Source organism: Castor canadensis, chromosome X (genome assembly GCF_047511655.1).
Source record: "Castor canadensis chromosome X, mCasCan1.hap1v2, whole genome shotgun sequence".
NCBI classification, from domain to species: Eukaryota; Metazoa; Chordata; class Mammalia; order Rodentia; family Castoridae; genus Castor; species Castor canadensis.
This window is the reverse complement of record NC_133405.1, coordinates 49,795,559-49,856,506: the sequence shown is the minus strand read 5'-3', so window position 1 is coordinate 49,856,506 and position 60,948 is coordinate 49,795,559. Positions and strand designations below refer to the sequence as shown.

At 36.8% G+C, this 60,948-nt stretch overlaps 1 protein-coding gene across 1 annotated transcript; it reads left to right on the top strand.

Moving 5' to 3' along the window:
* Positions 1 to 704: 704 nt before the first annotated feature.
* Fam199x (family with sequence similarity 199, X-linked) lies at positions 705 to 29,029 on the top strand. The gene is made up of 6 exons (XM_020173924.2): positions 705 to 1,222; positions 9,859 to 10,078; positions 20,077 to 20,226; positions 20,635 to 20,796; positions 21,952 to 22,218; positions 23,583 to 29,029. The coding sequence occupies exons 1-6, from the start codon at positions 1,026 to 1,028 to the stop codon at positions 23,751 to 23,753; spliced, it is 1,167 nt and encodes a 388-aa protein (XP_020029513.1). The 5' UTR covers positions 705 to 1,025; the 3' UTR covers positions 23,754 to 29,029.
* The last annotated feature ends 31,919 nt before the right edge of the window (positions 29,030 to 60,948 follow it).

Here is a 60,948-nt window from a genome sequence, read left to right as displayed (position 1 = left end):
GGGCCCGCGGGGACCAACAGCGAGAATGTCTGAGAGAAACTCCTTTGGGAGTTAGGGAAGGCTTCACTGAGGAGGAAGCATTTGAGCCAGTGCTTTAAGGATTAGCAGAGGAGAAATGGTAGGCTATTCCAAGCGCAGTGCATAATGCGAGCCAAGGCACAGAGCACAAAAGAACACTACGTGTCCAGCAACTCTGAATAGCCTGGTAGCTGTAGCATAGGGTTCTTGGAATGAGATGACTAAGAGTGAGGCAGGGACTATTTTTTTTTTCCTACTTGACCCATTTCTCCTACAGCTCATTGCACTGTGCTGGGCACACACACTGTAGGAGCTCAATAAATACTTGTTGAATTGAACGGAGTGATTGAGTGTGCTGGGAACAAGGGCATCTGGGATTCTTTCTCACGCACCCGCAGTGTGACCTTAGCCAAGTCCCTTTTCTAGGCTGCGGTTGCTATTTAGTAATCAAGTGAAAAAGCAGAGGTAGTTTTAAGAGGAATCTGCCCTTCCAGTGCCCCAATTCCTGATTCGAGGCTTAGAGGGCGAGACCGGGCGGGGCGGTCCACGCCAGTCACGTGGTACTGCGGCCGCGAAGGTTCAGTTACTCCTCCGCTCCAGCAGGGGGCAAGGGACGCGACTTCTTGCGGCTCTTCCTCTCCGGCGAGTGTAGGGCCAACTGCCGCAGTTGCGAGCTGCGAGCGCAGTGGGCGGGGCCCGTCAGACCGGGCGGTGGCACGGCGCTGATGGGCTGGGCCGCGCTGCAGCGGAGACGACGGCTGTGGCTGCAGAGGCCACTGAGGCGCTGACTGGGTGGCCAGTGGGCTGCTGTGTCCTGGAGCACCCTGTGGAAGGCCCCTCACTCCTCCGGCAGCGGTGAACCAAGGCACTTGGCCTGCCAGTGAGCTGAGCTGCGGTGGGCACAGCCCGGAGCAACCGCGACCGCGGACAGGTTAGAGTGGGGGCAGGGTCAGTCGCGGGAGCAGCCCAAGGCCAGAGAGGGAGCCGGAGCCAGACCGTCTCCAACCATGTCAGATGAGACGTCGGCCACCACTTCCTACGAGAAGTTTCTAACCCCCGAGGAACCCTTCCCGCTCCTGGGACCTCCTCGCGGGGCGGGCACCTGCCCCAGCGAGGAACCGGGCTGCCTGGACATCAGCGACTTCGGATGCCAGCTGTCCTCCTGCCATCGCACCGACCCGCTCCACCGCTTCCATACCAACAGGTACGAAGGGTTTCCGAGAGCCGGAATGGACTTCCCACACCCCTGCCTCTTGCCAGAGAATGCCGGATCGCGCCCCTACCTTGTTCCTGGTCCTTCGCCCAGGGCTGAGCTTTCAGTCGCCCCACCCCCCACCTTTGACCAGTGCTCTTCTTGGGCGCCTTCTCTGCTCGCCCTCCCAGTTTTCACCCCTGACCTCCGGTTTTCCATAAGACCGGCTTTTTACTCGCTTTCTTTTCCCCATTGATCTTCTGGCTGTAACAGTTCCTTCTCCATCTTCTCCTGTAGCCCTGCTCTCCATCTGTACCCTCAGAACTCCAAACCCCCAACTCTTGATTTTTAAATGCTCCCCCGTTTCCATCCATCTGCACAAGTTTAACCCCTTCCGTTTCCGGTATAGCAGTGGATTTTGTATGGCACAAAATCTATGAATCCTTTGAAAGAGTACTTTTAAAGCTAGACCCTTCCTTTTCCCAACTTTTAACTCCATAGTCCTATCCATACCCCACCCCAGTTTTTAATCGGAGTGCCAAGAAGGTGGTTGATTCTTTTTTTCTCCTCCCTCCTTTTTGAAAAATTCTTTGCTTGGCTCTATAGGCCCTCCCAAAATGTGTAAGTTTAAATCTGGAAGATTCCTTGCTGTAACATATCCATGGGTTGCTCCTTCAGTGGGGCATGGGGCACAGGGCTTGTTTATACGGATTCCTTCAGAGGGTGAATCTCCTAAACTGATTTTATTGGAAGGCAGAGTTCTGGAGAATTCTCTCGTACAAGCATCTAAACGTTATACCAGATGTTGTGGAGGATTTGAAGGTGTTTTCCATATAACCTCAACTTTTAATATAAGTGGATATTTGGAAGTATACAAAGGGCTGGGGAAGTGTGTGGGCAAAGGGAGTAGGACAAGGATTCAGTATAGGAAATACTGGTGATACGGAATCTAGTTTGGATTTCTGATCCAGGTTTACTATGTGAGCTTGATCAAATCCTTCCACATTTTAATGACTTTTGTATATATTCTCTTCCTATCCCTTAAATCTATCTAGATTTTTTGAGTTTCTTCTGCTAAGTATGATTCTTAAAGGAAAGTTTTAGTCTTCAGAAAAAAGAATAACATCTGTTAACATCAAGTTAATCATTCTGAACATCGGTATAACACATTTCAAAAGGAAGTGGCAGTAAATTTCTTACAAATATTCCAAATTCTCGTTGCAAAAACGAAGAAACAGGCCTAGAGAGAAAAAAACTGAATTGAAGGTCATAAAACCTCATCTGGCAAAAGGTTTGTCACACCTAGACTACTCCTTTGGAGCCACTGATGAAACTTGGATTAGAACTAATGGGTCCATTGTCATCAGTGGTCACGATAATTTCTTACACTAATTCACAGAAGTTTAGTGCATGCTGTACAACTAGCATGCATGTAACATTGACAAAGTCAAGTGTGCTTAAATCAAGTTATTTACATTGAAAAGTAATGGAAAAGAGTGCTTTTGCACATATTTGGAATTTAAGTTTTGCAGCACGTAGAGCAAGTCACATAACCAAGAAAGTTAAATGGTTTTAGAATTAGACTGCTCTGATGATTGAGGACAAGGGAGTGGGGGCAGAGGTTCATGGTAAGCATTGCCAAGATGGGTGGGGGTGATGGGAAGTGAAGCACATTTCTTACAGTCGGTTCTGTTCTCCCTCCTCCTATCTATTTTTACTTTGTGTTTTTTCCCCTTAAAGACTGATAAGGTCAAGGCTATTTTCTAGAATGGGGCAGTGAGGGTAGGAGGTTCCTGTTAAGCCACAGTTTTTCCAACTCAAGCATTCTTTTTCTTTTTTTTTTTTTATACTGGGGTTTGAAATCATGGCCTGTGCCTTGAGCCTCTCCACCAGCCCTTTTTGTGATGTGTTTTTTCAAAATAGGGTCACCAGAACTATTTGCTGGCTTCCAATCGTGATCCTCCTGATCTGTGCATCTGGAGTAGCTAGGAGCTGCTGGGCTCAAGCATTATGTTTCTGACTTACAGTCAGCTATTTTTAAATCTCCCCCCTCTCCTACCCTACTTTGGAATGATAGCAGGGGGTCTCATGCTCTGTATCCTTTTCAGCAGAAAAGGAAAGCAGAATTAGCAATATTACAACAGATGTTGTTTCTGCCCTAAGATACCTTGTTTTTTAAATCTTTTCTCCTTCTGGAATGTTCTGCCTTCTTACCACTCCTCAAGATGGTATTTGATCCGACCATATGCTTCTAGACATTTCTTTTCAGGGAGAAGCAAACAGCTAAGTCATATATGTGGGCTCAATTTAGTTTAGGGAGTTCTTTTATTTTGCAGTTCTATGTGTCAGTTTTTTTCTTCACATTGTTTGCCAAGTCAAGCAACAATTTAAAAATCAGATATGAATAGCTGAATATTAAAATTCTACTTTGAGTTTAGTCATTGTAAACTAAATTTTATTGTATAGAGAAAGTCAGTGTGTAGATATTTGATTTACCTTTATTTTGCGTCCCCTTGTTACTGTATAAGAAAGTGGGAAGAATGTTTAAGTAATGCCCTTGATAAGGACCTTCTGATGATGACAGTTTTGTGCCTGCTCATTTATTGGACTCTAATCTGTATTTGCAATTTTCATTAACCAAGAGAATCATGGCACTAAAGGTCTCTGAGGTTGAATGCATGCAGTGTTCAGATTAGAGTCACATATGACATAGATTGGCATGTCACTGGTCTAAATTGAGTAGAAAATAAATTACATGGACATAGGCAATTTTTTAGAATTCACATTTTCCAACCAAATGAAGTAACACACACCTATAGTCCTAGTTACTCAGGAGGCTCAGGCTGGAGAATTCTTGAGACCACCCTGGGCAAAATAGCAAGACCTTGTCTCAAAAAAATCATATCTTCCTATGAGTGTCTTTTAGAATTTTATGACCCAGTTGGGTTTTTCTAGAATTTTGGGAAACTAATATAAATTTCAATAAGTAAAAAAAAGAATAATGGACTTAAAATTTAAAATACTATTGTTAAATTTATTCTGTGTTTAAGACATTTTATTTTGTTTAGGGGACAGGGTTTTTCTGTTGTAAATAGAGGCTTTTTTTATTCAGCAGTTCCATAAAGGCTTGTTTTGTACACTATCCATGTCTACTGCAACTACCACCACTACCAAAAAGGGGTGTCATTTAGCAAGTTAGAAAAATTCTAATGACATTGATAGATTCTGTCATTAGATTGTGAGATGAAAGAGATTAATATGAATTACCACATGACTTATTTTCCATCTCTCAAAAGTGTTATCAGTACCTTGACATTAAACAATTGTGAAAAGTATATGGGAGGACATTCCTTATTTTTGTATACCCTATCAGCAGAGTATGAAATGAACTATTGAATAAATCAGTTACTCAGTTAGAGCCTCATATTCACTCACCACTAACTGGAAAATCCCAAGATCATTGGGTGTTTTTTTGTGTGTGTGTGTGGTGCTACAAATCAACCCAGGGCCTCGTGCATGTTAGGCATTTGAAGTGCCACTGAGCTACATCCCCAGTACCCTTTGTGTGCCTTTTGTACCTACCATAATTTTCCTATCTAGGTATAGAATTGGAGGTACAGAAGAGCTATGGTTTGCAGGTGGGAGAACCATGTGAGAGGAATTTGGTTTAGGGACTTTTTTTTTTGTGGTACTGGGTTTGAACTCAGGGCTCCCAGGCTTGCTAGGCAGGCACTCTACCACTTGAGCCATGCCACCAGCCCTTTTTTTGTGTTGGGTATTTTCTAGATAGGGTCATGTAAAGTATTTGCCTGGGCTGGCTTCAAATGTATGATCCTGCTGAGAAGCTAGAATTACAGGCATGATTTTAAAATTAAAAATTTTTTTTATGTTACTGGGATTTGAACTTGGGGCCTCATGCTTGCTAGGCAGGCACTCTACCACTTGAGCCACTTGGTCAGTTTAGGGACTTTTTGAGAGAAGTTTAGAGTGGGGAGTTCAGGCTTTAGAGAAATTTCAAAGCTAGAAATACAGATTTGAGAGTAATCAACAGAAATTCCAGTAGTATGATAGGAGTGGAACCATGGGTTATAATGATTGACAGAGCGGAAGCTTTTAATAAATTTAGCAGGGAATGTAGTGATAATTCATTTTTTTATTTGTTTAGATTTTCAAGAATATTTTAGCTCCTTAGAAGCAGGCTACAGGAAAGAGAGAAGGTGAAAATACAAAGGTATTTGCTCATAAGATGAGCAAATCTAGTTACTAAGTTAAACACCATTTCATTAGGCTTCTTGTCAACATTTTTCTTTTAGGGTTTTAGGGAAAGTCTCCTTTGAGAATACTGTTATGGTTATAGCTAGAATTAGTGTTAGGCAACTGTCTTTTAGTGGAATAAGATGGAAGGGATTGTAAATTTGAATGATTCAGTATGTACACTGGACATTCATTGAAAGTTTGAAACTATTACAATAGTCTAAAAAAATCATCCTTAAAATTTTAAAAGTTCATTATAGACAATTGAAGGCGTATAAAAAACTAGAAAGACTACTCATCCCTTCTCCCAGAGGCAACAATTATCAGTACTTTGATGTTTCTCTTAATGTTCTCTCTATGTGCACATAGAGAGAACATTAAGATCCTCTCTCTGAAACACTTGGGACCAGAAGTGTTTCGATTTCAGATTTTTGAATACTTTCATAAACATAATGAGATATCTTGGGATGGTAGCTAAGTCTAAATACAAAATTAATTTGTTTCATATGTACCTTATACACATACCTTGAAGGTAATTTCACAAACTAGTACACCTGAATTTTGACTGCGTCCTATTATATGAAGTCATAATTTTTCTACTTGTGATGGAAACTTGGTGTTCAGACTTTTCAGATATTTGAAGAGTTTAAACTTTGAATTTTTGGGTTAGGAATGTTCAACTTTTACATAAACTTTAAAAATCAGGATCAGATCATATATATTATTTGTTATTGCTTATTTGTATTTACATTGTTGAGTGTTTTTCTTTTTCAGTAGTCCAAAAGTATGGTTTTTGATGATTATAAAAATACCATCATTAAGACTATGTCACTTAATTACTCCTCATATTTTGGGGTCATTTACTTTTCCTTTTTTGCTATTATAAGTAATTTTGTTTGGACATGTTTGTACATACATCTTTTTTCCAAATTTCTATGGGTGAAAGGAATAGAGTTCTAGGAGAAGATTTACTGAGTCCAAAGGAATGAACCTTTTTGAAGCTCTGGTATACATACAGTACCATATTGCTTTTCAAAAAGATTATATCAACTTATACTCCCACCAGAAATGGATAAAAGTGTTTTGTACTTTGTTTTTATATAACCGCATTGCCTTAAAATACTAATAAAAATATTTGCAAATTAGAAAATAAAGAATTAAAAAGTCTTTAATAAAAATGGTTTTCTATTTTGTAAGTGCTTTGTTTCTGCTGAGACTGTTTTACTTGCTACTGACAATTAAAAAAAGCAAAGACTTCTGAGAATATCTAGAATCTTGTTACACAGTCATTAATCTGAAAAACTGAAGAACATACAGATTTTGCCCTAAGGTAAGGGCATAAAACAAGGCAAATTCCTGACTCTTGTCAGTGATTTAATGGTTAGTTTATTAAATGTGATAGTTTTTTTTAAAGGAATGTCATTATTATTCATGAAGGTAAGCACATTTCCACAGGGTTTTTCAAGATGAAAAGAAATTCTAATTAAAGCAATTATCTAAGGGCTGGAGGTATGGCTCAAGCAGTAGGCCTGCCTAGCAGGTATGAAGCTCTGAGTTCAAACCCCAATACTGCATGATTTGCTCAGTACATAGTATATGAGTGGCTTGCTTTGCCTAGAAGCGAGCATGTGATCACTGTTTAGAAGTTTTTATTTGCAAGGCCTGAGAAATTTGGTTAATTCTAGGCTTGTTATTTTTAATGAGGATATTGCCTACTGAGCAAGCAATGATGAAACTTAATATTACAGAGTATTCTAGAGTTCTTAGATGAATTTTAGGTTCATAAAACTTTATTGGTACCTAATTTTTATTTATGGAACTACATAGTTTATGTAGTGTGTGTGTGTGTGTGTGTGTGTGTGTGTGTGTACCTTTTTGAAGCTCTGGTATACAGTGCTTTAAAATGCTCTACCTTTAACTCAAAGTAAAAGATACCATAAAAATTTTTCCAGGGGCCAAAATTTTATAACTCCTGAATTTTTGAGTTTAATATTAGCCATACAAAATAATGGAGGAAGTCTTAAAAACTACATAATTCAGGAGAATTTAATGAAGGATGAGAAACAACTTAATAGTAGATAAATAACAAGCTTTTCTTCTGGAAGTCATTTTCAGTAGCTTATTAGGATTGAAAATAGTAAATCATTTCAAGGATTAATTCCTTATGCTACTGACAAAGCAATAAAGATTATCTCATTTATAGTATCTGATTAGTTGAAATTTACAAAAGAAAACAGATTGATAGATTTCAAGACAAAAAAAATTTCCATAACAAATTCTGTAGACAAAATGTTAATATCCTTAATGCATGAAGAGCTCATAAAATAAGTAATGAAACATTACCATATGGATAAACACTGTAGCAAAAACAGTTAATACGTATTTATTTACTTATTTATTTTGAGACAGGGCAGGCTATGTAGCCCAGACTGGTCTCAAATTCAAGATTCTGTTTCTCTAAGTCCTGATTACGGGATTTCAGGTGCGTACTGCCATGCCTGGCCTAGTTAATACATATTTTAAATGTTGGTCTTGCTAGTAATAAAGAAAATAAAAATATATAAAAATGTTTCTGTCCTAGGAGACAGGTTTAAAAATTTTAAATAAGAATTTCAGTTGTGGTGAGATGAACTGTGTGTGTGTGTGTGTGTGTGTGCGCGCGCGCACACTCATGTATGTGGTCCTGGGGATTAAATCCAGGGCCTTGCATATACCACTAAACTATATCCCCAAGCCCTAGACAAATTTTTATGTTCCTTTGAGGATCATGAATTGGTGCAGTCTTTCAGAAAGATACTTGACTAAATGAACCATGACCCTTAGAAATGTTCATATTCTGTGATTCAGTAGTTACCTTTTAAGCAATTATCTTGAGATAGTTTATAAGACAAGTAATTATGAACAAAAGTCTCATCTCATTATATATAATACAAAAAATTGAAAAACACCTACATATCTGTTATTGAGGGAATAAGGTAAATAAGTTATACAATCAGTGGAATATTATATAGATATTAAAATGATTTCACATAATATACAATTTGAACATCCCTAATGCAAAAATTCAAAATCCAGAATTTTTTGAATGCCACATTTGTACCACAAGTGCAAAATTCCATCCTGCCTTTATGTGGGTTGTAGTCAAAATATAGGCACCCTAAAAATAGGGGATAGTTTTATACAGCCTACGTATATAAGGTGCTTGTGAAACATTAATGAATTTTGTATTTAGACTTGGCTCTCATCCCCAAAATATCTCATTATGTTTATGAAAATATTTTAAAATCTAAAAAGTTCTGAAATGTAAAACATTTCTGGTCCCAAGCATTTCGCAAAAGGGATACTCAAGTTGTACTTAGAAAAATGTTTCGTATATAATGTTAAGTGAAAAACAGCATTCTAAAATATATATACATAATAGTTATGAATTATGTAAAAAATATGTATGTGAGTGGAAAATGTGCCAGTAAGTTATGGGTTAGTTAGTGCTGTATAATAAAATTGCTTCCATTTTAATCATTTAAATCTTACCTCTTTTTTTAGTGGTACTGGGGCTTCAACTCAGAGCCTTCTGTTTGTTAGGCAAGTGCTCCACCACTTGAGCCATGCCCTCAGCCCTTTTTGCTTTAGTTTGTTTTTCATATAGGGCCTTGTGATTTTGCCTGGATCTGCCTCTCACTGCTGTCCACCTGCCTCTGCCTTCTAAGTAGCTGGGATTACAGACAGGTACCACCATACCTGGGTTGTTTTAGAGACGGGTCTCACTAACTTTTTTCTGAGGCTGGCCTCAGATCACTCCTCCCATCTCTGCCCACCTCCACCTCCTTTCTTATTCTAACATCTTGGCAATGAGCCTGTATAGCATTAATTTGCAGAAAAGATGGGAGAGGAGGTTGGAGAGGTTGTGATTTGCTTAAGAACAGATAAATAGCAACTGACAGCAAGAATTTTAACTCAGTCCAACTCCAGAGTTTACACATAATCACTATATTATATATTTCATTTATGGATGAAAGATCTACTTTATTCCTAATTTAATATAACTTTTAGCATATTACAAAAGTGTCAGACAGCTGTGAAAGTAAAGAGAATGGCCTAATGAACCTTATGTACCCATCACTCAGCTTTGGTAATTACTCAAAGCATCATGCTTTTTATACCTGTAACTTACTTTCTGTAACCACTTACTGTTTTGCAGCAAATCCAAGACATATTTTATTCATAAATTTCTTAATATATTTCCTTAAAAGATAAAGACTTTTTAAAAAATAATCATTATCATCATACCTAAAAATATATTCCTCATATTTGTGTCCTATTAATATCTTCAAATTATATAGATTTTGTAGTTCCTATTGTGATTTCTTTTGTGTTGTGTTTTTTTTTTTTTGAAGGTGGAACCTAACTTCTTGTGGAACAAGTGTTGCCAGCTCAGAATGCAGTGAGGAGCTATTTTCATCAGTTTCTGTTGGTGATCAAGACGATTGCTATTCTCTATTAGATGATCAAGACTTCACTTCTTTTGATTTATTTCCTGAGGGTAGTGTCTGCAGTGATGTCTCTTCTTCTATTAGCACTTACTGGGATTGGTCAGATAGTGAGTTTGAATGGCAGGTAGGTTTTTTTATTTTATTGACATCATTACTAATAGAAGTACAGATTACTCTACCTCAAAGTAAATTTCTCTAGTATTTCTATACCTGGAGGTTCTTTTACAACATGTGTTAAATTTGAAAATTAGATGGAATTTGTATTTATTTATGCTAATGTACCTTTTAGGCTTCTGATGTTACAGAAATCCTTTCATAGGTTTCCATCTACAAAATAATCAGAAAAGTAATCAGTACTTTTCTGTGCGTGAATCCAAGCAAATTTCTTCTCCCTACTTTACAATAAATAGCCTTCATGTCGTTAGAAGACTCACATCAGGGTCATGTTATGTGTCTAATACCATAAACCATTACTACCATAAACATAATTTTGGATCTGTTACCAGAAATGCAATACAATTTGTCATTTTGTATTCTTTCTGTACGTAGAGATGTTTTTCCCAATACTCTTTTCTTATCATGGGGCCTATACCATGTAAAATGGCTTGTGGTAAGTTGTTTGAAAATGCTGTTTTATAATGAGTGCACTGTATTAGAAAATATAGATTGTTTTGTTGTAGCATCCATTTTCTGATTATAATAGACAATAATATTTAAAGAAACTTTCCTTCTATACACCAAATGTTTTATTCAAAGGTAAACTTGAATGCCTGTTATGTTTAAAAGCCATCTAAATACTTAAAGTTACATCCCAAAAGAGGAGTCAAATATTACTTTATTTCAAACAGTTTTTATTAAAATATCAAATATAGCTAGGCAGTGTGAAACATGCCTGTAATCCCAGCACTTGGGAGGCTGAGGCAGGAGAATTGTCAGTTCAAGGCTGGTCTAGGCCACAGAAGTGAGACCCTGTCTCAGTGAAGAAAATTAAAAAACACAGAATGGCATGACATTAAAAAATAAAAGTCTTCAAGTCCCATTCCCTTGTAGTTGCCACTGTTAAGAGCTTATATAGATAAAAGTATGTTTGTATATAAGACTCCTACTTCATCTACTCTTTAGCTTTATACTTTTTTCCAACTAATATATCTCATTCTTTTTCATAGCTGTATGATAATTTATTTAATTAGTTCCCTAATAATGGTTTTATTAAGTTGGTTTCTTTTTTTTTTTTTGGTATAAACAGTGCTACACTGAAACAATGCTGTGCTGAAGAGGTTTTAAAGAGAAAAAAAAAACAATTTACACCCATTCCTTTTTATTTCTTGTATTATTTAACGTCTGTTGTGAATAGGATTTGATAAAAATGTGTACTTTTTAAACTTTTTTTGGCAATACTGGGATTTGAAATCAGGACCTTGCACTTGACAGGCAGGTGCTTTACCACTTGAGCCATCCTACCAGCCCTTAACTTTAAAAAAATTGAGATAGCCAGGTGCTGGTGGCTCAGGCCTATAATCTTAGCTACTTGGGAGGCTGACATTGGGAGGATCAAGGTTCAAGGCTAGCCCTGGCAGATAGTTTGCAAGACCCCATCTTTAAAATAACCAGAACAAAATGAGCCAGAGATGTGCCTCAAGCTGTAAGAGTACCTTCTTTGTAAATGCGAAGCCCTGAATTTAAACCCCAGTTCCACCAAAAACAGAGATAAAATTCACTATTTTAATCATTTTAAAATGTACAATTAAGTGGTTATTAATATAGTCACAGTGTTGGATAGTTATCACTACTAATTCCAGTATATTTCTAGCACATTCAAAAGAAACCTCATTCCTGTTAGCACATAGTCCCACCTCCCTCCTGTCTCCATCAGTTGGCACATACCAGTCTTCTTGCTGTATAGATTTAACTTTCTGTATACTTTCTATAAATGGACTTTTGTGTCTGGCTTATTACACTACTGTTTTCAAAGTTCATCCATGTTGTAGTATATAACACTACTTAGTTCATTTCTATAGTTGAATAATATTCCACTGTGGCTAATACCACATTTTGTGTATCAGCTAGTGGACATTTATGTGTTTTCCTTTTTTTAAAATGGTGCTGGCATTTGAACTCAGGGCCTTGCACTTGCTACACAAGTATTCTACCACTTGAGCCAGGCTACTAGCCTTTTTTGCTTTAATTATGTTTTGAATAGAGTCTCATGTTTATGCCCAGGCTAGTGTGGACTGGGCTCCTCCTACTTATGCTTCCCTGTATCTGGGATGAAAGGCACAAGCCATCATGCCTAGCTTTTTTTATTGAGATGGGGCCTCATGAACATCCCCCCCAAGGTAATCCTCCAATCTTCACCTCCTAAGTAGCTAAGATCACAGATGTGAGCCACTGTGCTCAGCTGTGGTTTCCATTTTTTGACTATTATGAAAAATACAGCCGTGAACATTTAATACATATATTTTATATGGATATATATATATCTCCATGGATATGTATATATTTATATGGATATACATATATAAAATATATATATATGGATGCATGTATAAAAATATATGTATCCATATATATCCATATGAATATGTATATGTATATATATTTTATATGGATGCATATTTTTAATTCTCTTGAATATACCTCAAGAGTTGAATTGCTGAGTGATCATATGATGTCCGTGTTTAACTTTTTGAGGAGCTGGCAACATGTTTTTCCGAGTGGCTGCATCATTTTAAATTACCACCAGCAATGTATGAAAATTCTAATTTCTCCATATCCTTGCCTTGTCTTATTTTCTTTACAGCCATCCTTCGGGTTGTTAAGTGGTATCATTGTGATTTGATTTGCATTTCTTTAATCATTAATGGCGTTGAGCATCTTTTTATGTGCTTATAAGCCATTTGTATATCTTTGTTGATGAAACATCTATTTTTAAATTGTGGTGTCATTTTAGTTGTAAGAGTTCTTTCCATGTTCTGGCTACTAAGCTCTTATGAGATAGATAATTTACAAAATTTTTTTCCCATTCTGTGGATTTTCTTTTTACTTGATAGTGTCTGTTAACTAGAAAGTGTCCTTAGATATATAAACTTTTTTTATTTTGACAAAGTCCAATTTATGTAGTTATTCTTTGTTGTGATTACAATGTCACAATTTTAAAATTGCCTAATCTGAGATCATGAAGATTTTTCTTCTTAGAGTTTTAGCCTCTTACATTTAGGTGTTTGATCTATTTTGAGTTACTTTTTGTGTACAGTATAGGATGGAGACCCAAATTCATTCCTGTGTGTGTGAATATCCAGTTGTTCCAGCACCATTTATTGAAAAGACCTTATTTTCTTCATTGAATAGTCTTGATACCCTTTGAAAATGGGCTTATTTTGTAGCTCTCAATTCTGTTTCCTTAATGTATGCTTTTATATGTTTGTACAACAGTTTTAATTGTAGTATTGTGGTAAGTTTTGAAATTGGGAAGCGAGAATCCTTCCACTTTGTTCTTTATAAAGATTGTTTTGACTTTTTTGGGGGGGTCCCTTGCAATTCCGTACAAATTTTAGTATCAGGTTGTCCATTTCTTCAAAAAGAACAGTTGGAATTTTGATAGGGGTTGCACTGAATCTGTAGATTATTTTAAGGGGATTGCCATCTTAATAACATTAAATATTCTGATCTATGAAAATGACATAGAATGTCTATATTTACTTAATGCTTTCAATGTTTTACAGTTTTCAGTGTCCAAGTCTTATACTTGCTGGTTAAACTTATTCCTAAATATTTTTTTTGTGATGCCTTTGTAAATAGTTTTCTTGTCTTAATTTCATTTTCAGATTGCTTATTGGTAATGCATATGTAGAAATATAATTGATTTTATATGTTGAGTTTTGTATCCTGAAACTTTGTTGAACTCTCTCATTAGCTTTAATAGTTTTTTACCCTCTGTGGATTCTTTGGGGTTTTCTGTTTAAGGTCTTGCCATTGGTGAATAGAGACCATTTTCCTTCTTTTTATTTATCCAATCTGGATGCCTTTTATTTTTTGCCTAATTGCCCTGGCTGTATTATACAGTGTAGAATAAAAGTGAAAGTCAGCCAGGCATGGTGAATCATATCTATAATCCTATCACTCAGGAGGCTAAGGCAGTTCAATGCCAGCCTGGCCTATTTATGTAATAAGACCCTGTCCCCCTACACCTGCAAAAAAAAAAAAGAATGGTAGACCTGGGAAAATCTTATCTTTTTTTCCTGGTCTTAGGGGAGGTCATTTGATCTTTTGCCATTGAGTGTAATGTTAGCTATAGGTTTTTCAATAAATGCTGCATATCCTACTGAGGAATTTTCCTTCTATTCCTAGTTTATTCAGTGTTTTTTTTTTTAATGAAAGGGTATAGAGTTTTATCAATTTTTTTCTGCATTTATTGAGATGATGTGTAGTTTCTTTCTTCATTCTATTAATAGAATTGATTAGAATTAATCTTTGATAGAATTGATAGTGTTACATTGATTTTCATATATATAACTGCTTCTACATTCCTGGAATAAATCCTATTTGGTTATGGTATATAGATAGGCTTTTTAATATGCTTCTGGATACAATTTAATAGTATTTTGTTAAGTAATTTTGGGGGAGTGCTGGAAGGTTTGAACTGGGCTTCGTGCTTGCAAAGCAGGTGCTCTACTGATGATCCACTCCTCCAGCCCTTGGTAAGGAATTTTGCATTTATATTCATAAGAGATACTGGTCTGTAGTTTTCTTGTGTCTGTCTGGTTTTGCTGTCAGGTTACATAATGTTGGCCTCATAGAAAGAGCTATGGATTGTTTCTTCTTCTGGATAAAATTTTGTAGTATGTTCTCATTTAACACATTCACGATCTTCATAATATACTTTTAGTGATTGCATAATATTCCTGCATTAGATGTGCCAGAACTTGTGAAAACATTCTCCATTTTATGTTTCAATTTTTCTATTACAGAGAACACAGCAGTGATTTTTTTTTTGTGGGTACCTTTTTTATCCTTTTGTCTAATTTCTTTTTTCTTAAATTTAGCAAGGATTTATTTTAGTATAACAGGATAAAGTAAAAAGAAGTGGGGGAAAGAAACATTTCCTGCTCTCCATACAGGAAATGGCAGTAAAAGACTTGTGTACTTTTTTTTTTTTTGGCAGTAATGAGATCTGAACTCAGGGCCTTATGCTTGCTAAGCAAGAGCTCTACCACTTAAGCCATGCCCCCAGGTGTGTCTAATTTTTTAAGTGTACATGTTATATTTAAAATTAGGCTACAAGGATTCTTTAATAAAGTATAATCAGATACAGTCCTGATGATTGTAAGAAATATTTTTATTCTGATTTCATGTGATTTATTTAGAGTTCATATCCATAATGTTACAGGTGACAGGTCTTTTAAAAGTTTTAATTGCTGGCTTCTTCACTCATTTCATGAGTGGATAGAGTAGAAAAGCATCCTAACCACTCACTGTTAATGTAAGTCAGTGACTACAGTGTTGGAACAGAAATCAGGCCTGCCTTATTGATGTGTTTTCTCACTTCTGAAATTGGAGTATGGTTACTCTGTTACCATGGATATCTACCATTTAAATATTCAGGGTTGTTGAAAATGTTGTCTTGTCTTTGTTGGACCTCATAATAACAAGCAGTAAATTATCAAAGAGGATAATTACAAATTATATGTTAGGATTAATACAAAGTCAAAATCATTTACTATTTTAAATTTGTATTGACTCTGTTGTGATTAAAAACTGCATCTGTTTGAATCTTTTTTAACAGCTGCTTCAGTTACTGCTACAGTAAATATTAATGATTTACAGATTCTCTGGGAAAAGAAATGCTAACTACCTGATAAGGCAGGATTTTAAACTTTAGAATGAAGTAGCATCTTAGCATTTGAAGTAGCATCAAAGCATTGGCTTTGCTGATATTTTCTTTGCTTATAGTCCTTTCGTTTTTAAAGATATATTTGACTAGTCTTAGAGCTTGAGAAATTATTTCTATTATTAACCAAGAAAGCTTAGAAAATTTAAAGAGTAATTTTGCTGTCTACATGAAACCTAGAGGTGCAATCTGAAATTACACATCAGCTGTTACAGAAATGAACTTACTCATAAAATCTGCTGCATCCTGCAGAAAATATGGCAGAGGTTTGATTTAATTCCCCTTATGTGTCACAATTACTGATTATAATATAAATATATCAAATATTGTCCATGAAAAATATAGTATGGGTCTCATTAAGCATTTTTATTCTGAAATATATTATCAGTTATGAAATAGAAAATTGCTAGCCTAATATACAGGGAACCCATTGCAATTAATTCTGCTGTACAACTGCTATTCTAATCCCATATGTCCAATTGACTACTTGACATTTCCACTTGAGTGACCTTATTATTTAATGCTAACATGTTATCTGATGCCACTTCCAATTACAGTGTTTCCATAGAAAATACAGATTCTGCATTGTGACATGTCTCATAGTACAGTGAAAAATAGCTATTGTCTTTTCAAAGGACATTTGTGCTTGCTTATCTCCATGATCACTATATACTCTATATCCCACATTGCATTCTTTCATTCCAAACTACATCCAAGGAAAGACTGCCTGGTAGGACTTGTGTCCTACCTATTTTGGATTGTGTCACTAGTTGTGTGACTCTTCCTGGACATTATTTTCCTTATTTGTAAAATGAAGGTATTGGAGTAGAGCAACTGCACCATTGCTTCAGTTCTCTTCCTGTAACACTTTACTTTGTTTTTGGTGGTCCAGGGTTTGAACTCACGACCTTGCACTTGCTCGGCAGGCGCTCTATCACTTGAGCCACTCCGCCAGCCCTTTTTGATGTTGGGTGTTTTTGAGATAGGGTCTACAGAACTATTTCCCTGGGCTGGCATGGAACCATGATCCTCCTTCTCTATGTCTCCTCAGTAGCTAGGATTACAGGTGTGAGCCACCAGTGCACAGCTTAAAGTTTTTATATGTCACCCTTGGTGGGTTATATGATCATGAAATGTTACTGTTTTTCTTTTGGTCTCTGTCTGACTCCTTAGTAACCATTCAGTTATCAAACAGACTAGTAAGTTATTTTTCATATCTGTTCCCTTTTTTCTTTCTACTTCTTGTCCAGGCTTATCTCACAACAAGAGCTTCCTGTCTAATTCCAATCTTTCCTTACTCTGTTTTATCCCTGTAGAACTTTTTCACCAATATTCCCTACAGACCAGTTTCATCAAGTTATTGATACTTAGAACACGTTTAAAAGTAAGGACCCACTTCTACAAGTCATTTGACAGCTTCTGGTTCTACTAGTTCCTATCAGTTGAGCACCAATTTTCTGTTATAATTATATTGTTTTTAATCTCACAGTGTGTTTTTTTCCATCTGTGATTTTACTAAATTATTTTCCTTACCCGAATGCCTTTTTCCTTTTCACCTTCTGTTATTGTGTAATACTACTTGTGAAACTTAACTGAGCCACTTTAGCAATAGGTCACACTCTCTGAGGACTTTCACTACCTTTTTAAAGGTCTAAAAACCATGGCAAATATAGAAAAAGAAAAATACATCTTATTGTCATCTGTGTGTCAGACATGTTCTCATTTAAACCTCTCAGTAGTTCTTTTAGATCAATGACATCTTCCCCATTTTACCGAAGACTGACTTAAAGAAGTGAACTAAACTACACATGATCATACCTCTAGTGAGCAGTGGAACTGGGATTTGAACTCTGGGGATTTTTACTTTACCCGGGAAAATGGCCAAAGTACTATTAATTACCTTTTTATACTTCCTTACCCCCTACAGAAACCACATAGACAGAACTAAAAGTACAAATTTAAGCACTTAGTATGTAGTCTGGTACCTAGCAGATATTCTTTAAAGATTTAAATGAAAAATTTTCTTAAATTTTGAAAGTATAGGCATTTTGAGAGTTCCTTTTTTCTACCTCATTTGTCAAAGGAGTTTGAAGTAGGGGAGGCCTTTCATGTGATAAGACGAGTCTCACTATGTTTTAGAACCCTTGAAGTTTTTCATTAAGTAGAAAAATAGCAAAATATTTTATTTTTAGCTACTAAAGGCTGAAAAGAGATGGCCTTTAGTGTGTGCATTTGGTAGTCATTCTTTTGTAACACTGACTCAATAACATTGGGATGAAGGGTGAATAAGTCGAGCATTGTTAATTATTGAGATTTTAAAAGAAGTAATACAAATTATTGGAACTCACTAATATACTTGGCTTCATCAGTGACTGTTAGTAAAAATGGGGTTTTAAAGAGTAGTACCTGCAACAAAATTAGAGATAAGGGCAAAATAGTTTCTGCTGGGTATTGAGGGGGGGAGCGGGAGGGGGTGGAGTGGGTGGTAAGGGAGGGGGTGGGGGCAGGGGGGAGAAATGAACCAAGCCTTGTATGCACATATGAATAATAAAAGAAAAATGAAAAAAAAAAAAAAAAAAGAGTAGTACCTGCTTATGGGGATGTAGAAAGAATGGTCTCTTACTTAAACAGTTTCATTTTAAATGTTGTGGTCATCTTGCATAGTGATTGATCCCATTTTTGTGACTTCACTCATCTCTTCTACACGATTGATTCCCCAGTGACTGCCTATAATCCCTTGTAACTCTCACGATGTTAATCCTACAGCTTCAACTCCTGGCTAGATATTTCCATTGGTGACCTGTCATATCAGACCTAGTATCTGTCATGTACTATATTGTATATTTGTATGTATATGTTATTGTATTACCTTCCCAAGTAGAATATAAAGTTTTTGTATAAAGACCATGACTTACACTCCTTTGATCCCTCTGTACCTGTTATAGGGCTATGCCTATAATAGGAGTCCAAATACTTATGACTGCAATAGTTTTCATGATGAAAGCTCTTCTCTTTTGGTAACTTCCAAAGCTTAGAAATTGTCCAGAGTTCAGATATGATTGCAAACTGTACAGAACCAAAAAAAAATTAAAGGTGCTATTTTGTACCTTGTAAACATGAATGCATTATCTTTAAAAACTGTTAAGTGCTCCTTTAGAAGAAATGATTTTATCTTTTTAGATGCATATCTTAAATACATTAAATTAAATCCATTCTGACTTTTGGAGGAGATGTATATACTTACCACTCTGTGGTGATGGTTTTTCATGTATGTGTATGTGTCCAAAAATATTAAATTTATACATTAAACATGTGCGGTTTTTATCAAGTATGTACTAGTAAAGCCATTAAATCCACTTTTTAAAATAGGTAATATATGTTTTTACTGTTTGTCTTACTTTAAGCTGATTTGATTTTCTATGTGTTAGGCTTCTTTTTATTTCTCTTTTGTCCATACTTTGTCTTTCTGTTTTCATTATATTTCTGGTCCTTAAAGTGTTTTGCTTTATACCGATAGCATATTTTAAATTAATTGTTTTAAGGTTGTTAATACAGATTTGAGGACAAGACCACAAATTATTTGTCTTTATGTCTAGCACAGTGTCTGGCAAAAAAGCCAATTAGTGGCAGCTCACCCAGGTTTCCTGAGATGGAGATCAGTATTTCTTATTCATTATTCTGTGTAGGCCCTAGAAGTATTGGCACCATAAATTTAAAACTTTCATGATGATTGACTTTTTTCTTTTGGAAGTACTGAGGCTTGAATTCAGGGTCTTGCACTTGCTAGGCAAGGTGCTCTACCACTTGAGCCACTCTGCCAGCCCTATGATTTACTCTCAGTTCAGCATTTTAACAAGTTATGATTGTGACTTTAAGCTTTTGGAAAGCATCTTTTATTGAATAAGTAAATATATGCAAAAATATATTGATATCGACACTTTGTATAAAATAGGTGTGGATCAGAATTAATGTCCTCTGGTTCGGTATTTGCCATTAGTCTTATATTAAAGTAACTTTATTTGTTCATTTTTTTTTGAGACAGGATCTTGTGAGTGTATCTCCAGTTGGCCTTGAACTTGCTGTCTTCCTGCTTCACCCTACCAAGTGCTGTGATTATAGGTGTTCACCACCATACCTAGCTAAAGTGGCTTTTAATTAATGTGTGAGATGTGGTATTTAAAATGTATTTAAAAAATTTTGCATTTCCTCCCCCTGCCTTTCCTATTTTTATGAAGTTACCAGGCAGTGACATTGCCAGTGGGAGTGATGTACTTTCTGATGTCATACCCAGTATTCCCAGTTCACCTTGCCTGCTTCCTAAAAAGAAAAACAAGCACCGGAATTTAGATGAACTTCCTTGGAGTGCAATGACAAATGATGAACAGGTAAAAATGTTGATATTCTTATACATTAACAGTCTTAATTAAAAATATATGTGTTCTTATTGCCTCTTATGTTTTTTCTTCAACAAAATTGGAGAACAAGAGGGCAGAACAGGTTCTGCCTGGAAGCGAGGGGGGTGGGGGGTGGGGGGCAATGTATACATATATGAATAAATGTAAAAACAATTTTAAAAAAAGGAAAAAGATAGTATGCGTGTGGAGAATTTTATTACCTATTTATAACTACTGGGTAAATGTGGATTGCTTAGTAAATCTAAATTTGAGCTTTAGAGCTAACTTATCTTTCAGAGAACAAATACAGTACTCAGTGCTTCTGATATGTAAAACACATAATTGACATACTAAAGGATTAGAAATTGATGCTTTTTGTTGTGATTTTTCATCAAATAGGTGGAATATATTGAGTATTTGAGTCGTAAAGTCAGTACTGAGATGGGCCTTCGGGAGCAACTTGATATTATTAAAATCATTGATCCTTCTGCTCAAATCTCCCCTACAGACAGTGAGTTTATTATTGAACTGAACTGTCTTACAGATGAAAAACTGAAGCAGGTATGTAAAGTAAATACAGATTGTAGATACCACCGTCTTGTAAAATGTGAACTTGGATAATCATATGTACATATATAGAGAATTAAGGTCAATATTACTTTTTTTGTGAAAACGTACATTAGAAAAAATTGATAGTGGGACTAGTGATAAAGATCAGTGGTAGAGCCTAGCCTGGGTTCGATCCCCAGTACCACAAAGAAAAAAAAGGTGATGGTAATATTTGAGAACATATGATTTTGAGAGGTTTTATGTACATCTCACCTGGTAGTACCTTTCTGGTCAATGTGGATCTTCAGTTATATAGACTTTAAAACTTAATTTCACCACTTATGGGATAGTTAAGTATAGATTTATTCTAACTCAACTGATAAGAGGTGTATATTGACAGAACCAAAGTACTAATTAACAAGAGCTATACACAAGAGCTATACTTCTGAGCTGAGGGATTTGCATAGTCTTATGGAATAATGGAGCCTGAGTAGAGTGAAACCTAATGAATTTTCCCTCAGATATTCTGAAATGTGCTTTTCTGTTATCTTCTAAGTATAGTTTTTGCTGCTTTCGTCTTCTCTGATCCATGGCTAAATGAATACTTTGGTTTTAATGTTCTACTTTTGGTTTGTTTTGTATTTAACCATTTATGATAAATTTCTCTCATTTTAGTATTTCTTTCAATAGACATAGACTATAATTTTCCACAATCCAGCCATTTTCATTAGTATGGTAAATTGATGTCTTACATTTGAAGACAGATACCATTGGCCACTTGGAAAAAAGAACATAATCATTAATTTATTTAAATCATTATTAAAGGAGACCTTTAACAAATGCTTAATCTCATTTTATTATTTTGTTAGTTTTTATTTCAGTGTTTTCTTACAGTCCTACATTCAGAAAGCCAGTAGCCTTCCATTTGCTGATTATGTTTTATATGTTTTTAAAGTCGTAGTCCATAGTATGTTTTCTAGAATTTGGAAAATTGTCAATTTTGGGGTACTTGTTTCTAAATTTAGAGATATCTTGTGCCCTTGTACTCTTCTGCAGCAGTTTTGACAGTCTATTGGATTAAGGACAAGGTGATCTTTTTTTCTCCAGCATCTTGAGGGTAGAACATCAAGGTACAGCACTAACCAGTTTTTGTCCATGTGTCCCAAGGTCAGAAACTATATCAAGGAGCATAGCCCTCGCCAGCGGCCTGCAAGAGAGGCCTGGAAGAGAAGCAACTTTAGTTGTGCAAGTACCAGTGGAGTGAGTGGTGCCAGTGCCAGTGCCAGCAGCAGCAGCGCCAGCATGGTCAGTTCTGCAAGCAGCAGTGGGTCCAGTGTTGGAAACTCTGCTTCAAACTCCAGTGCCAACATGAGTCGAGCACACAGTGACAGCAACTTGTCTGCAAGTGCAGCAGAGCGGATTCGGGATTCAAAAGTAAAAAGTCTAATCAATACAAAACTTTACCTTTCAATATTAATATTAGTACTCTTTCATTTAAATTTTTTGAAGAGTGAAAATTGTCCTACTATCTAGATGCCTGTGGGTGTTTGTTTTAATTGAACAAGCAGGATGTTCTGCTGTTGAACAAAGCACTCTAGGCTGAGTGCTTTTGAGTACTCTTTTGACCCACAACTACATTGCATTCAATTTTTTCTGATTTTTGTGTCTGTTTTAAGTAAGCTATATTCACAGAAATAATGAGTAATTCTCAAAATTGCATTATTGACTGCAACTCACTACTAAGCGAATCTCACTATGTTGCTGATGTTGCTGTCTATTAGCTCCTAAAAATGTTGCATATGTCTTTTGTGTGTGTGTGTTGTGTTTTCTTGATGTTTTGGTCTTGACTGCTGCTTCTTAGCTGATTTTAAAATGTAATAATGCTAACTCTTCAGTTTAACAAAATTTTCTGTGATATTTTTGGGCACTTTTTAAAAAAAGGTATAAATGTATGCTTCTGTGGCTTAGCAGGGGAGTTTGGTTCCTTGCAATAGCACAGAACCTGGACCCAGTTTAAAGGTGAAAAAAGAATCTATTTAACTCTTTGGAAATCCATTGGTTACTTGATATACAATGATTCCTTTCCTGGCTCTTACTAAAGTAGCAGAAACATAGTTGGGGGATTTCTGTGGATGTGAAGTCATTCCATTTTGGCATCTGTTCACCAGTGACAAGGAACAGAGTACCCACTGAGTTTCTAATGGGCTTTTAAGAAGGTATTTGCCTAATAGGAAGAAGGCATGATTCTTTCCCAGCCATTATAAAATTGCTAGTGGCTTTCGGTGAAAAGTAGCTTAAAAGTGTAAGCATTAGAGATTTGGGCAATTTCCCTACATTTTGTATTCAATATTATCCCCTAGTATTAATTTTGTTTTCGCTATGCCTTGATACTAATGTACTCTAATTTAATTTAAAAATAAGGAGGGATGGCTCAAGAAGTAGAACACCTGCTTTGCAGTTGCAAAGCACTGAGTTCAAACCCCAGTCTGACCCAAACAAAAATATTAAACCACTTAAAAATAAGTCTTAAAAGTGTCTGGTTATCCACAGCTAGCCCAAATGATCAAGTATCAGCCTTTCCTAGCCAGAAGACTCACTCATCAAATACCATAAAAATAGAGTCTTAAAGAATCATTTTCAAGTCTAAGCCATGGCTAACTTATTCGTATAAGAATCGTACTCCAGAGGAATTTGAACAGCTCTTAAAATTCAGAAAATAGGGAATTGATCCACAAAACACCTTGGGGTAGATATGCCAAGAACTAACCTTACTGATTTAGAACTTTTCACATTAACAGAAGCGATCCAAGCAGCGAAAGTTACAGCAGAAGGCTTTCCGCAAGAGGCAGCTGAAAGAGCAGAGGCAGGCCCGGAAGGAGAGGCTCAGCGGGCTCTTCCTTAATGAAGAAGTGCTGTCCTTGAAAGTAACGGAGGAAGATCATGAAGCAGATGTTGATGTTATGATGTAATAAGGGTGATTTTGTCATCATTCTTTCCAAGCATTATTCTATCCTTATTAGTTTACATGCATCTTAACCAAAATTTTGGTTAGGGCTGTGCTGATGTACCATTAATAATTTGGGCCAGAGGTTCTCAGGGGGTGGTCTCAAGACCTGCAGCTTCAGCATCACCTGTGAAGTCATTAGGAATGTGGACTATTGAGCCCCACGAGAGACTTAGTGAGTCAGAAACCACATAGGGTTGGGAAGTCATTGTGTTTTAGCCAGTGCCAGGTTATTCTGATGTACATTCTGATTTATGAACCATAAGTAAATGTTTTGACTATTTAAACTTTATGGTGGTTATGTGGGCTTTTTCAAAGACTAGTACTTTTACAGTTTTGGAGATTTTGAGGTACTGTTGACAAGTAGTTTATTACGTCAGTGTATGTACATGTGTAGGGATCATAGTTCAATTCCATTCTTAAGATTTCTTTGTTTACTTTTTCTAAAGGGCCATAGCATAATTCTCAGTTCCTGATGGGAATCTTTTTTGAGGTGAGAGTGCACACAAAGTATGGATTGCTGTTTTTACAATAGTGCCTTCATTAGGTTTAGTTCTATTTTCATTCATTATTAACTCAAAGGAAGAAAAGGCCCTAATCTTTTCCCAGGTAGATTTGTTTTTGTTTTCATTTTAATCAGAATCCTTTCTATAAGTGATGACTACTGAGGAAATAATGCTACTAGTAGCTGAATTTTAGATTGAATGCTATGTTGACTAACATTCAAATGGGGAATGCCATTAGGCAAGATAATAAATTCTGCTTTTTCACTGCTTTCTGAAATTTTAGGGTATAAAATTTTTTTCAGGCAAAATCTCTCTCTCTCTCTTTCTCTCTCTCTCTCTCTCAATTCTTTTTGTAGGCCATTTTTTTTAATCTAGCACAGCTCTAATTTTTAAATATTTGATATAACAGCTTCAGGCCTATGAACAGGTTAATCTTCTAAATTAACTGATGAAAGCCCTTTAGAGTTCTAAACTTCTCTATGAATTGCTGTAAGTATACAGAGCAGTGAGACTAAGAAACCACCATAGCTTGTTGGTTATTAATAGAACTCTAATTTTAAATGTAAAATCATTGAATTTCTTTAAATGTTTTCACAGTTTGTTATCATGAACCTAGAAATAGTGTTATTCCTTTTCTTCTACCACATCTTTGAACATCCACGTGGGTTGAAGATAGAAACTGATACTACTGACAATCAAGCTGCTTTCTGACTTTAATTTTCTTTTTATTGTGGATAACATTTAGGAAGTAATCTGATTCTATAGGAAGAGTTATAATGAATATTTTTTAAATTGTATAGTTTAGACGTTAATAGTATTTCTACTTTTCTTAACATTAGCTCATTAAAAGACTAGCAACTTAAATTCTTAATTCTCAGTTGATATAAAGACTTAAACTTTGCTTAATTAAAAATGAAATTTTCATGTATTTTAAATTTTTATTTCATTTTGGTTCCTTGAAGGTTAAAGAATTGAAACTGAGGATAAAAATTAATACATTGAAGCTTTTGCTCAAGTCTGGTATGATTATAACATTTTGAAGACTACTAAAGTAAGAATTTAAAATTTTACTCAAATGAAAACATATACATATATATGATTTTCAGTGGGAGTAGTCTTTCGACTTTCCTCCTGCCCCCTCTTTGGTGCTCCTCACCAACTTAGAAGGCCCAAAGAAATCTTGGGGGTAAATTCTAGAATACTTGGAAGGGGGTAGAAAGGATGAACCTCATTTTGCCTTCCAGATATAGGAAGAGCAAAGCAAGAGAAGAGCAAAATACATCTGAATTTTCAACCTGCTCTTAGCAAAAGCAAAATCTTACAGAGTGATTGCCTGCTGTCTTTTCCTATTTTTCAAAGAAAATTGGCCACATTTGGAGAAATAGAGCAGCAGCATTTATCTGTTACATATGTGGAAACTATTTGCGTGCTGGCGATCAGTAAAAGAAAAAATTCTAAACAGGGTCATGTTGTAGTTTAAGACCATTACTCTGTTCTTCCAACAATCATGTAGTTTTATTATATTTAACTTAAGTCACTATTATACAAGTTTACCAAAGTGCCACAAAGCAGATTTTTAAAGTTCGTGAAGGTTTGAGTGTTTATAGATGTACATCATGAAATTTTCTGTAAATCTGTATGAACTATCTTTGCAGGACTTTAAATTAGATAACATATTAAATTTATTTGGAGGGGATTAAAAACATTTCAATTAAAAGAAAAATTAGTCTTGCTTATGATCTAAGAGGGACATTATGAAGTGTTTTTCTATTCCTCTAAGACAGAAACTGGCATAAAAAAACAAACAAAAAAGTCCTTTTGTCTTTGCTAGTTCTAGATAGAATATCAGTTCTATCCTTTTGACCTGTTTTAATTCCCCTAAGCTTGAATTGTGTCTTTTTTGGAATAAGTAATAATTTATTCAATGTGGTATCTCTTTGAGTTAAATTTAAAACAAATCCGTCAGCATTTTTTCTTCTTAAATATAAACCATAATTAGCCCATTAATAAAATGCAAAACTTACTTGCTTCAGTGTTGCTTCTCATCTATACAGAATTGACATTAGAGCAAATAAGTCTCCTCTTTAAAAATAAACCTTATTCAGCTGAGGACATGTTAAAGTCCCTGCAGACTTATCAAGAGACCTTTTATTAGAGATATTGTAATAAGATGTCAGTCCTATCACAGCTTTTAAAAGTATGAACCTTGACTTAAACAAAATGGCATGTATTTTTCTACAGTTTTGCAACTGATTAAAGAAAGGTAGTATACTATAATGTATAGTGGGGTGTAAAGGGCTAGTTTATTCTGTTCCATCAAGAACTTAGAGTAATATGACACTTTTTTCCATGGGACTTATCTCATTTTTTTGTTAGACAGTGGCAGTTTACTTCAGTTCTCTGTCCCTTGGGTAAATTAGATACTACCGAATTAATCTCAGAAACTGACTTAAAAAATAATGGCCCTTTATAAATTGGGTGAATGTCTCATTTTATTTAGCTTTTAAAAGTGCTAAATCCCCTCATAAAGGAAAAATTATAAGAAACTATTGTATAAAGTTATTCATATACAGATGAGCTTTAAAAATTGTAAAGTTTATCAGATGTCTTCATATTTAAGCCAAAAATGTTAGGACATAAACAATATAGATGTCTTATTTGTTTGGGTGATCTAGCAGACTTTTTTGTTCATGGCTTATCCTCTGTAGCCTCATGTGCCTTAAAGGTGATGAACTCTGTACTTTTTGTTAATATCATCCTTTTTCAAACTCAAAAATAATTAGAATGTTATAATTCAGTATGTATAGTACCCATGGTGTTTGGATAGCAGTAAGCAAAACCATTCATTTGAACCAATCTGTAGTACTAGAGTATAAAACCAAAACAAAACAGTCAGATCTTAAGTTTCCTTTGCATAACTTTGTTTTTGGCCATCTGGGTCATCAAAGAACCCTGAAAGTTATGTAAAGCATGGCTTAACATATTCTCTTTTTCCCTGAAAAAAGTGAAAGGCCAGGATACTTTTACGTTGTGTTTTTTTGAGACAGGATCTTGCTATGTAGCCCAGGCTGGGTGACCTCAAACTTGAGATCATTTTGCCTCAGCTTCCTGAGTGCTGGGATTATAGACCTGCACCATATGCCTGGGTAGGATACTTTTTTAAGCAGGTAAACTTTTAGTTATCTGGAAAGATAATTTTCATGGTATAGTCAAAAGCACTAGAACAACTGAAATTACATAGCAAGTTGATTTGTGTTGTTAACTTTAGAGATTCTTTGGATTCGTTTGTGTAGTAGCTGAACCACTCCACTCCCCTTTCCTTTAACAGATTACCTGTTAGCACTTCTGTCTTCAGAAGGCTGCTTGTTTGGAATTCATGGGGTTGGGGAGGCATACATAGTTTATGGTTTGGGACAGCTGATAAATTCCTATTTGCATTATAAATAGTGTTGATGTTGAATGCCCTGACGTTCATCATGTCTAAATTAGAGGTAAACTTCATCTTGAAAAAGACTATTAGTTAGGAAATAAATATGTACTGTTGTGACTTTGCATTAGTTTTAAGTCTGAGAAAATAAGATAAATTTTATCTTAAAAATGAAATTATGTTAAGTGTGTAAGAAAACTATCTTGAGATATTTTGAGCTAGGCATTTCTGTCAGCATAGTATTTGGAATATACTCCTTAGAATATTTAGGCCTTACCTCTTTGGAAAGGAACTCTGAAAATTCCTTTAACTGGCTATTAAGAGTAAGGAAGTTGCATGGTATAGCTAAAGATCTGAGTTGGCTTACTATGTTATTTTCATTTTTTAAATATTAAAATTACTTGTTTTCAACTCCATCCCCAATTAGTTTTTTAAATTGAGGTTACTAGTCTTTTAACCTAGATTAAATAATGGTGATTTACATTTTAATTTGACATGCCAACCTCAGAAAAACTGGTTTGGTCTTTGCTAATTTCACTATATTACTTTTCTTTATTGTCATGTTTCTTTTGTTGCATCTTTGTGGTGAATGGAACCTGTGGAAATCTGGTTTCTTTTTTGTGATGAGGGTTGGAGTGGAAAAAGAGAGTTGCTTAATTATGCATCCACATTTTGACTATGTAAAGGTAGTTGTAGCATTAACTATAAATGACAAGTTAACACTTTCTATTCTGAATTGTTCTAAGGAATAGTGGCCTAAAACCATGACCTGTTTTGTTTTATTGAGCTGCTTGCTCTTTAACAGCAGCTGACCTATTGGATTTAAATTGAGACTTTTGGGTTATCTAACCAAGGCTTTTAAGAATGGAGCTGATAATGTCTGTTCCTATAGTGGGTGAATTTAATTTCCTCTTTGAGTACTCTTACTTAGATGTAAGTACTGTCCATTCTAGATTTTTGTGTTGGGGATCTAAATAGGACTGTTGTCAAAAGATATTAACAATAAACACAAGTATATGTAAAACATTTCATAGATGGTTAAAAATTTCAAATTGTTTCTGGTTTTTTTTTGTCTCTGTTTTTTAGTTTCAAAAATTAATGTAACATCATTATCATAACCAAAGCAAGTAGGAAGTTGACTGGTTTGGAGAATCTTCAAGTAGTCTTAAATACTGTAATGTATCAGATTGTTAACCAGGATTTTTCCCTGTATTCCTGCTAAATGTATTACTATATTAATGCACTTTTGTATATATAACTGTCTTCTGTAAATTCTGTACTTACTACAGTGTATATAAACCCTGGTTTTCTGAAGCTGTGTTGAGGGAATAACAATAGTTGTAACACAAGTCCTTTCTATTTTGAGTTCCTTGTACTTGAAAGTAGTTTAGTAGTTAAGTCTAAATGAGTATGCTATAGTTGTAATTAAAACTGGCTATGTGAAAGAGCTGTCTTTTGAACTGAATATCAGAATGAAGTGTCATTTTGGTTATCAAGAATAACCAAATAATGTAATAACACCATTTTTATTGTTTTTTCTTTGTACTTTGAGTTTTATTTTCTTACAAATCCCACTGCTCTTTACTGTTTTCTTCTGATAAACCAGATGCTTTCATTGTTTATCCCAGAACATTTGCCAACAGAGAATTGCTGTCTTTTCTTTTGCTTGTAGTTTGATTAGGGTTCTATTAACTTTCATTTTGTTATAGCGCCAATTCCCCAATTTACCAAATGTCATTGGCAAAACTTTTTTCTGAAGAGATGAGATTTCTAGAGAAATTAGTATTGAAAGTAAGTGAAAATTAGGACTAATTTGTGTTGACAAAAGCGATCTATTTTCCTTATGTATTGCTTTAGAATCTTTTTAAGTCGTGATTTTGTAAAAGAAATCTCTGGACAGTTTTATGTATAGACACAGGCAGGAGCAGTTCAGTTTTTCAGTAGCAACTTTATCTCTTGCCACTAGAGGGAGGTCTATAGTTGCTGTCTCCTTTCAAAATGTGTTAGCTGGTTTGCTTTTGTTTTTAATTTTGGTGGTTGGTGTAGACTTATCTTCAAAATTCTTTTTGTGGTATTAAATACTTTCATGTATTAGTCAAAAATAGGTTAATTAAGCTTGTTTAATGAAGGCAGACTTATTCATGCTTTCTGTAATCTTCAATTTTTAATAAATGTGAGTTAAATATTAAGAAAAATGTGTGATTATGTGTGTGTTTCTTCTTTTAGGTACTCTAGATCTCTACTAACTTTATGGTAGCCACTAGATACATGCAACTATTTAGAGGAATTAAAATTAAATAAAATTTAAAATTTTGTTTGTTAGTCTTATAGTAATGGTTCAGATCATTAGTCTGTAGCAGTACTTCAAATGCCTAATAGCCACATGTGGCTGGAGGCTACTCTCTGTGTTGGTAAACAAAGGATCTAAAACATTTGCATTGTCATAGAGAGTTCTGTTAGTGCTGCTGTAGAGATTTGGTGGTTTATGTAATGGCTATTACCATTATTTTCCAGTGAACAGTAAACAATGGCTAAAAAACTGCTGCCCCACAATGAAATACTGAGATTGGCATGAGGGGGAAAGTAAGTGGTATTTCATTTTATGCTTCATTGAAGCCACTACCAAAATTTGGAACTTGGTGGTTTACTGGAGGATTTCCTCAAATATTGACCATTTCATTTAACTGTGAAGAAGATTTAATGTTTGAGTAATATAGGAAATTTGATGCAGTTTGTTAGTTTGTTTGGGTGCTGGGAATTCAACTCTACTGTTGAGCTAGTTTCTCAGTTTTTATCATTACAAAGAGTGCTGCCATGCAGCTTTCTCTGTGAGTTCATCCTTTGACATATAAATAGTTGTGACAGTGTTAGGACACAGAACTGAATACATGAAATCTAAAGGCTCCCATTTTTTCCAAGTATGCTTACAAATAAGTAGAAGTGTGAATTTCAGAGTCATCCCTTAGTGTTTCTTTATTAATACTTGTGATAGGAGAACCTTAATAGAGTCACTGCAAATCTGATAATACTTTACCCTCTTTCCATTTATTTGGATCTCAAAGTAAGTAATGTTTGCTATTATATTATCCATGTTTCCTACTAGTAGGCTGATAGATATAGGATACTTCTGTTTTAGATATAATATAATACCATCATACCTCTAAAATATTTCCTTAATATCATGTGAAACATTTGTTCTACTTACTTGAAATCAGAATCATAACCATTAATGTTATTCATTTCAAAATCATTATTTTTTGGCAGTAATATAGAATAGTTACTTTTAATTGGTAAGTCCTGATAGTATCTTGAAGAAGTAAGAAGTCTATTGTTTTTATATAAAAACAAATTCCAGTTGTTTTCCTTAGTACATTTTTGTTACTAAGGCCATGGAATAATTTGGGTAGCAGGCAGGAGGTAGAGAAGCAACTGTTCAAGGTAAGTTGAAGCATGTTTTTTGTTGTCCTACTTGTCTCTAAGCCCAAGAAATTTTCTTAGCAAAAAATGGTGTACATAATCCAGATTAAAGAACTCTGTGAGGATATAGTGGGGGATATAAGGAAAATGGAGATTTTTTGTCCTTTTATATCTTTTGTTTTGTTCTAAAAATCTTTAACAGATGCAACTGAGACTTAGTTTTTTTATTTATACTTAGCACAGTTTATACTTTCCAATTATATTGCAGATTTAAGAACTTGAATGGACTTACATAATGGAATATTATACAATCTTGTTCATGAATGATCTACAACTACACCTAACCATATAGTTATATATCCCAAACAGAATTTGAGCAAAATAAACCAAATATAAAGGATTACAGTAGTATATGATGTAAAAAACAAAAAGAACAAGTGAAGCTAACCTATGTTGCTAGAACTAGGATAATGGTTACTCATATGAGTTCTGGAGTGCCTGTAATGACTAGAACATTATTCGAGAGGGCTTTTGGGGATACTGCAGCTTTATACTTCTTGATATGTCTGTTAATAAAGTACTCAGCTTGTTAGGGATTCAGTGAACATGACACTAATGCACAGTGCTTTGTGTGTATGTTATGCTTCAAAAAATGCTTTAAAGTTAACACAAACTAGAGATGACTGGAGTAAAAAATTCTAAGAACTAAGCAAGGTCCTTAATTTTTATTTTAATAAGGATTTAATTTTAAATCAAATTTGAATTTCAGGAATGACTACTAAAATATAGAGACAGACTATAACTTCCAAATCTGTAAAAGGGAAAAAGTGGAATAAGAAAAAAAATGGTCAGGCATGGTGGTACACACCTGTAATCCCAGTTATTGGGAAGGTAGAGGCAGGAAGATGGCAAGTTTGAGGCCAGTCTGTGCAAAGTCAGCAAAACCCTATCTCAGAAATAAAGTACAAAAACAAAATAGGACTTGAGGGTGTGTCAGAAGAGAGATAGTATTTGCCTAGCATGCGTCAGGCTCTGGGTAAAATCCCCAGTACTATAGAAAAAGAAAAGAGAAGAATAAAGAAAAGAATTTTAATTCAAAAATAGGCAAGAAAAGAAAAAAAAGTAGAATAAATAGAGTGCACAAAATGGCTGTGAAAAACAAAATATATTTTAAAAATCACAATAAGGTAAAAAACTTTTTAAAATACAAAAGATTATATGACTAGGTTTAGGGGAAGAAAGCTAAATGCTCTATAGGAGGAACCACAAAGGTTGAAGGTCAAAAAAATGGAGAAGATATACCAGGCATACACTAACTTAAAAAAAGCTGTAGCTGCATTAATACCAAACAAAATAGATCTGAGGGGAAAAAACATTACTAGAAATGAAGGTTGAGGGTCGCAGTTCAAGGCCTGCCTGGAAAAATAGTTCACAAGACCCCATTTTAACCAGTAGTTGGATGCAGTAGTACATACCTGTCATCCCAGCTATGGCAGGAAGCATAAATAGGAGAATCCTGGTACTGGCTGGACTTGGGCAGAAAGTGAGACCCTGTCTCCAAAATAACCAGAGTAAAAAGGGCTGGAGGTAAGGTTGAAGCAGTAGAGTGCCTGCCTAGCAAGTGTGAAAGCCCTGAGATTAAGACTGCAATACTGCCAAAAAAGTTCTCACCAGAATACCGCAATTCCACACTTGAATATGTGTAACAACATAACTTAAAAGTATATATAGAGTAAAATTTACAGAGCTACAAGCAGAAATAAATCTATATGACGAGAGTTTTAAACACCTCTCTCAATTTTTTTGATCATGTGAATAAAAATTAAGAAATAGCCTCTAAAATCAGGAATAGGCAAGGGTGCCCACTCTCATCAATCTTATGGTAAACAGTACTTGAAATCTTAGTGAAAGCAATAAAGGAAGAGAGAGAAATAAAAGGGATATAAATAGGAAAGGAGGAAGTTGAATTATCCCTAATTGCAGATGATACAATCCTATGCATAAAAGACCCTAAAGATTCCACCAGAAGATACTTAGATCTAATTAACACTTTCAGAAAAGTAGTAGGATATAAAAATCAATATTTAAAAAAAAATGCTAGCTTTTCCATACATCAGTGACAAACTTGCTGAAAAAGAAGTCAAGAAAATAATCTCATTCATAATAGCCTCAAACAAAATATTCAGGCTTAAATTTACCCAAAGATGTTAAAGACCTGTACAATGAAAACTATAAGTCAGTAAAGAAAGAAATTATAGAAGATACTAGAAGATGGAAAGACCTCCTATGTTCATGAGTCTGCAGAGTAAATATTGTTAAAGTAGTCATACTGCCAAGAGTAATATACAAATTCAATTCAATGCCCATCAAAATTCCAATGACATTCTTCACAGAAGAAGTTCAAAAAATTCATATGGAAACAAAAAGGACCCCAATCTTGAGCAAAAAGGGCAATGCTGAAGTTATTACAACACCTGACTCCAAGCTATAGTATAGAGCCATAATAACAAAAACAATGATATTGGCACAAAAACAGAATGGAATGGGAATTAGAGCTGGACAAGGAGCGATAAAGACCTATGTTTTTCTTACTTAAAAAAAATTCAATAAGGACAGAGATTTAAATGATGCCATTACCAAGTTTAACATAATGGAATGTATAGAACACTGTCCAATTATTACAAGATTCTCAGCAAACTAACACAGCGTTTTTATGACACTTGATCACATACAAGGCCTTAAAGCATATCTGAACAGAGTTTTAAAAATATCTTCAGGGCACATTCTCTGACCACAATATAGATAATTTAGAAGTCAATAAAAAGTGATAATTAGGAAAAATCCTATATCTTTGGAAGTTTTAAAATGTTCTAAATAACTTGTGGGTCAATGAAGAATTTAAGAAGTACAACTGAATGAAAATGAAAACTTATGTACAGCTAAATATTACAGGAAATTTATAAACTTAAATGCTTGTGTTATAAAGAAGAAAGATTTAAAATTATTCCATTAAATGTACAGGTTAAGAGTTTAGAGACAGAACAATAGAATAAAACCAAAGAAAACAGAATGCAGAAATCAAAATAGGAGCAGAAATGAATGAACCAGAAAACATTAGACTCATCTCTTTTTTTTTTTTTTTTTTGGCTGTACTGGGGTTTGAACTCAGGGTCCTCACTTGCTAGGCAGGTGTTCCATCACTTGAGCCACTCCGCTCTGCCAGCCCTAGAATCATCTTTGACATCATCCCCAACTCCTTTCTTTAACTCACACTCCATACCCGGTCTATCAGCAAATCCTATTGGATTAATCTGTAGAATTTGTCCAGAATCTGACCACTTTTTACCACTTCCATTGCTACTACAGATGTCAGGCCACCAACACATTATTTAAGAGTGTGATGCAGGACTGACATCTGTAAAAACATGGTGGGAAGGAAGGGGTTCAGAGAGGAGCAACATCACATTGCAGTGCAGTTCTGAAAAAATCTTGGCCAGCCAAATAGGAATTCAGATGTACAGATGCTGTGTGCAAAACTTGTCCTATGCTGGCTGTAAATAGAGAGCTTTTGTACCACCACCATACTCAGTCATAGGCTGAGAACTACTGTGGAAGCACATGGCCTCAAGCATAAGAACCCAGCAAACCATAAAAGCCTGCATCTGGAGGCTGTGAGATTAATTACACTTCTTGAGGAAGAGTCTCTCTTCAGGGGAGATCCGAATGGTGTACATTTATGTCTGCCATAGTAGCCATTTTTCTTTGACGTAGTCAAGATGAAACTGAGGACATTTAGTACAGGGCTCAGCAAACTGGCCTATGAGCCACATCCAGCCTGCTGCTTATTTTTTTAAATAAAGATTTTGAGCCACATAGCCATGCCCATTTATTTACTATTCATGGCTGCTTTCATAATGCAATGGCAAAGTTTAGCTATGCAGAGACTATATGACCCACAAAGCCTAAAATATCACCCTTTGCAGAAAAAGTTTGTAGACCTCTAATATGCAAGGCACTGCAGGATCTATGAACTTGTACAAGTAAACCATATTTTAGGAGGACTAAGTTATATGCAGAAATCCTTCATGATGCAAGGACTGTTTTATTTAGTTTTTGAAGAAGGAGTGTAATTTTTGTTAACATGCAGTAAAATTTACTTTATTTGATATATTATGAATTTTAACCTAGATGTAGATTTGGTTAACTGCTTCTAAGACCAGGATACAGAATAGTTCATCATCCTAAAAAACTCCCTCTTGCTACCCATTGTGGTTACTTTACAGCCTACTCCAACCAGGGATTTGGTTTATTAATAGTTATTTTCTGTAGATGATCACATTGTTATGCATAAGGGCAATTTTGTTTTGTCCTTTCCAATCTGTATGTTTTTTGTGTGTTTTTTTTGACTTACCGAACTGTAGTATACTTCAATATCATGTTGAAGAGGAGTGGTGATGGCAAATATCCTTGCTGGATTCCCAGTCTTAAGAGGGAAAGCATTGAGTATGTCACCGTGAAGTCTGATATTAGTTGTAAGCTTTTTTGGTAGATAACCTTTTATGAGGCTGAGCAAGTTCTTCCTATTACATGTAAGCCCTTGGGGTGTAAAGAAATTGATTTAAGAAGGTAGTTACATGTGCAGACTTAGGCTCTTAATGGACATTTGTGGATTCTTTATGGAGAATGTATTGTAGACAGCAAATATAAAACCATGGAAACCTGTCAGAAGCCATAGTCTATGCAAGAAAGAATGGTAGTTTGGGCTAGGATGATAGTAGAAGAAATGGAAAGATGACCTTTTCTGAGATAGGGAAAACTGGGAGAGGAATTGTGCAGTGTGTGAATCAAAGTTTTGTTTTTGACATGTTGAGTTTGAGGTATGCAAATAGAAATATTAATTAGATCATTAGGAGACTGAATCTCAGTAATGGTCTGATTAAAGATATAGGACTACGTGGGATCACACAGGGAGAGAATATAGATAAACCAGTTTTTCTTACAACCAAAGACTTGAGACACTGATATTGTGATGTTGGGGAGAAGAAAAGCCAGAAGAGAGGCTAGTTTAGTATTTCTAGAATGAGGGAGTAGACAACTATATGGAATGCTATTAAGATGAAACAGGAACATTGTCTATTGCATTTGACAATGCAGAGATCATAGTAACTTCAAAAATAAAAAAAGAAAGCAGTTTTTGTGGAATGCTGAGGAGCAGAAGGCAGAATGAAAGGGTTTAAGAGTGAATAAGCTGGATGCAGTGGCTGACATATGTAATCCTAGCTATTTGGGAGGAGGAAATTGGACAGAGGCCAGTACTGGGCAAAAAGGAAGACCTTATCTGAAAAATAACCTAAAGCAAAAAGGACCGGAAATCTGGCTCAAGTAGCAAGCACAAGGCCCTAAGGCCTAGAGTTCAAATGAACGCTAGTACCACTGAGAGAGAGAGAGGGAGAACGAAAAGAGCACATGTTATTAAATTCTGTTTATAAAATGAAGTTCCGAAACAGGCCAAACTAACTGAGGGTGATGATAGCCTTTGGAGAAGAAGAAAAGAGAATAGCTGGGGGAGGGTATGGAGGAACACCTGGGGTGCTATTGAGGGCCTAGGTGGTGGCTTACAAATTTGGAGTAGCTTAGTGACAATACATTGAGTTGTACATTTACCTCCTGTGTACCTTTCTGTATGTGTTACAATTCGCAATTTAAAAAAAAATAGATTATCAGCCAGGTGTGGTGGCACATATCACTAATTCAGAGTTCAAGCTTGGGAGGGTGAGACAGGAGGATTGCTTGAGCCCAGGTGTTCAAGGCCAGCCTAGGTAGTGTAGCAAGAACCTGTCTACCCAAAAATCAAATCTCAACATAATTTTCCATTTCTAATCTACTTTTAATCACTGTTCATTTGGTACTCTAGTATATATCTCATTTGGATCTCACTACTTGTCTTCTATGCAACCTTTCCTAACTCCCCCACGTAGAATTTCTTAGTGCTCCTGCTGTATCATAGTACTTGCAGTAATGTACTATTTATGTTGTTTGTTGTCTTCTATGAGAAAATTGTAAGTTTCTTAAGGAGAAAAATTATTCATCTTTGTATGGCACAGCTGAGTACAGTGCCTAGCACCTCAGACATTTAAAGAAATATTTGTTGGAAGAATGAACTGTATTCTTTTCCCCATATTTCTGCAATAAGGAAACCAGTACTCAGAAAGGTAAACCATTTTGCTCAAGGTCACACAGCTATTAAATTACTGAGCCAAATCTGGAGCTATATCCATCTAGTCCTAAAGCTGGTGCTCTGCCCTGCACAATGGCAGTTTATTTAATTGTAGTACTATCAGTCATCCCATTTTATAGATGAGACAGCTGAGGCTTGGAAAGATTCAGTAATCTGTTCAAGATCATACTCCATGAAAGTAGTTGTACTATTATTCAAATTCAAATTTACATTATTCATGCATACATTTGCTCTTTATCACAGTGTCTTATAATACAATTAGATTGTCTGCCATCAGAGCAGAGTACAATTGCAGCATTCTCATTTCAGGCTGTGATGTCCAGAAATGTCACTATTCTGACATTATTTTGCCTCTTTTAAGGTTAGACCTTCTCCCAATAAGTTTACAAATGTGATTTTATCTCTAAAACTTCCACATTTCAGATTGTGGTTAATAGAACTCTGGAATTAGAGTTGGATGTGAATTCTGTTACTTCCTCCCTGAGCCTCTGTTTCTTCCTCTGGAAAATGAAGCTAATTTATAGTACCTACCTCATCAAGTTGTTGTACAGTTTAGGGCCTGACAATAGAATTCTTACTGTGTCATTATTGATGGTGATATTGCTTAAGTTTCCATTTCACAGTAGGGGAAAGACAGGCATGAGAGGGGTAAGGCCTTTTCCTGTTTTAGTACTTGCAATACTGGTTGGGTTCTCCAATCAGGTTTTATTTAAGGAATACGTGTACATGGGGAATGTGACCAGATTTTACTCTTGCCAGTTCTTTTAGTTTAAACTTTCTTAAACATTATTTTTTATCATTTCTTTCTATTCAGTAGCCAAATGATTTTTCTCACTCCTTTTTTGACCATGTTTATTGTCACCCCAGCATATGTGGCTTTCCCCTCTATCTTCTCTTTCTGTATCCTACGTACTCTCCCCAACCCATCCTTTCCACCAGTCTACCACAGGGCTGAAATTCTATCCAAGGTCACTCCCACATTTAAGATTTATTTCCTAGAATCCCTTAAAACACTGATAGCTTCTAGGAAAGGAATCACTGCATTCTATTACTTCTTCTTCATATAGTTCTTACCATCTGATTAGTCAAATTGTCTTAAGCGTACGCAACCTAAGCACAGGATCTGGCAGCATGGAACAAACAGCAGCATTTCTGCCACTGCCTAGGCTCTGCTCTTCATAGTTGAAGGGGGACAGAATAGTAATAAGTAAAAAAGAGTGATATGATTAAAAGTTTGTTTTGGCACTGCCACCCTCTTTTTCTATAGACTCCTTCATGTTCTTAATATCCATCCATCACCAAACAAACTTGCATTGAGAAAGAAAAAGAATTCGGATCCCCAGGCTCCATGTCTGGGGATTTTGATCTAGCAGTCCAGGTGGGACCTAAGAATCTGTATTTTAACACCCTTCTCCATGACTCTGATGTTTATCTTCCTAGGACCACACTGAGAATCAGTGATTTAAGATCATATAGATACCTGAAGGGCACCTGAGACAGATTTTGCAGCCGAGTTTGTGCATGTGAGTTGAGGTTGCTATGAGGTCTTGGATCTGGATGAACATCTACAACCAAATATTCCAATTTGGGCATTCATTGGTCAAAACAATGAATCTGACAACTTAGCAACCATGTTTGAGGAACAGCTTTGCAAAACATGCCAGGACAGGGAACTGGGAGGAAAGAGACCAATACTAGACAACTGCATCTATACAGACAAAGGCTAGACAGGGAGAATTATTGTCAGTAATACAGGGGATTTTCCTACCCAGAGATGAAGAAGCAGAGGCACCTAACTGAGCAAGTACCACTATTGTAGTATTATAAAGCAGAAAAGACTGGAGAGGTACTGGTATGAAAGGCAGGAGGTCATGGATGGGGCTAAGAAGGGACAGGAGAAGAGTTTTAATGGTTAGTTATATCCTTGCTCAAACTCCATCTCTGCCTGAGGAATCCCTCCCTATCTTTCAAGGCCTATCTCTAATAAAACCTTCTCTATGAAGCCTATCCTAATTTCATGTGTCCCATTTCTAACATGTTACCCCTTCTGCTGTCCTGCGCTGGGGGATATGGGAGAACCATGCCTTTGAAGGGTCAGAGCAGTAAGTTCAAACTTCAACCACACAGCAGTCATATTTTCCAGGAGGGGGACTGAGTGCAGGTGGGCCCATCCACTGAGAAAGGAAAGGACTTTTTTTTTGGTGCACAGACCACAGATGGATGGTAGGCAACCACTCACTGAACATGTACAGTTGAAAGAATGTTTCATGACACAGTAGCTGGAAAGATGTGGATAGATGGAGGGGTGGGAAGAATGCCAAAAAGGCAAAATCATCTGAAAAACTTGTCACAAAAGTAAAAGCCTCGTGGTTCACCTTCCCAGATACTTTTCTGTCTGTTCTAAAAGAACCCAGGAATCTGTCTTTTAGACAAATGCCTCACATGACTGATCTGGTTTCTGAGAAACACAGGTCAAAGCCAGGTGATCTGACTTGGTGGTTTCCAGCCTTGGCTGCACATTAGCACCACTTGGGGAGCTTTTACAGGAGACAATGGCCAAGCCGTACCCAATGTCCATGAAATGAGAATTAAACCAAGCAGTGGTTTAAAAACTTTCCAGGGTGAGCTAGGCTCCAGTGGCTCACACCTGTAATCCTAGCTACTCAGGAGGCAGAGATCAGGAAGATAGTGGTTCGAAGCCAGCCCAGGCAAAATAGTTCACGAGACCCTATCTCGAAAAAACCCTTCACAAAAAAGGGCTGGCGGAGTGGCTCAAGGTGTAGGCCTTGAGTTCAAACCCCAGTACCACAAAAAAAAAAAAGAAAGAAAAGAAAAAAACAACTTCCCAGATGATGGTAATATTCAGCCAAACTTGAGAACGAGTGAGGGCTGGCAGTCTGAGAGGCTTCAGAATAAATACGTGGAAAAGACAAGAGTATTTCATTGTGATTTGTACTTTAGTACATCTCATACTTTCAGGCCAATATTTTATAAACTTCTGATTTGTTTCTTTTTGTTTTGTTTGAGACAGAGTCTCGCTACGGTGCCAGGCTAGCCTTGAACTCCTGTTCTCAAGTGATCCTCCTGTCTCAGACAATGAAGAAGCTGGGATTACAGGTACTTGACTGTAAACACTACTTTTATTTGGCGTTACTGCAGTTTGAACACAGGGCCTCACAGTTGCTACACAGGCACTTCACTGTTTGAGCCAAGCTGCCAGGCCTTTTTGGTCTTGTTATTTTTGAGATAGGGTCTCATTTTTTTTTAACCAGGCCAGCCTGGACCACAATTGTCTTATTTATGCTTCCTTCAGTAGCTGTGGTGACAGATATATGCCATAGTGCCCAGCTACTGGTTGAGATGAGGTCTTGCAAACTTTTTTTTTTGGCCTGGGCTGATCTCGGACTGCAGTCCTCTCAATCTCTGTAGGATTATAGACATGGACACCAGAGCCAGGCCTAAACATTACTTTTTAATTCCTCTACTATTTGAGGAACTCTGAGGAAAATTCAGTTCAGTTCAATAAATATGAATTAGTTACCAGCCATGGATGTTCTCTAGATTTTTTTTGTAGCTGCAAAGACAATGATACTAAAAATAATAACTAGTATTTCTTTTTAAAAACATTTTATTAGCATATATTAATATATAGTTACATATATACTTACAATATACCTTGGTTAGGTTCATTCCCACTATCATCCTCCCTCAACCCACTCCTCCATAATAAAACAATTTTGACAGGTTTCATTATTCCATTTTCATACAAACGTATTAAGTATATTGACCATATTCACCCTCTTTCACCCTCTTCTTTCACCTCCCCCCAATTAGTACCTACCCTCCAACAGGTCCTATTTAACATTCCTAAATGAATACCATTTCTTGTGTGCTAAACTACACAAAAACCTCTCTACTCAGATTTTCTCATTTAATCTTCACTATAACTCAACAAAGTAAGTAATATTATTTTAGAGATATGCCTATTGAGGCGCACAGCTGTAAATTAGAGCTGGGATTTGAAACAACTGCAGCAAGACTCCTTCCTAACTTTCACTGTCTAATGAGGTAGCCAGGAGCCACATAGAGTTATTGACTATTGGAAATGTGGCTAGTCCAAATTGATACGTGTTGTCAACTTAAAAGACACACCCGATTTTAAAGACTTTTATGAAATAATATACAATCTTCATTATATTTTAATATTATTACACATTGAAATGATATTGCTTTGATATGAATTAAAATATAGAATTATATTTAATGTTTAAAGTATCTACTAAAGAATTTTAAATTACATATGATTACATATGTGGTTCACATTATTTTTCCATTGCACAGCTCTGCTCCAGGGACTGTGTTCTTTTGCTTGAATCAGAGATGAAGCAGATGGGTCACACTGTCAAGAAGCTTATAGTTTGAGGGCTGTAGCTCAGTGGTAGAGCACTTTCCCTGCATGCACAAGGCTCTGGGTTCAATCACCAGCACTGCCACAAAAATAAGCTTACAGTTTTTTGAGTAAGGAGAACATGTTTCTCTCAAAATTTCGTTACAATTAACTGCTATGAAAGAGGAAAGAGAAACCATTTCTAGTGTGTTATGTGACCAGAGGTACCATTTTAGCTGATCCTTAAATTAATGGCGGTGATAAGGATAAGGAAAAACATGGGGCATATTTGGAAATAGGCTATTTGTTTACTTTGAGGTATATGAATAGCAAGGAGAGAAGATGAGGCTGGATAAATGAGGATCAATTCCTAGTAGGAATTGTCCATTATATGGGGGCATTGACCACCTTCAAGCAACAGAGTCCTAAGATGACTTGGCTTTAGAAATGTTGATCTTCCAGCACTGTGGACAGTAGCAATGGAGACATGGTTGGGGGCAGAAAACTTGAAGGTATTGGAGGTTGTGCCAGTAATCCAGGCAAGAGGCAATGAATGCCTAAATTTGATTGTTGGCAGTATGAGTTAGAAAGGCATGGATTGAGTTAGAAAATACTACCAAAGTAGAATCAACAGATTTGGCAGTAGGATGGGGTAGGTCCCAGGCAGAGGGTCAAATACAATGGGGTAAATGCAAACAGATTTCTCCAGATTTGGGGACTGACAAAGCAAGTCAACAGGTTGGAAACTGACAAAATAGGTCAACAGGATAAAGGTTTCTGGATTCTAGATGTAACATTTAAATTACTAACCTTAGAGTTCAGGCTGGCCTGAGGCAAGTGAAGGATAAGGGAAGGGATAAAAAGAAGGAGAGAGGAAGGCAGGAAAGAGGAAGGGAGAGATGCAAGAGTAAAGGCAAGTCTTGACTCTAGGAATTGGGGAAAGTCACCTTCCTCTTTGGATTTGATTTACTCATCTGAAAAATAGAGATGGCACTATATGATCCTTAAGCATCCTCCTAAGTCCAATATTTTAAGGCCTATTTTTATAGAAGTGATGTCAATGAGACATAGTAAAGTTGCTTTCTGAAATTAGATACTAGCCCTATTTTGTTCTCATGATCTGTTAGCTACTTTTACCTTCTTGCACAGGTAATAAGCTCTTTCCAAAGTTTTCTATTACAACAAATTCATAGATACAAAATTTGGTGACGGAGGTAGAGAAAAAAGAACACGTAAAATATTTAAAGATTGTGTAAACATTTTGCTGCCCAAGGAACTACAATGACTAAGATACAAAGAGAAAAAATATATAACTATAAAGAGTTACTGAACCAAAAGTGATTAGCATCAGCTTACAGCTTTCAGGCCTTTCCTTCTTATTGATTCTAGACAGAATAAATCCATAAATGATAATAGTGCTTAATTTAAATTACTTATAGCAAGTGCTGCTTTTTAGAGCCATCAGGCATCATGCTGCTCTTTCAACTGCACTTTGTATGTACAAAGCAAATTAACGTGGTTGGAAAAAGTTGAATTTAGGCCAGTTTACCAGTGTATCTTTTCAGTGCATACAATTGGTTTTGACTTAAGTGGTTTAGTTACACATGTAAGGTGATACATGATTTTCTGCATATATGGTCCTGCTGAAAAAAGATGACCCAACAGCAGGCACAGCACTGTCAGGCTCCTTCAGAGACTGAGCACAGAAGATACAGACTGGGAGGTGGAAGAACAGAAGCAAATATGAGTTCAGTAAGGAGTGGTCCACAAAATCATCTTCCTGCAGGGGGCCTGTAATCCTAGTTACTCAGGAGGCAGAGATCAGAAGGATCATGATTTGAAGCCATTCCCAGGCAAGTATTTCTTGAGATCCTATCTCAAAAATAACCCAATACAAAAAAGGACTGGTGGAGTGGCTCAAGTGGTAGAGCACCTGCCTAGCAAACATGAGGCCCTGAGTTCAAACTCCAGTACAGAAAAAAAAAAAAGCTCTTCCTCTGGCTATTTCACATGTCTCATGTTGCTATCAGAGACAGTCCTTGTCAAAATTGTCATGTGTGCATCCATAGAAAGGGGATGATGCCTAGAATCAAATTGTGTCATGTAGGCAGAGGCAGAGAAGGTGTGAAGAAGAATGTCTTAGTCTATTTTCTATTATTCTAACTGAATAACCACAGACTGAGTAATTTAATAAGACTACAGGTTTATTTGGCTCACAATTCTGGAGGATGGGAAACCTAAGAGCATGGGACAGATACTGACTTGGCATCTGTTGAGGACTTGTATTGCATCATAACATGATGGAAGGCATCACATGGTGAGATAGAGCAAGCTAGCCAGAGAGCTCAATTTTATAACAAAAGCCCTCCTGCAATGACTCATTAATTCATTCTTAAGGACATAGCAGAGCCCCTGTGGCCCAATCACCTGAAGTCTCACCTCTCAATACTGCTGCATTAGGGACCAAGTTTCCAACACATGAACTTTAGGGGAACACATTTAAACCATAGCAAAGAGTACACCTCAGTGGCCTATAGTGCCTTAAACAGATGACCTGGCAGTGTAAGCACCAGGAGACAGAGTTGTCATCCACTACCCTTTTTGCAAAATTAGGTTGCCACATTAGTGAGAGCATAGGGCCCTTATTTCAGGATTTCTCCAAACAGGATCTAGGAACATTATTTCCTTCATCCATATCAGGGATTAAGGAAAGCATTTGGGGAGGGAGGACTGGGGTTTGAACTCAGGCCTACACTTAGAAAAAAGGCACTCTGCTGCTTGAGCTATACCTCCAGTCCATTTTGCTGTGGTTATTTTGGAGATGGAGTGTTGTGAACTGTTTGCCTAGGCTGACCTTGAATTGTGATTCCTCCTGATCTCAGCCACCCAAGTAGCTAAGATTACAGACGCGGGACAATGGTACCTGGCCTCTACATAATTTCTTGACGTATTGTCATGAGGAATCCCAGTGATAAAGAAGAAATGCTTCAGAAATAAAAAATAATAAGGATCAAGTCTAAATTTGGCAATATGTTTTAAGCTTTTGACATGAGCTTACCTTCCATCTAGTGATTCTACTTCTAGAAATTTATCCTAAAGCAATAATCAGAGTTTTGCATAGAAATGTGTATATTCAGTAGAACAATATGAAATTGCTGATATCTGACCTTCTTAAACCTACAATGACAGTTACGTATGGTTCAATCTAATACAAAAGTGTTTGTCATAGTGTTAATTATGATGCGGACAACTGGAGAAAACTGAAACATCAAATAATAAGATATTGGTTAAATTAGTTATGGTAACCCAAACAGTAGAATTCCATGAAGTCACTAAAAGTTATAATGGTTGAAATATATATTTATTGTTATAGAGTGAGGATGTTCAAGACATATTATTAAGGTACAATTATATTATAGAACAGAATATAATTTAATTCCCTTTTTTTGGCAGCACTGGAGAGTTTAAATTCAGGGCCACACACTTGTTAGGCAGGCACTCTACCACTTCAGCCACACCCAGCCCCAATTCTTATTTAAAATTACATATGTATATATTTAGATTAAAATATTAGAATGATACATAAAATGTTCACAATCATCTTTTGGTTGTAAGATTGCATGTCATTTTTACAGTCTACATTTAGGTTTCTGTGTTTTCTAATTTTTGACAACAGTATAATTTCAAGTTATATAAAATTGATTCTGTAAGCAAATCATTCATGATGATTTGTGGTAGGAAAAGACACAAACAACTTTGGAATCTGCTTGATTGAACAGAATTATAGTGAAACATGATGCACACTGAAAAAATTTGCATTTAGGAAAACTTGTTTCTAGTTTTATAATAGGTGAGATGGCACATGTATAAACTATGACATATTCCTCAGGTACTCTGAAAAGATGGAGATATATTTGCTATTTGTTTTTGCAACAATTTTCATATCATGGCATGAAAATTAGAGAACAATTCACTCACGTTGTATTTCATTTTGGGGGAAATGCAGCATATGGGTTTTTGATTGAATAAACAACTCCCTTAACACATTCTGAGTACAGTGCTTCCACTTGCATACCAATACATTGTTTAAAGAGCCCAACCCACTTTCTTATTGGGAATTATATCTTTATATTTAAATCAGTTTATGTATTTGGCACTAAGCGGGCAAGGCTTATTTTTTAAATGGATTTAACATTATATTGGATGATGTCACAATAGAAAAATATTTTAAAACCTGTTGACTAGGCCTTTTTATTTTTGGTGGTACTTAGGATTGAACTCAGGGCCTCACATGTGCCAGGCAGGCCCTCTACCACTTGAGCAACAATTCCAGCCACTTTTGCTTTTATTATTTTTGAGACACAGTCTTGCTTTTTGTCTGAGCCAGCTTGGACCTCGATCCCTATTTACGCTTCCCACATAGCTGATATGACAGGTCTGTGCCACCACACCCAGCTTTTATTGATTGAGATATGGTCTTTTGATGATTTTGCTTGGGCTGGTGTCAAACTGCTATTCTTCCTATCTCCCCCTCCCAAGTTTGAGCCACCACACACAGATCTATTAATTAATTAGCCTTTAACTTACACTTACTAATTTATTCACTTACTTAAACATAGATCTTACTTAATATATTTGACCTGAACTTGAGTTGTGAAATTCAAGATCTAAAAAGTTCAAAATGGATTCATTAAAACCAATCACATGTGACAAATAATCATAGAGTAAATATTTGCCAATATAGATAAGAAAACAAATGAATTTGTTAAGTCCCACTTTATATACAATCAGCATTCCTCTCAGTATTGGTTTTGGGTGAGTTTGTCGGAATGTGTATATGTACATGTATGTTTATATGTCTGTTTACCTATTATCTGTCGCTCTATCTGTGTGTCTGTATAACTGTGGGTATATGTATGAATGTATATAAGTATATGGATTCATGTAAATGTGAGGTTATATTTGTATATTTACTTGCACATGTTATGTATATGTTGTATCCATATGCATACCAACCTGAGGCATGGAACATTTTAAGACCACTCAAAACCAATGAAATGTCAGTATACTTGGAAAGAGACCTATTAGAAATGTAACCATCAAGTATCTTCTAATATTTGATCAGCAGAATAAGTAAAATAATGAGCTCATTTTAGCTCAGTGTACTTTGTGAGGCGTTTCTGCTTATAAACTTTGCTTTGATCAACTTACTCAACAAAGAAAAGCAGAATTAGTTTCTATTTGGACTGAAATGTGTGTATTCTTCACATCTTACATAACCACTAGCTCTAATATATTTAAGGGCCCTATGTGTTTCTCCCTTCCTTTGGGCAGCACTAAGCTAACCATTTGCAGATAGACATGTCCTTTACAAACAGACAGATGGGTTTCACATATTCAAGATGCAACATTACACATAATCTGATGGTAAGTAGGTACATATTGACTGGATATCTGTCAGTCCCAACAAGAAATTACCAAAAAACAAGGCCCTAAGTGACTTTCTAGAAATTTAGGGCTAACAGGAACCTGAGGATGTTGTATTTCATGTTCATGGGGACCTAGGTGAGATGACACTGCCCAGGTGAATTTCCTCTGTCAGCTTCTTATATTAAAGTTGGGTGGTCAGGACACTGGAGAAACACCCATTCTTCTATCCTAGTGATTAACTTACTGCTGAAATCAACAATTGCTCCATGGAAGGAATCGTAACATCTCCAAAGAAACTAGAAAATTGAAGAGGATTTTCAAAATTAGATCCCTCACTCTTAGGTGAGCTTGATGTGGTTAGACAAATATTTGGAAACAGTTAAGTGCTACAGGGTGGCAGCTTTGAGAGGAAACTTTGGCTCTCTTGTGCTTGCGTGGTCCAGAGCCTTGGGAGGACAGAGGTGTATTCCTGGTGTGATAAGCCCTAGCCTCCCTTAATTAGGTCTGCTAGCCACACATGAGCCTGTTGGCTCCTTTCAGGTGTGCTGGGAAAGATACCACTATCTTTTGTATCTTTGGGAGTTGGTTTCCTCACTCACTCTCAATCTCTTATCCCTCTTACAGAAGCACCATGTTTGCTCAGTTCAATTATTGACAGAGCCTGCTTTCTTTTCAGCATTGACTGTATTCTGATATCAATGGTCTCTCTGATCACTTTGCATTCCAAGGATGTTGTAATTGAGGGGGACTCTCTGAGATCATTAACCACATCTCCTAGTCAGGGCCGATATTCATTTGGAAAGCCAGGCAGATTATTCCTCCTTGTGACATGGGACAAGATCAGACTCTTAATCTCACTTCACTTTCTCTGTCCCCAAACTCCAGCCCCTGTTACTAAAGCAAGAATAGTTTAGGGACAGTTGTGGGACTTCAACAATAGGACAGAATCTTTAAATTTTAGGTATTATTTGTGAAATGCCAGCTATATACATGCTCTTGAATGGGAAGACTGCATATTTATAATTATAACAATTTTCTACAGACAATCTTCTAATTTAATATAATTTTGATTAAAGTGAAAAATTAAGCAAGAAAACAGAAGAATAGTTTAAGGATTTATGATTAAAGATTTGTCTCGGGGGAGAAATGACCCAAACATTGTATGCACATATGAATAAAAAACAAAACAAACAAACAAAAAAAGATTTGTCTCACCACACAATTAGATGCTGATTCAAAAGTGAATTATTTATCAGGGGAACAGAGGCAAGAGGTTGGAAATAGCTTTAAGTATATATGAAATTAACAGATGTCAAAGGTGTACCATAAAACAATGAGAAAAATATTTAATATTATGTGAACACTTCAGAGCAACAAGGTAGAAATGTGGAAAAAATTAATTTAGAACTACACATCTAGTACCATAAGGCACAATGTATCTCAGATCTCTTTGTAAACAGACAACTTTTTTTTGGCAGTGCTAGGGATTGAAATCAGAGCTTCACACTTGCTAGGAAAGCACTCTACCATTTCAGTCATACTTCCATCCATTAGTACAGACAACTTTTCATAAATATAGTTATTTGATAATTTATAATCCCCAACTGTGGGACAAGGATAATATTCAAAGGACTAAAACAATAAAAAAATCAGAAATGAAAATGTGGACCACAAAACTAAGAAAAAGAGGAAAACAATATGATGTGGGAAGTATTGCAATAAATGACAGGTAAGTATTAGCTATTTTAAACATATAAAAAAGGTACTGAACTCTGGAAGAATATCACAAAATTCCTGAAGGTAAAAATGTTCAAAAAGAAAGAGAACATATAATTGGCAGAACAAAAAGTACATGGAGTAAATCAAAACTTGAAAAATATGTAAAACTTATTGTACTACAAGGAAGCACAAATACAACAAAGTGCCATTTTAATACCTATTTAATCAACAAAAAAGTTTTTTTTTCATTTTTCTTTTATTATTCATATGTGCATACAAGGCTTGGTTCATTTCTTCCCCCTGCCCCCACCCCCTCCCTTACCACCCACTCCGCCCCCTCCCTCTCCCCCCCCTCAATACCCAGCAGAAACTATTTTGCCCTTATTTCTAATTTTGTTGTAGAGAGAGTATAAGCAATAATAGGAAGGAACAAGGTTTTTTGCTGGTTGAGATAAGGATAGCTATACAGGGCATTGACTCACATTGATTTCCTGTGCGTGGGTGTTACTTTCTAGGTTAATTCTTTTTGATCTAACCTTTTCTCTAGTACCTGGTCCCCTTTTCCTATTGGCCTCAGTTGCTTTAAGGTATCTGCTTTAGTTTCTCTGCGTTAAGGGCAACAAATGCTAGCTAGTTTTTTAGGTGTCTTACCTATCCTCACCCCTTCCTTGTGTGCTCTCGCTTTTATCATGTGCTCATAGTCCAATCCCCTTGTTGTGTTTGCCCTTGATCTAATGTCCACATATGAGGGAGAACATACGATTTTTGGTCTTTTGGGCCAGGCTAACCTCACTCAGAATGATGTGCTCCAATTCCATCCATTTACCAGCGAATGATAACATTTCGTTCTTCTTCATGGCTGCATAAAATTCCATTGTGTATAGATAGCACATTTTCTGAATCCATTCGTCAGTGGTGGGGCATCTTGGCTGTTTCCATAACTTGGCTATTGTGAATAGTGCCGCAATAAACATGGGTGTGCAGTTGCCTCTGGAGTAACAGTCTTTTGGGTTTATCCCCAAGAGTGGTATTGCTGGATCAAATGGTAGATCGATGTCCAGCTTTTTAAGTAGCCTCCAAATTTTTTTCCAGAGTGGTTGTACTAGTTTACATTCCCACCAACAGTGTAAGAGGGTTCCTTTTCCCCCGCATCCTCGCCAACACCTGTTGGTGGTGTTACTAATGATGGCTATTCTAACAGGGGTGAGGTGGAATCTTAGCGTGGTTTTAATTTGCATTTCCTTTATGGCTAGAGATGGTGAGCATTTTTTCATGTGTTTTCTGGCCATTTGAATTTCTTCTTTTGAGAAAGTTCTGTTTAGTAACAAAAAGGTTTTGAGTGATAAAATCCAATATCATGAGACTGTGGGGAATAGGTATGTGGGGGAGTGGTGATCATAATAGCAACAGTAGCAAATCTTTATTGGACTCACTTTCCTAAAAACATTTCTGTATGAGATTATGATTTCTCCCATGTTATAAATGAAGCAACTATGTGTTAAGGAGGTGAAGTAACTAGTCCAGCATCACACAGCTAGTATGAGCAAAACCACCCTGATAAAGCTTTGTTGAAGTCCAAACCCTATGTTCTTTTTGTGTGTGTGCTTGGTCGGGTGGGGGGGTAGCAAAACCAGAGTTTGAACTCAGGGCCTCATGCCTTGCTAGGCAGGCGCTCTTACAACTTGAGCCACTCCACCAGCTCTTTTTTGTAAAGGGTTTTTTTCAAGATAGGGTCTCAGAACAATTTGCCTGGGGCTGGCTTCCAACCACCATTCTGATCCCTAGCTAGGATTACAGGCGTGAGCTACTGGTGCCTGACAAACCTAACATTCTTAACCAAAGCTCTACATGGCTTTCTCTGGCAACATGTAACAAGAGCAATGAAGAGATTCATACTGTTTGACTAATGTATTCTAGAAATTTAGCTTAAAAAATAATTTCAAAGAAACTCCCTATGTGTGTGTATATATATATATACACACATATATATGTAAATATATATTCACAAAAATGTTTTTTAATTCAACAAATGTCTGAGATTGTACCTTATCAGCAATTAACTATAAGCAAATTATAATATGTAAGTGCAGGTATTTAAATGATCAGTATGAGGAATATAATGAAATATGTAAAAATATTAAATAATGTTAAATGAAATAAATATACCACACTATACCTTTATTTAAAAACTATTTGTCATAGGGTGAGATCCAAGAGCTAAATTTAGTCAAAGGTGTTATGCAAATTTCTTTTTCTCCTTTTTTTTTCTTATTTTGAGGCAAGGTCTCAGTGTGTAGCCCAAGCTGTCCTTGAATTCACAGTCCTCCTGCCTCAGCCTCCTGAGTGTTGGGATTACAGGCGGGAACAACTACACTTGAGTGGAAATTTCTAATAAGAACATTTTCAGTGGAGATCCCTACTGTCTGACATTTATGATACCAGGGTGTGCACACCCATATCAATCAACTTTGCAACAGTGGTTGGTCTATGTGCCCCATGGTTAATGGGTATGCCAGTGGTTTAATTCCTGAGAGAACCTCCCTCCTCCAGAGCCCCTCCAATGAACAGCATGATGCTCTTCTTGTCTGGGTTTCCTGGGAGCAGCCTATGCTTTTTGAATGGGAAGTGAGGGGAGGGCAGAGTTGACAGTCAGGCAGGCGCAGTCCCCCAGTGGAGAGGGCCTTGCCATGGTAGGCTCCTGTGGAAGTGCAGCCTAGCCAGATGAAGGAATCATTTCCTTTATGCAGTCAGTACACAGATCCCTTCTTTGCTGAAATTAAATACTTTTCATTATGAGCTATGGGGCACATTTGGCTACCATTCACTACCTCTCTTCACAATCTAAGACCTTCCAAAAGGCAGGTGCATGGCTGTCACCCAGAGGAACATGGCAGGATTCTGGAATTGGGGTTGATGGAGTTGGGGGGAGTGGGGATCCTTTTATAGTCTGTGTCCATTTGAATTTATAGGCTCTTTCTAATAATGCCACTAATTGTTTAAGAGATTGAAAGACTAGAAAAAGTTTTAAATCACTAATCTGTTATTGAAAGGATTCTTTTGTTTGTTTTTTGAGACAGGGTATCCCTATGTAGTCTATGTTGGCTTCAAACTCATGATTCTCCTGACTCTGCCTCCCAAATGCTGGGATTACAGATGCGTATCACCAAGCCTGCTTGAAAGGACTTTTAAATGTTAATTTTCTTCCTTTTTTCTTGTTTCTCATCTTTTTTATTAGCATAAATTAATTGTACAAAGGTGTTTCATTGTGGTATTTACAACTTGCATATAATGTACTTTGATCAAGTGTACCCCATCTGTGTTACTCTTTCTAAACTACCCTCCCTCCTCCCCACTCCTTTTTAACAGTTTCTGATGGTTTTCATTGTGTTCATCCTGAATACTTCTTAGTCAATACAGACTTGTGAGCCCTGATACCCAACTGGGTCTCTGGCTTTGTTGGTCCTTCTGACACCGAGCTCACCAGGCTTTCTTCTCTGATGATGAATTGCTCTTGCTTTTTATAGAAAGGAGTTTGACAACATGAGGCCACCAGATTTACAAAATAATTCTCAAATTCCTCGATTTGCCAATTGAAATTTTTGCATTGGAGAAATCTTGACATGACAGATACTTGTTTCTTATTTGACCTCACTGGGAGCAGTTTGACAGATGCGTCTGCCAACAGGTTAAAATGTAGCTGGAGGTAGTCAGGGTTATTAGATAACTAAAGAACAACATAATGATATGAACTTCTGTGAACATTCCAGGAAAAATTCAAAGCTAAAGAGATTGGGTGTGTAGGGGTGTTTGTCTGCTTGCAAAAAGAAAAGAGGGAGAGAAAACAGTCCAAAATGCAAACACAGCACATGTTTTGGAAGGAGCAAGTTAATACTCTCTACTCTCTCTCCCTCTCTTTTTCAGCAGCATTGGAGTTTGAACTCAGGGCTTCGAAGTTAGTGTTCTGCTTTTCTTTTTTTTTTTTTTTTTTTTTTTTGGTGATACTGGGGTTTGAACTCAGGGTTTCGTGCTTGCAAAGCAGGTGCTCTATCATGAGTGCTCTGCTTTTCAACAAGCTCCGTAGGGGAAGAGGCTGTTGATTTACTGTTCTAAAAGCAATACCGAGTGTGAGGGAGCTCATTTTCAGTGTTGGAAAAGGGTAGAAATCAAGGTAGTTCCAAAATTTGGCCAACAACTGAGATTTCAGAGCACAGCCAATGGACTGTGGTATCATGGATCCAAATACAATTGAATAACTATATATTCACATCTATTGTATGAAAGGAGAGAAAACAGAAAGAGGGACAGATCCAGACATAAGTATGATACAGCCTGCTGCCCCTACATCACTTAACTTCTGTTTTATCATGTTTTTAGTTGTAGGGTTTAGAGTACAAAATGTTGTTTTGGAGCTATTAAAAAATAAACGTGCTACTTATTTGCTATTTAAGAGCAATGAGGCATATTAAATGTAGAACTGAAGCCAGGTGCTGGTGGCTCACGCCTGTAATCCTAGCTACTGAGGAGGCAGAGATCAGGAGGATCGTGGTTCGAGCCAGCCTTGGGCAAAATAGTTTGTGAGACCCCTATCTCGGAAAAAAAAAACTTATCATAAAAAGGGTGGAGGGGCTCAAGTGGTTAAGAGCGCCTGTGTAGCAAGTGTGAAGCCCTGAGTTCAAACCCCAGTGCCACCAAAAAAAAATGTAGTACTGATACATTTGCTATATTCTGTATGGTTTTTTCATTAAAAAAATCAAAGAAGAGGGCTTCTTTTAAATACAGGACTGTGAAATTGCAAGAAGCATCCTATAGTGAAATTAACGTTTTCTTAGTGCATGAAGTATTACCTCTGTTCCTTTTTTCCTGTAAAGATACCGGAGTAGTGGCTGTGATTGCTAATTACAGATTTCTGTATTCTCATAGTGGGTGTGTCTATCACTTGTGATTGCTTCAGGAGCTAGTCTTCTTGAGTGGATTAGAGGGCCAGACCCAGTGTCTTCAGCATGGTGGCTGAATGTTTGACTACTGGGCCACACTCCCTCCTTTTCCAGTGGCAAGAAATGATACCACAACTTGGCTACTATCCAGTCTTGTATAAACATTGTGAATACTTCAACTGAAAGGACACAGGAGATTAAAATCTCCAGCCAAAAACTTGACCTCAGATGCATAAGTCCCAATACAGAAACACAAGTAATATGAAAAGATAAGGCAACACATCTCATTCAAAAGTCAACAATTCCACATTCCACAGTAAAGGACTGTAAACATAACAAAGTAGATGAAATATCAAACAATAAAAGAACAATGAAAAGAATGATCAACAGGGCTGGGGGCGTAGCTGAAGTGGTAGAGCACCCGGCGAGGCCTTGGGTTCAGTCTTCAGCACTGCATTAAAAAAACCCAATGATCAACAAAAGAAGACATATAATAAACACCCGAATGAATTAAAAGAGAATACAAATAAACAGCTGAATGAAATAAGGAAGATATTGTAGGATATGAAAGAGGAATTCAATAAACATAGAAATCCTGAAAAAAATTAAACTGAAATTCTGGAAAAGAAAAGGTCAATTACTCAAATAAAAAACTTAGTTGAGGGCTAGTGGAGTGACTCAAGTGGTAGAGCACCTGCCTAGCAAGCATGAGGCCCTGAGTTCAAACCCCAGTACCACCAACCCCCGCCCCCCGCAAAACCAAACAAAGCAAAAAACTCAGTTGAAAGTCTTGCTTATAATATGGAATAAGGTGTAGACAAAATGTCAGAGTTTGAAGATAAAGTAAAGTAATTAGAACACTCAGACCCAGATAAAGAAAAAAATACTAAGAAAGTATGAATAAAAGTTGGAAGACCTCTGGGGCACTACTAAATATGAAGTTTACAAATCATGGGTTTAGAAGAAGGAGAAAAGGTGCAAGTTAAGGCATAAATAACACATTCAATAAAATAATAGTAAAAAATTTCCCCAACTTAGATAAAGAGAAGGTTATCCAGGTACAAGAGGCTTTTAGGACATTTTACAGGCAAGATCAGAAAAGAAAAAGAATTGCAGTTTATAACCAATGATTTTATCTGCTTAACTTTTATCCAGAAATATTACATGATGACATATTAAAATAAATAAATCCCTAAATCTGAAGACTGCCCAAACAAATGAGGTGGGGGATAGTCTTCTTAGTGGAGTTCTCTGATGAACTGAAAATTAGCAAGAAACCTGTATTTTTGCTTATGTCCATCTTTTTTTGTTGGAAAGGTTATGAAAACATTCAAATCTATTTTTCTCACATATTTAGAGTCTAGCAAATGGAGGGAAGTGTTTAATTCAAAGATTATGTATAAATCAAAGTGATAAAGACTAGTTTGGATTCTGTCACAGCCACTTGTCAGTTGTGTGATTTTGGGTAGTTTCTTTAACCTCTTTGTGTCATAGTCTCTTTACCTGAAAACTAGAGACAATCATAATTCATGCACATTGCTTATCACAGTATTTAGCACATTGTAAAGCCCTCAGACACTATCTGCTCTTACCACTGTTATTGTTTATTATTGTTAATTGTAAATCATCATTTAGGTACAATGGGGGAACAAGAAAAGTAAGTAGGAGACCCAGTCAAAAACTCCAGGTGCTTACTGTATAGTTAAGGAATATGCTTGGAAATTCTTTCTGGTTAAAAAAAAAGATAAAAAGAAACAGGCTTGTGGAATGGCTCAAATAGCAGAGTGAGACCCTGTTTCAAACCCCAGTACCACAGAAGAAGAAGAAAGAAGAGGAGGAAGAAGAAGACAAGGAGGAGGAGGAGAAAGAAGAAAGAAAAAAGAAAGAAGAAAGAAGAAGAAACCTCCTGGGTGTTTTGTGAGGTGCTGAGTCTGCTGAGTCTGGAGATCTTGTCTAGGGATGATCACATTGCATGAGCCCCCTCTCTATCTTGATTTTCCCTCTTTGTTCATGAATATTTCAGTCCTGTTGAGACCCCTGTAAGGTAATCAGTTGAGTTACAGGAGAATAGGAATGAGAGGAAAAGAGAAAGGGCAGCCCCATTGCTTCATCTTGTGATAGAGACTGGGACTGATTTGCATATGAATCTGAGTTATTTTTCCTTCTCTTTGTAAAGTTCAACTGGCCAGAGCCACCTCTTTGAGCTCTACTAGCTACCTCCCAGAGATGCCTACTCACTTGCCAGTGCCTGCTGATCACCTAGCTCCCTACACCCCAGCAAGCTCAGGACTCAGCCATGGACATGGAGTTCTTTCCTCCTCAATCGCTACAGTCTGATTTTCCACTCCTGACTCCAAAACATCTGCGTTATCCCTTTGTCTCACTTGTTCAAAGGAGACTGGCTACAGACTATTTCTTGGTTTCTATCCTGTCTCTTGTTTATTCCCTAAACCAAGATACTTGGGCCTGGAGTAGGAAATTGTGTTTCAACTCTGCAGTTCTCAGAGGCCCTAGTTTTGTCTGGGAGCTGTTTCCTAAGGGTCCAGGTGTATCAATTATGCTGCCCATGCCTGTGTGCCGCCTCTTCAATCACTTGTGTTCCCTTGTTTGTGAAGCACAACAGAGTGTGCTTTCAGAAGGAGTCTTTTGTATTCCTAGAGTCTAAAAATATTTGCATGTAAATGTTGGGAATCCAGGCAGTCTTCTTAAGATCTACTCGTCGCAGAGGCACACAGACTATTGGGGTGCAATTGAAAATTAAATTTACACCAATTGCACCTCTGGTCCTTGCCCCACAGCACCACACTAACATCTGAGAAGCAGAGAGTGTGACATTGATTGAGGCAAAGCATAAATAACCACATTTCAAAATGAATACAAATTGCATAATGACAGTTTCCAAACTATTAGCCTACTTTACAAAAAAAGTTAATTCAACACAAGCCCAGAGCTGGCCATTGCTTATGTGTTGTGCTGCCAGTTGGCAGACACAGCTTTGCAAAGGGATTGGGGGAAGTGAGGGTTATTGTAGTGGAAGCACACTCAGCCTTTTGTGAGGAGGGTACAAATTGCATCACTCTCTCAAGCCCCTGCTGTTAAGCACTGGAGAGTGGACACCAGGATTCTGTGTCCCTTCAGGAGAGGTTGCTTACTTTTCCTAGAGGTAAAATAGCCTGGTGCCGAGGCTTGGGGAGTAGCCCTGAAATTAGTCTTCTTTTCAAGAAAGCCTTCTGGACAGATAAAGGTGATAAGCCCTGAGGAGCTGTACCTGGGCTGGTGTGGCTGCCCCTAAATGGGCAATCCTGGGGGCCAAGGGATCATGTGGCTGCACAGAAGATGGGCCTTTCTGGGATAAATTCTGCATGACAGGCCATTGCACTACCTCACATCTTTGCTGGAGTAAAATGAAGGGAGTGCACTTGGGTGACTGTGAGCTCCTTCAGTTTTTCCTTTAAATTGGCTGTCCCCCAGAAGAAAGCACATTGTTTGAAGACTGGTGTAGAACAATGGGACTGGGGCCCTGTTGCCATCCTTTTACTGCAGGAGTCATGAACATCTGTCTCACTTGCCAAATTAAGGTGATCTTGTGTGAAGGTACCTCAAGGGTAAATGAGAAAGTGTTCACTAGGAAAGAGGAGCTGAGACAAGAGCTCATTCTCTTTGACACATCATACTGCCTCCACAAATTGGAAGGGAGCATTAGAAAAGTCTCGAGTGAATTCCCACTTCCCAAATCATTTCACGCAGCATACTCAGGAAAAGGGCAGCATATGTGATGAGGGTTATATTACGATACCAACTGGCTCCAGTGAGTATGTCCACTCAAAGTCTGAGAACTCCAGTCTAAGCATTATGGGCCACTTTGTATTAAGTCCTCTACTTCTGTCAATAGAAGACCCTGAACTACAGGAATTCAGATTAGGTAAAGTTGAATTATCAATCAGGAAATGCAATAAAGGACAATATTTAGGCACCATATTTTACCTTCAGGTTTTCAACAACCAGTCCTGAATGAGTCGGTAGAAAAACAGTATGTCTGGATGTGCTCAGAGGATGCCCAATTATGATCAGAATTCAGGCAAATGTCTGTTCTTTTGAAAACAACTCAGATCAAATTCTGTTCCCTTATTTTGTATATATTTACACTAACTACTCTTTAAAAAAAGCACTTTTCCCACCTATCTCAAGGGAGACACTGTTTTCTAAACTAAAGAATTATTTCTAGTTCCTTCCTTCTTTACACACCAAATACTTGCAGTCCAAATGATGCTTAAAATGTTGGTTCTCAGACAGTTTCAAGTTAAATCTCTAAGGTTCAAATTATATTTGTTTGAAAAATAATTCACCTTATACAAATATAGATTAAATCAAAAAGCTTTTTTTTCCTACCAGAATACACCCATACCTTCTTCCTGTCTAATATAACCATGAAAATTACTGTTGTGAAAGCTTTCTAGCATGTGTGTTTCAATGTAAAACAACTTTGGAAGACAAGAACACATCCAGAATTGTTAGATGACTACAAAGTACACTCCTCCTGAGAGCATGTTTATAACTTTTCAGCCAAAACATCTGCAAAGACCACCTATTACAGTTAAACATATTTGCTGATAGCCAGTTTCTAAATATTTAATAAATTGGTAATTTCCTTATATTAGAATGGTTAATTTCTAATCCATTCTTTAGGAATATTTGAAATGCATTTTAAGGGGAATGCTCTTTGTGAGATTAGAGGACTCTTCTTCCTTTTAAAACCTAGACTGGCTGGGCATGATGATGCAATCTATAATACCAGCACTTGGGAGGCTGAGGCAGGAGGATTGTGAATTTGAGGCCAATCTGGGCTACATAGTGAATTCAAGGTTAGCCTGAGGTACATAGCAAGACCCTGTCTCTAAATAAACAAATAAGTAAATAAATAAAAAATAAAACCTAGAGTGAGGGAACATTTATTCTGCTGAAAGCAGTAGATATGATTTTTAAAATGGTATGTTTCTTTTTTTACTTGGCAGTACTGGGATTTGAACTCAGGACTTCACACTTGCTAAGCAAGGCACTCTATCACTTGAGCCACTCCACTAATCCTATTTTGCATTGGGTTTATTCAAGATAAGGATCATGAACTGTTTGTCCGGGCTGGCTCCGAACTGCAATCCTCCTGAACTCTAACTCCTAAATAGCTAGGATAACAGGCATGAGCCACCGGTGACCGACCTAAAATAGTATAAATGTCTCTTGAAGACCTCATCTACTTATGGGAAAATGTATTCATATCTTCTTCCAGGCAGCCTGAGATGGAAAAAATGTTCTATATGTGTGTCAGATTGGATATGAGAGTTAACTGTGGGTTTTATGTGATACATGCTGTTTGGCTTTGTCGGAAGTTGGCAAGGCATGACGGGGTCCTGGAACTTTTATTTGTACAGACTCTGGTTCTAATATTTAAAGCATCAAGAAACTGGTGCTTAACAAGAAGGAAAGGGTTCAGCAACAGGAAATAAGAATGGTTGGGTTTCAAAATCACCTAGCAAAGGGCACACGTGTGCATTCCTGGATACTCCCAGAGCTGGGACCTTCGGGGTAGTGTTATCTCGGGGCAGGAAGAAGTCTCACATTAGACACAACCACTTTGCTGATGTTTTTGACAAATCCACGGGTGTGGAGGGAAGAAAGGAATGAAAAGTATTAGACACAATGCAAAAACTGTTTTCTTGAGAAAACAACCTCTTCCTTTCAATGTAGGAGCACGTAACTGCTGTGTAACTAGTCTTTTTTTCTTGAGACAGTCTTACATTGTCCAAGCTGATCTCTAATTCCTGGGTTCAAGTAGTTCTCTGGCCTCAGTCTCCTGAATGCAGGGATTATACACATAAGCCACCATGCCCTGCGTGCAACTTGTTTTTGACACTTCTGCATGCCCTCTGAGAGGAAATTCTGGTACAACCACAACACCCTTATCTGAAGCCACTGCAATAACTTCATACTACAACTATGTTCATCAAATTATTGCACATTGCTAGAAATCGCGAAAGCAAAGGTTTTTTACTGAAAAAGTTAAATATTTTAAAAATAGTAAGTCTGACCTCCTTCCCCCCCAACCCATTTTGGCTTTGGTTGTTTCTACCCTGACAGATTTGCATGAAGACAGCATGAAGAAAGCAAAGGTCTGATTGCTCCTTTTAAATGAGTAATTATTCTGAAACATTATTCAGGATAGCATGTGTTGCTTTGAGCAGCACTAAACCAAATGGTTCCATTTCAGTGTTTAATCAGCAGGAACCAGCATTGTCTTAAGGATGTTGAAGACAAACATTCCTTAGCTGGGGAAGCCACAGTAATAGGCTCTCCCAGCCTGGAGGTGAGAAAAGGGAGGACCTTTTTCTAGTCTTGATAGAGGCTTTTGTGTCTCCCCTAATGTGACGGGATCCTCAGATCAAAGTTCCTATCCCCCTACCTCCTCCACAAAATGGAGGGCAGTGAATTACAGAATTAGAATACTGTGGGTGTTTGGCTGCTATCTTCTCTTCAAGCCCTGTTAGTAACCTTTTAGAACTTTTAGAAAGTTTCCCTTAGAGCCCTGGGTCTGGCTTGAGCTCCTTTGCATGCTGGAGCACAGCCCTACCAGGGAACACCATTCTTTCCCTAGACACTTGCCCCCTCCCACCTAACACCCGTATGTGCTCCCAACCGGGCAAAGTGGGGAATTGGATGGGGAGCATGGAGATGTGTGGAAAGACAATGTGCAGCTCAGTGAAAACCTGCCATGGGCACTTGGAGAACTCTGTAATGTGCACAGCTTATTGATGGTGACTCAGGGATATTACCTTATAAAAGGAGGCCTCTTTTTTTTTTTCTTATTCATATGTGCATACAAGGCTTGGTTCATTTCTCCCCCCTGCCCCCACCCCCTCCCTTACCACCCACTCCCCCCCCTCTCCCCCCCAATACCCAGCAGAAACTATTTTGCCCTTATTTCTAATTTTGTTGTAGAGAGAGTATAAGCAATACTAGGAAGGAACAAGGATTTTTGCTGGTTGAGATAAAGATAGCTATACAGGGAGTTGACTCACATTGATTTCCTGTGCGTGGGTGTTACCTTCTA

Bases quoted from the DNA above. Each gene is read 5' to 3' on its own strand.
- Fam199x (XM_020173924.2), top strand. From the start codon at position 1,026: ATGTCAGATGAGACGTCGGCCACCACTTCCTACGAGAAGTTTCTAACC. The intron at 1,223-9,858 runs GTACGAAGGGTT...TTTTTTTTGAAG, and splicing joins CACCGCTTCCATACCAACAG to GTGGAACCTAACTTCTTGTG. The intron at 10,079-20,076 runs GTAGGTTTTTTT...ATTTTTATGAAG, and splicing joins ATAGTGAGTTTGAATGGCAG to TTACCAGGCAGTGACATTGC.